The 72,089-nt window shown below is 35.3% G+C and overlaps 4 protein-coding genes and 1 long non-coding RNA gene across 18 annotated transcripts; 4 read left to right on the top strand and 1 right to left on the bottom strand.

The window, feature by feature from the left end:
• The first annotated feature begins 12,317 nt into the window (after positions 1 to 12,317).
• On the top strand, positions 12,318 to 14,641 carry LOC110924572 (40S ribosomal protein S23). The gene is made up of 4 exons (XM_022168570.2): positions 12,318 to 12,493; positions 13,889 to 14,044; positions 14,132 to 14,258; positions 14,350 to 14,641. The coding sequence occupies exons 1-4, from the start codon at positions 12,489 to 12,491 to the stop codon at positions 14,488 to 14,490; spliced, it is 429 nt and encodes a 142-aa protein (XP_022024262.1). The 5' UTR covers positions 12,318 to 12,488; the 3' UTR covers positions 14,491 to 14,641.
• A 1,367-nt stretch (positions 14,642 to 16,008) lies between these two features.
• Positions 16,009 to 20,618, top strand: LOC110924577. Of its 13 annotated transcripts, none has more exons than XR_004882870.1 (9): positions 16,010 to 16,475; positions 17,384 to 17,457; positions 17,540 to 18,443; positions 18,514 to 18,597; positions 18,687 to 18,754; positions 18,838 to 19,050; positions 19,123 to 19,368; positions 19,500 to 19,573; positions 19,654 to 20,618. It is a non-coding gene; the product is annotated as an uncharacterized LOC110924577 (long non-coding RNA). The 13 variants fall into 13 exon arrangements; XR_002584353.2 differs by having other exon boundaries at positions 16,011 to 16,475; positions 17,540 to 18,597; positions 19,123 to 19,238; positions 19,306 to 19,368; XR_002584357.2 differs by having other exon boundaries at positions 16,012 to 16,475; positions 17,540 to 17,616; positions 17,715 to 18,754; positions 19,123 to 19,238; positions 19,306 to 19,368.
• Positions 20,619 to 21,509: 891 nt separating this feature from the next.
• LOC110898435 (putative anthocyanidin reductase) lies at positions 21,510 to 24,490 on the bottom strand. Its single transcript, XM_035982649.1, has 5 exons — positions 24,370 to 24,490; positions 22,885 to 23,051; positions 22,577 to 22,789; positions 21,728 to 22,101; positions 21,510 to 21,645 (listed from the first exon to the last, which is right to left on the bottom strand). The coding sequence occupies exons 1-5, from the start codon at positions 24,488 to 24,490 to the stop codon at positions 21,510 to 21,512; spliced, it is 1,011 nt and encodes a 336-aa protein (XP_035838542.1).
• A 7,706-nt stretch (positions 24,491 to 32,196) lies between these two features.
• LOC110924603 (protein POLAR LOCALIZATION DURING ASYMMETRIC DIVISION AND REDISTRIBUTION) lies at positions 32,197 to 35,595 on the top strand. Of its 2 annotated transcripts, none has more exons than XM_035984821.1 (4): positions 32,197 to 32,782; positions 34,062 to 34,450; positions 35,056 to 35,251; positions 35,338 to 35,589. In XM_035984821.1, the coding sequence occupies exons 1-4, from the start codon at positions 32,419 to 32,421 to the stop codon at positions 35,436 to 35,438; spliced, it is 1,050 nt and encodes a 349-aa protein (XP_035840714.1). In that variant the 5' UTR covers positions 32,197 to 32,418; the 3' UTR covers positions 35,439 to 35,589. The 2 variants fall into 2 exon arrangements, with proteins under 2 accessions (XP_035840714.1, XP_022024290.1); XM_022168598.2 differs by having other exon boundaries at positions 32,200 to 32,782; positions 35,014 to 35,251; positions 35,338 to 35,595.
• Positions 35,596 to 48,947: 13,352 nt separating this feature from the next.
• LOC110924611 (protein POLAR LOCALIZATION DURING ASYMMETRIC DIVISION AND REDISTRIBUTION) lies at positions 48,948 to 51,890 on the top strand. The gene is made up of 4 exons (XM_022168606.2): positions 48,948 to 49,124; positions 50,404 to 50,792; positions 51,356 to 51,593; positions 51,680 to 51,890. The coding sequence occupies exons 2-4, from the start codon at positions 50,442 to 50,444 to the stop codon at positions 51,778 to 51,780; spliced, it is 690 nt and encodes a 229-aa protein (XP_022024298.1). The 5' UTR covers positions 48,948 to 49,124; positions 50,404 to 50,441; the 3' UTR covers positions 51,781 to 51,890.
• The last annotated feature ends 20,199 nt before the right edge of the window (positions 51,891 to 72,089 follow it).

Genomic DNA, 72,089 nt, shown 5'->3' with positions numbered 1-72,089 from the left:
AATGTAACATTGAATTATTTCTTATATACTAATTATTGATTCATAAATTAGTTATCCAATGGAAAATGCTAATAACGAACCAGTTAACGAGGGTAATCAATCTGAGCAACAGTCAGGGGGTCAATATATGACTAGGCAGGATATAGAAAATATCGTTGCTCAAGGAATAGCTAACACTATTCCAACAATGATAGCTCAAGGGATAGCCAACGCTATTCCAGCAATCGTTACTGCTGTTAAAAATCCAATAAGAACCACAGCAAATCATTCCTAGCAAACGTATTTCTGAAGATAACTTCAGTAATAGCGTAAATGGAGGCAATGATCATGCTAATCATGATAAGGAACTAGGACAAGTTCCGCTCCCTAAGAAAAAGAAAACTGCAACGCCTGGTTGCACTTATAAGGAGTTCCTTGCCTGTAAACCCGTAGAGTTCGCAGGCAATGAAGGGGCAACTACGGCACTGCGTTGGTTAGAGAAAACCGAGGCAGTAATCAGAATAAGTAAATGTGTTGAGGAAGATAAGGTTATGTACGCTTCGCACCTTTTCAAGGAAGAAGCATTAGAATGGTGGAATACAGTATTACAAGCCAAAGGAAGTGACGTAGCCTATGCCATGGGGTGGGAAGAATTTAAGCGATTAATAGAAAGGAAATTCTGTCCCGAATATGAAAAAGAGCAAATGGCAAATAAGTTTTTAAGTCACCGAATGGTGGACGTAGATTGCCGAGGGTATACTTCAAAATTCTTTGAGTATGCCAGAATTGTACCTACTCTGGCTTCGCCAGAACCGGTACTTATCTCTCGCTATATCTGGGGTTTGATTAGTGAGATTCGTGACATTGTCAAAGTTGCGAGACCCCGCACAATTGACGATGCGGTAGAATTAGCTAACACTCTAACTAACGGATTGGTACGCACACGGGAAAAAAATAGGAGGAAGGATTTAGCCCAGAAAATTTCCCAAGAATTTCATATAGGTAATAGTAACAATTTTAAGAAAAGAGAAAACGGGCGATTTTCCACTATTCCATTTTACGATATCTGCAAAGGAAAGCATTTTGGAAAATGTAAAGGATGCTGCAATTTTTGCAAAATTCCAGGACATCGAGAAGAGGATTGCAGGAAAAAGAAGGCAATCACTTGCTACAATTGTGGAGAACCCGGACACTTCAGAACAAGCTGCCCGAAATTAGGCAATCCAGCAAACGAAAAGACGAAACCTGCAGAAGGGACTACCAAGAAAAACGCAAGAGCTTTTCAATTAACTACTCAGGAAGCTGAACTCATTCCTGATATCATAGTTGGTACGAGTATTATTTGACTCTGGTACAAACCAAGGTTTTATAAATACTTCATTCTGTCAAACTCTTAACCTATCATTAATCAAACTTAGGCAAATCTTTTCAGTCGAAATAGGCAAAAAGGAAAATATAGAACTCTCAGGTCATAGAATTTTTCGCCAATCTAATTCCTATAAAATTAGCCGAGTTTGATGTGTGTTAGAAATAGATTGAGTAGTAACCAACCCTGCTCGAATTCTCCGTAATAAGAACTTTATAGAAAATCCAGGCACCCGCCGGAGAAGTATTTATGATTACAGGAAATAAACTACGTAAAGTCACATGATGAATCATGAAGATATTCACTTAGATCCTGCTAAGATAGCAGCAAATCACTAAAATGGAAGATTTCGTAATTCTTAAATGGAAATTAGGAATCTTGTAAATTTAGCCAGATACTATAGGCAGTCTATTAAGGATTCTCTTAGATAGATATATCCTTAACTAAGCTAAAACAGTTAATCCTAAATAAAAACTTAAACAAAAAGAAGCCTTTAGCATAAATTAACAAACATTCCAATCCTAGCCCTACTAGAAAAAAAAAACAGAATATTTTAAAGGTATACGGTGATGCTTCAAAGCTAGAAATTGGGTGTATGGTAATGCAACACAAAAAGGTAATTGTGTATGCATCAAGGCAATTGCAAAAGCATGAAGAAAGCCTTACCCCTTGTAAGCTTAAAAATTTAGAAACTACAATTTACCCTTAAAATTAGGAAACATTATCTAAGTAAGTTTACTATCCATATGAGTCATAAGAATTTAAGATATATATTGGAGCAAAGATTAAACATGAGGATAAGGAAATCCTCAGTAACTACACCTGTGATATTCAGTATCATGAAGAAAAGACTGAAGACGGTTAGAAGAATTATACAAATAATAAACAAGAGCCGTCGAAGTTCAAGTTGGAGACAAAATGCTATTGAAAGTATTTTCTTAGAAAGGAATTTATAAATTCGGTAAGAAAAGAAGCTATACGTAAAGCCATTCCCAGTGATCCAACGGATAGGACCAGTAGCTTATCGTTTACAACTACCAGAAGAATTAGCTGGAGTACATGATATGTTCATGTATCCAACCTCAAGAAATGTTTATCTGACAAATCCCTGGTAGTACCTCTTCAAGATGTAGAGGTAAATAAAAAGCTGAATCTGTAGAGAAACCACTACAAATTGAAGATAGATAGATCAAGTTTCTCAAAACCCAAACGACTAGTGCTAATAGGAATCCAGGAAAGGACCAGAGTACACTTAGGAACTGGAATCAAAGATGAAGCGAAAATACCCTCATCTATTTTAGTAAATCTCGAGGACGAGATTTTTCTTAAGGTGGGGAGGATGTAACAACTGCCACTAAAATCCATAATTAGGATGGTAATTAATTATTAAGGAAACCCTAATTGAGACCCCCAAGTGATTCCGCATAAACCCTAAAATTTTCGTAACGATCGGAATCAGGATCAGGGCCCCTAAAACTCAGGGGGGGTTAAACCCTAGTGATGTTTATCTTCTAAATTGCTGTAGAAACGAAATTGATTCGTTTAACTTGCTCACCAAGGCTAATAGGGACACGAAACAACCTAGGCTAAGAAATAGACCCGTCGCGCCACGCGACGGGTATGAATGTCTTCTTCGCGTGGCGCGAGGGAGGACAATTTTCAGGTATAAATAAGGGACGTTGGCACTTGAACTTTGGTACAAAATCGACGTCCAAATTCTCTGTAACCATCGAGTTATAGCGAATATCGTTCACACAAAACACACACCGATCACGAAGTGCTGCCGCAATCAGGGTAATAACTCGATCGCTATTACGATTCAACGTCCGATCGATTATAACTATCCAACGATTGTCCGAGTACTGCTCAAATTGAGCTTGTACTTTGATTATTCGTCGTGATTTCGACTTGAATATTAGAGTGTTGTTCGAATTCGGACTATGCTTTGTTATTCGTTGTGAATCCGATTGAATTATTAAGTATTGCACTTGTTAATCATTGTGAGGGTTTGATCTCGTGAATTGACGTAACTGCTGAATTAGTTACTAACCTATTGTGTGTGCATTATTATTAAATTAGGTTAAATCAAGGCAAATCAGTAGGCTTATACCTTACCCGCTAAATCTGCAATGTGAGTCATTCTTCTTTTTAAATTGTTTTCTCACAGTTTGTGAGTAAGTATTACAATACCTCAAATTATTTTCAAAGTATTATAATTACAGGGATTAAGTCGTGGTTATCTTAACCGCTGGTTAGTGGGGTATTGTGCACATTACTAATTTCTCACGGTTAGGCAATAAGCCCTAACATGGGTTAGGCTAATAAGACCTAACAGTGACAAAAACGTCACTAATTGGGTGACTGGACCCAATAGTGGTATGACCATCGTCACACGGGTGGCAAGACCAGATATTAATTAAGATACTGCCATAGTAATCGCTCTTATGCTGTAATTTATAACTATGTGTCATTTTTATCAAAATGAATGATTCACTCAGTATTTCCCCGCTGACAAAACCTTTTTACAACATGTTTCAGGTGACCTCCTGAATTAAGAACACGTGCTACGGAGCACTATCAAGCTTGAAGTGGTGGCTCAAATAAAATAAATAAACATGTTTGTAAAATAATGAAATTTTGATATTTACGGGGTTTATCCTAAATGTAAATAAATAATACTCGGGCAAATTTTCTAAATTTAAAACGATCCTGTTAAGACTTCCGCTATAAAAATAAATACCACGGGATTTTCTGTCCCGCGGCTCCCGAAACGGGTCAAACCGGGTCGGGGGCCGTGACAGTAATAACTCGATCGCTATTACGATTCAACGTCCGATCGATTGAAACTATCCAACGATTGTTTGAGTGCTGCTCAAATTGGGTTTATACTTTGTTATTCATCGTGATTTCGACAGGATGTTTGAGTGCTGCCCGAACTCGGGCTATACTCTGTCATTCGTTGTGAATCCGCTGAATATTTAAGTATTGCATTTTGTCAATCGTTGTGAGGGTTTAATCTCGTGAATTGACGTAAATGTTGTATTAGTTACTAACCCAGTTGTGTGCATTATTATTTAAACTAGGTTAAGCAAGGCTAATCAGTAGGCTTATACACTGCTCGTTAAATCTGCAATGTGAGTCATTCTCTTTTTATCAACTGTTTTACAATACTCCAAATTATTTTCCAAAGTTATAATTACAGGGATTAAGTCTTTGTAATCACCAAATTACAGTCGGTATGTGGGGTATTGTGCACATTACTACTATTTGTATCTTTTTAGGTGAGCGAGCCTAAATCATGATATACACTATTAGGTAGTCGGACCGAAATAGTGATTAACGTCACTTGTGGGTGAACGGACCCAACAGTGATATGACCACAGTCACAGATCCGGTCGAGTGACAAATACTGTGGGTAGTTGGTTGATATGGAAACATTGTAATCGCTCTTAATATTGTAAATTATAACAAATGTGCCGTTTTCAGTAAACTGAATGATTCACTCAGTATTTCCCCGCTGACGAAACCTTTTTTCAAATATGTTTAAGGTGATCTGTTGTGATCCAAGAAAAGTGCCGTGAAGCACTACAAGCTTAGAGAAGTGGCTCAATGTAAATAAATAAAGAAACATGTTTTGTAAAATAAAGATTTCCCAGTGAAATCACCTTATTGTAAATTACAAGGTTTTATCCCTAAATTATGTAAACGGGCAGTTTTAATATTTAAGGATCCTATTTTAAAAGACTTCCGCTGTCACTCAAATTTAATACCACGGGATTTCCGGCCTCGCGGCTCTGGACCGGGTCAAACCGGGGCAAAGGGCTGTGACATCGTGACATCATCTCTGACCATGATGTGCGGTTTACCTCCCGATTGTGGGAAACGTTTCAAGCTGCTCTTGGCACTACGCTTAACCTGAGTACCGCATTCCATCCTTAAACCGACGGCCAGACTGAGAGAAAGATTCGTACTCTTGAAAACATGCTCCGTTCGTGTGTCATAGACTTCAGTGGTAATTGGGACAAATACCTGCCGTTAGTCGAATTCTCGTGTAACAATAGTTATCATGCCAGTATCCAAATGGCACCATTCGAGGCTTTATACGGAAGAAGATGTCGATTACCTATTGTGTGGCACGAGATCGGTCACTCGCAATTAACCGGTCCTGAGCTATTACAAGAAACGACTGACAAAGTCCTCCAAATTCGAGACAACTTGTTGAAAGCTCGAAGTAGACAGAAAAGTTATGCCGATAGACGACGCAAGCCCCTTGAATTTGACGTTGGCGACTACGTACTCCTAAAGGTATCACCTTGGAAGGGTGTGGTCAGATTCGGCAAGAAAGGGAAACTAGAGCCTCGATATGTTGGACCTTTTAAGATTCTGGGAAGGATCGGAAAAGTCGCCTACAAACTCGAACTACCGGAGGAACTTAGTAACGTCCACCCGACTTTCCATGTGTCAAACCTCTGAAAGTGCCTGGCTAAGCATGACTTAATCGTACCTCTCGACGACCTCCAAATAAACGAAACACTGCACTTCGTGGAAAAGCCTATTGAAATCATGGATCGCCAAACCAAGCAGCTCAGACTCTCGCGCATTCCTATTGTGAAAGTCCGATGGGAAGGCAAACGAGGCGCAGAGTTCACTTGGGAACTCGAAAGCGACATAAAGGCGAAGTACCCACAGTTGTTTGAAGGAACTTGTTCTAGAGAGTGAAAGTCTAGAAAGAGAAACTTCTCCAAGGTGATCCACGGTGTTGTGCAACTTCCAGCTTAATTTCGGGACGAAATTCCCTAAACAAGGGGAGGTTGTAACACCCCGTGTTTCGAAAGTCAAATTCAAAGTCAAGATTGACATCAAAGGAAGAAAAGATCGCTAATCACGATCTGTCACTCCTTGTTCAATCCCTGTTTTGACTTCTTTGACTATAGTTAGCCTATTTTGAGTTTTTACGTTAGTTGTATTATGTGGAGTAATTAGTTAAAATCGAAGTAATCGAATTATTTATCGCCGCGAACCGCTTTACGACTGTGAATAATAGGAAGTAACAATGCGATAAAGTTAATTCAACGCAAATCGAACTAATCTAATCAACATCGCGCTCGCAAACTCGAATTACGCATTTTGGTGTTTATATTACGTGTGTGTGTGCCTTATGTGTTATTTGCGCGTTTTTACTTATGTTATATGTGGTAATCAATCGAATCGCAATCGAACTCAATCAAAATCGAATCATGATAATTAGTGGAGAAAGGATAGTGCTCGATATGAGTGATTGGGGTTAAAAGTAATTTGAATAGGAAACCCTATCGCATTCGCATCAATCGCAATCGAAATCGAAAGATCAAAAATCGTCGCACCGAACACTCGAACCAGGCAACTGATCGATCAGGCTACCAGCCGATCGACCAGCCGGCCGATCGGACGGACAGGCTGTCCGATCAAGCTGCCTGGCCGATCGGCCAGCACTTTCCTCATTTGGAAACCTATAAATACCCCTGTCATTGTCATCATTTCCACTTTTGGAAATCCTCTTACCAACCAGCTCGTGTTCTCCACCTTTTCTCAGATTTCTCACGATTCCGGTAAGATCTCGTCCTAAATCTTGTACTTTCTTGATCTACATGCACTCCTACACCTTTCTATCTTTAACCGTGAAATCATCAAGATTCGAGTGTTCTAGGATGATGTCATCATGGTGTTCTTGGAGAACTTCATGTTTTGGCCTCAATCCACTAAGAACAACTTAGATCTAACCGATTTCCACATAAACAAACAAAGATCTCTAGTAGATCTCAACATTTTCACCAAAGAAAGGATTGAAAGATGGTTTTCCAACTTTCTTTCAACTCTTTTACACTCAATGCACTCAAAACCGGTGGGATCGGACCTTGTGTTAACACACTATTCATTCTTGTGAATGTGTGGCTCAAGATCCGGATTCTATCCACGAGGTTCACCGATTTCGGGTTAAACATGAAACACCGTCCCGAACCATTCACTAATCAGATTTGGGTGATTCCTGTCCGATTAGGGGAATCAAGTAATGACGAGGTTCTTGTTGCTTAACTCGTATCAAAACACCTCGATAAAACGACAAACAATCAAAACAACCAAGTGTTAGACGAACAGGCCGACCAGGACAAGGCACTGTCCGATCGGATTGTTGTTTGAACGGACAGGCAGCCGAACGACTGGCCAGCCGATCGGCTAGCACATGGGTCCTACACTTAATCAACCTATTTTGAAGTTGGAGTATTGAACGGATTGCTGCCCGATCAGACTGCCATCCGATCGAATTACTCTTCGGATCATGAGATACTTGACTTTAAATACTTAATCGATTTCTCAACATGTTCAATGCACGGGAAATGCCACCCGATCGAACTACTGTCCGATTGAGTGACCTCTTGCTGAGGACATGTTCTTCACTGAAGTACCAGCCGATCGGGTTGCCGGCCGATCGAATGACCGTCCGATCGACCAACCTGAAAGGTAAAGATACTTCAATATCTTCAAATACTACAACGAAAACTTCAAAAGTCAGCCATCATACACAAACACATCCTACTCAAAGGAAGAAACAATCCACTCGAACAGTCATCCGATCGGACTCTCGTCCGATCGGACAACTGTCCGAACGGACTACCGTCCGATCGACCAGCTGTCCGATCCATCAACACTTGTTTCTGCTTTACGCGTTGCTTATTGTTTATACTATCGAACTGTTCAGGCTAACCTTACTTTCAAGCGCTCCCTTCAATCCATCAACCGCTGTGAGTATACTCGATCCCTTTTTGCTTATGCACTTTTGGGTGTTACATACGTTACTTATACGAAATGACATTGAACACATTACGCAATATTTTAAAACGCTAACCGTTACCGCATGTATTACGTGACTTAATGAATGCTTGTTTGTTATGTTTACACATGGAATGTTGTCTACCCGCCTTAACGACGATAATACTATAGTTTGGACTCAGCACCCGCTCATGCGGGGGTTGTTAAGGACAATTATTTGCATGGATTACAGTGGTGATCATGTATTACGAACTGCCTCGGGCAGTCAACCCGCAGTCATTGGTATCGATAGATCCGTGTCGATAATTAACATGCTTCGTTTTCCGCTGTGTACGTGCTGGTTATGCGTAAACTATTTCGAACTCTATATGCTATTATCAAACTTGTATACTCGCCTTTACACTATGTGTATTGACTTTTATTTTAACGTATGTGACAGGTAATTAGGATGCTTATCTGCTAGGGAAGCGAGGCTAGAATAAAGCTCTAGAGTCCAACAAATAGTTGTCTGTAGTAATTGAATCAAGGGTCTCTAGAAGCAGATAAACAATTGCTCTATTTAAATCTGAGTTGTCGGAATAGAACTATTTGCCTAGATTTTGTCTGCAATAATTTGATTACTGTTTGAGACATGGTATGAGACATGTTATTTTAGATTGAATAGTAATGATAATTTTTATGGAAACTTCTGGATAATCTGTTTCGCTCAGTGTCGCGCCCCGATGATTCCGCCATCGGTTGGGGTGTGACACCGTTTGGCTCAAGGATCGAACCCATGTTTCCCTGGGTCTTCTATCATTGCCCACCAATGCCTCACTCTGCACCAAGTGGTTGAACTTACATCTATCAAGAGAAATGCAAGTCTTCCACCACTTGATCTAGAGATCATTGGCACAAATTATTAACCATGATCCTAGAAAGAAATATAAAATAATATGTTTACAAAAATATATGATTGTCCATTTTTTTCTTAGTTGATGGCCCTAGAAATACAACCACATTACCAAAAGACCTATTGACGTTTTGAGTGTATCTTTCGTGACCTATTCATAGAGTGTGTTTTTGTTAAGTCATATTTTTACCATTCTGGAATATAGTCTAAAAAACATAATATGAAGTATACAAATCAAGCATACGCAATAGTTAGTTTCGGACTTTTTTTTAACGCACATGAGTGAAGGAGGAGTGACCGTTTTGTTGAAGAACGCTATTGACTTTGGGGATAGAGAGAGGAGATAGACTGATAGAGCATGAAAAGGGAGGAGTTTCTTGGATCCATTTTTTGATTAGTGCCATTCAAACCGCTCACCACTCCTCGCTCGCTTTACGTTGGCTCGGAAATGGCTCGAAAATGCTCGTTCAGTTTAAGGCTCAATTGTAAACGAACCGCTCTGTTCGGTTTGGTTTGTAAACGAGCCAAGCATGAGCAAAAGTCTGCTCGGCTCAATTCGGCTCGAATTATTATTTTTTAGTTACTATATATATATATATATATATATATATATATATATTAGCACGATGCCGCACTATGCGGCGAGAGCGATACATCGCATTGCGATAATCGTTTCTGGTAGTTTTCTTACTCATATAATATTTATTGTAGCATCATTGTGATAGATATACATCAAAAACAAAGTAATCGGGTAATCCATTTCATTGTGTTGTGCATGGTTCGGCTGGTTCAATTATTATCCTCAACCAAGGCAGAAACCAAAGTCATCGGTTTTTCTATTTTATTAACCAATCGGTTTTCGGTTAAGCACTTCGGATTATTTGGTTAGATTGACTGTTTTTTGTTTGGTTCATTTAATTTTAGTTTAATAGCAAAAACCAAACTTGGGCTAAAACTTTTGCTTAGAAATATATGAAATTGAGATAAAAATACATGAAATGAAAATATAAATATAAAATGGAGATATAAAATATGAAACGTATAAACTGGGGGTATAAAAACTAGAAAAATATGAAAATATGAATGATTCGGTTCATTTTAGCTAATTTTGGTTAAACGAGACTACAAAAAATTGATAACCCGTTATTGGTTAATTCGATTTTCAGTTTTCAGATAATTCAGTTTTTTGTTGATTCGGTTCGGTTTTGTCTGTTTTCGGTTTGGTTTAGGTTAATGATTTAGTTATTGCTCATCAATAACTGATTTTGGTTAATAACCGATAGGTGCGCGTGCGATGCGGCAGTAAACACAAACATTGCCATGGTGTGCATTGTTCGGTTGGTTAGATTGTTATCCTCAATTGATATCGAGGTCATCATTAGTCTATTTTATTAACCAATACGTTTTCAGTTAACAAGTTTGGGTTATTCAGTTAGATTGACGGTTTTTTGTTTGATTCGTTTATTTCGGTTAATAGCAAAAACCAAACTTGGCTTAAAACTTTTGATTAGAAATAAATGAAATTTAGTTATAAATACATGAAATGGATATATAGGAACATGAAATGGAGGTATAAATACATAAAATGAGGTATAAATATGAAATACAAGAACTGAAGGTATAAAAGGTAGAAATGTATGAAATATGAATGATTTGGTTCAGTTAATTTTAGTTAAATGAGGATACAAAAAATCGATAATTGTTTTTGGTTAATTCAAGTTTCAGTTAATTAGTTTTATAGATAATTCAGTTTTAGATTGATTTCGGTTAATGATTCAGTTATAACTCACCTTTAGACACTGTGAATCACGTAACATATCAAATATTTATTAAAAAAAAAAACTATAGCAGTACTATACTCAAATTAAAGAGAATAAAATACTCGTTTATATTATGTAATTAAAAAAAAACATTAACGTACCAAAAAGTTATGATTGTTTAAAAGTCGGGGGAGGGGGGGAGTTAGTTTTTTACAAGGGGATAAAATGTAATTACTAACTAATTACCTATAATTTTGTTAAAGATGAGGGATTAAAGTGTAATCTTTATGAGATGATTAAATTAATTGCATTTAATCACTTGACATTCTATAGCTATTCAAATTTTAGGATAATGACTAAATACGTTAGGCTTTAATCATTTGTATACTAAGGCATCATTTACTTGTACCTTTTAATCCACACATCAATACTAACCATGACAACTATCGAAACGTCAAGAAAAATGAGTAGGCCGTTACAGTACCTATGGACTTTTTTAAAACATTATAGTTTATAAGATATGACAAAAATACGTAAAAGAATTATAAGTTTGTTGTGGAGGGGAAAAATGTAACTAATTACCCATATTTATGTTAAGGGATTTAAATTTAAGTGTAATAAAAAGGGATGCTAAAATATAATTATTGTTTAAAACACCAATTTACCCTCATTTTAATGGTGTATTTATAACTTAGGAAGGAAAAAATTCTTATTTTTTGTTTATTTTTAAAATGTCACTCACTCATGCATTATAGTATAATATAGATAAACACGTATACTATATACACAAATATAGATTACACACACATGCATATACACATAAATATAAATTAAATTTATAGTTTTATATACACCACTCTATTAGACTTTGTTTCACTATATATAAATTTACAACAATATCTATACGTACTAGCCTAATCACGTCAATAAAAAAAATTAACACCAAAATCTAAAAGTTAAACCCTAAACAGCAAAATGACAGCCCGCTCATCGCCTCAATGTCTCATGTTATTACTTTAAGTCGATCGTCACCTGCTCTCAACGTCATTGTTTGTGCAATATAATAATCGCCTCATCGGCCACAACATTGTTATTCGTAAGAAAGATATTATGTCATGAAATGTGTCTGTTTTTAAAGACATAAAAACTTAAGACACAACATTGTCACTATCTCACACCGCAAATTTAAATGGGCGACACAATTGCCAAAATCGCTCGGAATATTCATTGCTCAGAAAATGATTGTTTGATTTGAGGCTCGGTTTTATATGAGCTGCTCCGTTCAGATCGGTTTGTAAACGAGCCAAACACAAGCAAAAGTCCGCTCTATTCCGCTCCTGAACAACCCTAGTTTTGATTGTAAAAAGAGCAAAGCCTGAACTAGGCAAGGGTGACGTGAAATGCTGAAATCTTTCCGTTGCACAAAAAAAAAAAAAAAAAAAAAATGGTTCGACAGTGTGACGTGAGTACGTAGGTTCATTTTAGATCCTTTGTTATGAGGCCCATTTGACCTGAAGCCCAATGAAAGAAATCGAGTGAGTTGGGCCCATTTTACGACAAAAGAAAACCCATATAAAACAATAATCACTCTCCATCCCTAACAAGAAGTAGGGTTTTCATCACAAAGGCAGCCGCTTCTTCTTCTTCAACATCTCACCGGAAACCTACACTCAATCTCGCAAACATGGGGTATGCATCATATCCATTGATCTACTTCATCATGTCCTTTAACTGAAAATGTTACCTTATTTTTTTGGCTTCACAATTCATTAATTACTGGCTTATTGCTAGGTTTAGTTGTTGAAAATTAAGCATGTTTTGATGCTTTAATGGCTGCTGTTTAAATGTCGTTGCAAAGATTAGGCAGTGTTGGTTATTTGATTAGTGTTTGATTTCATGTTGGTGTTGGTTATTTAATTGTTTGGTATAACATTTGAAGATTAGATGTGCTCAAAAAAGATAATCAAAATACAATTAGCTCATAAAAATATTATAGTATTACATTTCGAATTTGATCTGTTACATACTCAAAAACAGTTTTTTGCAAATGTTTGGATAAAATAGTGAGCTTGTTTTGAGATTTCACTATGCTTAAGATATCAATTAATGGCTTTCTGATTGATAAAAACAAGGTGATTTATTTACATAAAAATAATCAAAATAAAGTTCTCAAGAATAGTATACATGGGGAATGAAGTAAACGGGTGTTAAATAGGAACCTTGGTTTTAAACTGCGTGATGCGCTCTGATGCGTTTGGTCCAAAAATCTGATGTGCGATGCGAGCTCATAACGTATGTGATGCGTGCTCTTTATAAAAAATTATTAAAAAATATTCATATATAAAAACCTATAAAACATACTTAAAGTAAAACAATCAAGCATACTAAGATATTAATTATTGACAAAACTGAACCCGGTTCATAAAATCTGAAAAAAACATTAGTAACAATGTTACGTGCATCAGAGCGCATTATGCGAAATGTGCGCAATATTCTCGCATCACGTAAATGCAACGCATCAGATGTGACACTGCGCTTTAATTAGTGCCTCGGGCGCATCATGCGTTATGCACGCATAATGCGCACGTTTTAAAACCAAGGTAGGAACTTTACCGATAGGAGCTTAAGCATCTTTAAGGTAGGCTAAAAGAAAGGGAATGTAACCGTTTTTGGTCAATGTATGGTGATAGTTGTCAATAGTGAACGAAGCGATCGCTAAAGAGCGCTACGTAGCGTATCAGTCTAGGCTCGCAATTAGGGTTGTACCGATAGATAACGATAATAGTGACCATTTTTTTTTGTTTTTTAAATATATATAGCAGTTAAATATAGCTATAAAATAGCTGGATTTTAGGTTTTTGTTAAATATTCATGTAAAATAGCATATATACAAGGGTGTTTTGATATAATATACATATAAAATTTTTAATTTTCTTTTTCTAGTGTATCGCTCTTTAACCTTAATTATGTAACCTTAGGTACCTTGTTGCTATTCGCCATTAACAACTATGAACTGAAACCTGATTATAAAGATTTTGAATGTGATTATGGTTTATTAATTAAGGTTAAATGTTTGTATTTTAGAAAGACACATGGAATGGGAGCCGGTCGAAAGTTGAAGTCCCACCGCAGGAGGCAAAGGTGGGCCGACAAGTCATACAAGAAATCCCATCTTGGTAACGAGTGGAAGAAACCTTTTGCTGGTTCTTCTCATGCTAAGGGCATTGTTCTTGAAAAAATGTAAATTCATTTTATTCTTTAGTTTTCAGATTTCTTTATCACTTTTATTAATTGTAATCTTGACGATTTGTTGTACTATCTTCACAGTGGTATTGAAGCCAAGCAGCCTAACTCTGCTATTAGAAAGTGTGCCAGAGTTCAACTCATCAAGAACGGCAAGAAGATTGCCGCTTTTGTTCCTAACGATGGTTGCTTGAACTACATCGAAGAAAATGTTAGTTTTAATCCGTTTGTATTAGAAAGAAAGTATTTATATCATGTTGGGGTATTTTTATATTTACAATCTTTAAATGTTGTTGTGTCAGGACGAAGTTTTGATCGCTGGATTTGGGCGAAAGGGTCATGCCGTTGGTGATATTCCCGGAGTAAGGTTCAAGGTGGTTAAGGTTTCTGGTGTTTCTCTTTTGGCTCTCTTCAAGGAGAAGAAGGAAAAGCCAAGATCTTAAATTATAAAAGGGTTATTTTTTTTGATGATTTTGAAATGTTTGTTAAGGAGTTTTGATTTGTTATCTTAAACATGTAGTTTGTTAAAAGTTATTTTGTTCCCCAACTTTATTTACTATATTCACTGTTCTTGATCCAAGAAGTTTTAGTGTCCATCATTTTTTGCCATTTTAAAAAATACTAGGAGCTTTTATAACAAAAAAAATATTTGTAGCATGGTTATAACAAAAAAGTCTATCCCGAGTTTGACAAATGTTATTTGTATTTTACGAGTTTGATTAGTTGTTTTAAAAATACTTAAGATCCAAGATAGAGAATTTTACACCATGTCACGCGGACAAATAGTCTAGTTAACTATTTTAGAGATAAATGCCATTCTAGTACTTGTGGTTTGGTTCATTTTGAAATGGTGTCATTTCAGTTCAAATAGTTTCAAACGTTGCTATTTTAGTTTATTCGGTTAACTTCATCCATTTTTTCTGTTAACTAGAAGGACAATTCAGTCTTTTTTATGTAATTCTGCTAACTAAAAGGGCAATTTGGTTATTTAAAATGACCGAATTGCCCTTCTCGTTAACAGAAAAATGGGATGAAGTTAACCTAGTGGACTAAAATGGCAACGTGTCAAACTATTTTCACTATAATGATAACGTTTCAAACCTTTAGAACAAATTAGCAAAATACCCCAAACTACATAGACTAAAATGCCATTTAACTCACTATTTTATTATGGGCCACCATACTACCGCAGTATCTTTGGGTCAATCCGAAATCGTCTAAGAAAGGAACCTCTCTCTTATTAAAACCAAACAGAAGTACTTTCAATTTAAGGATGTCTACTCATGATTTTGATCTAATGTACAAACAACAAACTTCGATATAAATTTACAGCGGTTCAAAAAATATATATATAGTCTTCAGTTTCTATAAAAAGATCATCTTTCATGAAAAGTGTGAAAAAAATATAAGAATTGATATGTACGCATCATGTTTTGGACTTAATTTGTTAAAAACTAGTAAATTTCCTGTGCGTTGCCGTGGTGCCGAAACGTAAAGTAACTCGAATTTATATCGTTTAATGAAAACATACCAATTAAACACGTACATAACAGTAAGTAAAAAAACGTATAATATCTGAGCCTGCTCATTTAAAAAAAGTGATGTCGAAACATAAATAAACTTAAATTTATACCGACACTCACATCAAAATAAGTACGTAAAACTCTATTATAAAGTCTTTAGAAAGTTGAGGGGCTGTAAGTGCAATCCTGAAAGTTGAAAAATAAGATAAAAGCAAAAGAAAAAAAAACAATGAGTAGAAGTACGGTAGAGGAATCTTGATATCTATATCTATATATATATATAAATGAGATGTGATTTGGTCTAGGTGGCATTGGATTTGAGACAATTTTGCTGATGTGGCAACTTATTTTATTGAGTTTAGGAGGGAATTCTCAAATGCCTTCATCATTCACGATTTTAAGAAAATGGACGCGGGATCCGAATGCATTTGGGTGACCCAATGATCCATACGGATCCTTTATATCCCTTTTTACTCTCCTTCTTTCTCAAGCTTCGCCATTCTACACAAACCCTAAAACCAAAGTTGTTCATCAGGTTCTTTCGTTCAATAATCCTTCGTCGCCGCTTTCATTCTTCGTTGTGGCGATCAGAGGTTTGATAAACGTTCAATTCCCCACAAACCCTAAAACCAAAGACGCCATTCATCTTCAATCGTTTTTCGTCGATTCAAGTTTGATAAACAAAGCTATGTTCTAAATTTCATTCATCTATGTTTTTATTGTTACTTTCATTCCTTTTCAATCAAGTATTTGTAGATATTCAATCAAATCTTTGTTGATTCCGATGGTGACGTCGTCAAGAAGATAAGTGCACCGGTGAGGAACTGTTTTGGAACGGACGGGAATGTGTGATTAAGGCATATCACTTTCTTGTGGATCTAGGTCAAAAGGATGAAAAATCTCAGGTATATTTTGGTAATTTTACAGATATTAAAAATCTCAATAGTTAATTTTTTTTCACTCTGATTCATAATGTACAATTACATCGTTTTATTTTTTCTTAATCCTCTTTTTTCCGTAATGTAACGTGGATATAGTTCCGTGGTGGTTTGTTGTTTATGGCTGTAATCATGGATTTTACAATATTTGTCATGTCTAGATGAAGGATCCTGAACGGGCTTATAAAGGGTGCATTTTGATAGTGATTATAAAAAATTTGTAGAACAAATCCTTCATCTATTTGTGGATGTAAGATTCAGTTAACCAGACTTTGAATGTTAGTATGTTACATAATCTGATTATTTTAAAATAAATAGGTAAGACGACCAATAAGGTCATCTATCTGAACAAAGTAGATGGTTTGTAAAAATGAAGTAAAGTCTCACATTAGCTTAAAGAAAAGGTGAATAATTAACATTATTTTTCCTTTAGATTACCAGTTTCGTTTTAGATGATATGAAACTTATGATTTGGTTACCAAAAGCAGTTTCTTTTATACCCAAACTTTAAACAGACTATTGAGACTTAAGGTGCAATCAGATCACTAATTCCAAAACGCAAATCCAAACACTCTAAAAGTTACGGGGCTTAGTGGCTGTCATTTTAAGAAACTACTTATATTATTACAATGAACTTTTTTTGTCGATGTGAGTTACACAATGCTAATTTGGTCAATTTTTCATCAATTTGGTCAATCAGATCCTCGATTCTGCATTCATTCATTTTTTGTTACCTTTTTTGCTTTATTCCGGCTAGGGTTTCTAGGAGTTTCCTACTTTGCTTTTTGCATTCAGTCATTTTTTGCTTTTTTTTTTTTTTGTCGATGTGAGTTACATTGCATACTCGATCGCAACTATATTTTCTTATGCTGCAGGGAATGATGTAATATTTTGGCTCATAGATAAATATGGCATCAACGATGTTAATGATGCTACTAAGTATTACGAGGTTTGTGTTCGTGCTTTTCACATATTTTAGTTTTGTAGATTTATAGATTTATATCTGCATATTGATTCGTTTGTAATTGTAGATAGTTGTTGAGCGTGGGTTCACAAGAGGACGGAGAACGGCACAAGTTGCAGTTGCTTGCCTTTATGTCGTGTGTCAGTAAGTGATTACTAATATTCCAGTTTTGGTTTTTTTTTTTTTTTTTGGTTTTAACAAGTGATGATAGCTTCTTGGTACAAATCAATCTAATTATATAGAAGATTACAAATTGGATCAACTGCCATGATTGGAAGTACGTTGGTATGTATGTAATAAAACCATTCTTTTTCCCGTTTCTTCATATATCAGAGTATAAGATATATTGTATTCTACTTATTGAAGTTGTAATATTTTAAAGTTATATTCTGAGTTTAACTTGAAAAACGAACAGGTAATCAATCAGACCAGTTGCTTTGGTTTATAACTTTGGTGTAAGGGGAATTTATGAATGTAACTATCAGTGTAAGCATACAATGGAATTACGACACCTTTGGTAGAAAGATAAGGCTGTTGGAGCCTTTTTTAGCTCCTAGCCTTCTACGAACTTGCATCCTTTTGCCATGAAATGGGATATTAGTGGGGTGTTCGGTTTTAGGGTATATATGTTACTGGAAGTTTTATTACAAACCTGTTAAATTTTGCCTGGAAATTGGAACTTAGTGGAGTGCTTGATTTTAAGTTTTTTATACTGTTAAAAGTTTTATCTGGTTGCATTGGGTTATTAGTATGGTAGCATTAAATATTAATAATCGAAGAGGCTGCACATCACATAATCTTTGGGCATATCCTGCCATAAGTTGGAAAACAACATAGTTTGGCTTCTTTAATTTTATTCAGTGTAGTTTGTAAAATATCTTTCTTCACATTGTAGTTGTTTTTCTGCTAATTGCTAAACTATCAAATTGTGTGTTTTTATAGCTGTCATGGCTGCTTTAATCACTTACCATGTAAGTTTTGATAACAGTGTTTTGTTAGCACATCTTATTCCTAAATCAGCTATTTGATTTGGTGTATCAGAGGTCTCTACTACACATTGAAGTTTGAGCATCTTAATATTAAAGGTTGCAACTACGGGCCTCCTTATGAGTGGCAAGTATACATGTATGTGTCAAACGCTAATTGTTTCAAAAGATGTTTTTAGGTTTTTATTATTTTATAAGGTAATTTGTGCACATTTATAATGCAAAAAGTTCAATGAATGGATGCTATGTTATTCCATTGGTCCGCCACAAGGGCCGACAAGGTGATTTCTACTCTGGTGAGTTTTGGCTTGTTCCTTTTCACTTCTATGACCAGCTTAGTTTTTCTATAGTGTAGCATGAAAAAAATCATCTTTTTCAGACCATGTCTTTGGGATGTTTGGAGTTCATATCAATTCTTGAAAAGCTTCACTCAAAGGGGTAATATATATTACATACCTTACATTTCAAAGCATAATTTATATGCTTATACACCCATAAGGAGCAGAAGGTTCAAACACATCAGTATACTACTAAATTCGGGATAGTTTAGTGGATCTGTTCGTTTGAAAGGGCTTTGATTACTGTTGTTGAGGTAATTTTTCAATGGAATACCTTATAAACATATGGTAAATGATATCTCTGATTGTTGTGTTTTCTTTATTAGGGTTCAAATTGCATATAGATGCTACTTGGTATTACTTCCGGTGATTTTTTCAATTGCAACCTCCGGCCAAGCTTTTTGGTTTGTTTTGTTTCTTTACTTTGTTCGTAAGGCTAATGGTGAGCTTTTCTTCTCATGTTCATTTTTTATTCATGTTTGTTTTATCTATGTTTTGGTTTTGATCAGGTTTGGATCCCGAAGCAAGTGATTAGCAAATACAAATTGCACTTCATTCTTCTCGATATTCAGGTGCGTGTCTTTTATGTTTTAAAATTGTTATCAAGAACCGACAGTGAGATTTATGTGAAGTCTTTAATTATCACAAAATTTGCCACATGTTTGAAGGCTAAAGTGATTGTGGTTGCTATTTTTGTGACAAGTTTGAAGACTGATTTTCATTTACTAAAGGGGATGAAGGGAGCACAAGACTAGATGTGGAAGAACAAACCAACAGGTTTAGTTAATTTTTGTGGTCGATATTTTTAATAATTAATTAATATTGTATATTCCATTTATCTGAACCATTTGTTTCAGTTTCACTTTTTGTTTTGTAGCTATAGAAGACAATCAATTGTACATTTCATTTTTTTGAACCTATGAAGGTTGTGGCATTACTTGACAGTACATTTCTTTATCAAGCCGGCTGTCAAATGGCTGCTAGAAGAGTGGATCTATGTTTTGGTTTTGATCAGGTTTGAATCCCGAAGCAAGTTGATTAACAAATACAAATTGCACTTCACTCTTCTCGATATTCAGGTGTATGTCTTTCAAGTTTTAAATTTGTTATCAAGAATCAGCTTTGAGAACATCATATTTTACCATTTCTTTTAACTTCTCTTCACTTTTTATCCAATTTTAAATTCTTTTTAGAAATATTTAAAATCCTTTTTAGAAATAGTATGATTAAATTTTATCCGTAATCAGTTTGTTTATTTAGTTAGATATAGATACATATGTGATTTTACATTTAATCCAATTAGTGGTTGTCTTAAGATCCATTAAAGTTTTAAGTGATTTGTGGGTTTTTAGTGGTGTACCGGAAATAGTATAATAGTGATCTAAAGTTTACAACAAGAAAACGTTTACCAAACCGAATTAAAAATTTATGGTGGAGAAAGGGGAAAGATGATACTTTAGAGGTTAAAAATGTTATTTTTATACTTTTATTTGTTCTAAATTAAATTTTCCTACCCGTATCTGGCTGTCCGAGTTTGGCCCCTGGTCTTCAGCACTCCGAGGTTGGATTACAAGTGTGGCATGCTCACTGTGGCCCTCCGTGTTTGTTGGCTTTGGCTCCGGGTTTGTTGTAGAATAAAGTTGGTTTCTTACATCGTTTGGTTTTTGTATTTGCTTCTTATATGACTAATATACCCTTCATTCAAGGTTGCATAATATACATGGAAGAAAGTAGAATAAAGTTGATTTCTTACATTGTTTGGTTTTTGTATTTGCTTCTTATATGATCTTGATTTTTTACAACTAATTATGTGTTTCTTTTGTGATAAGAGCACTTACCAGGAAACTAAACATACAAGTGGCAAACATGATTGGAATATGTAGTCACGTCCCATGTCTTTGTTGAGTGCTAAGAACATGCAATTAATTGGTATGCTTCAACGCTGTATTCCTATATTATGTGTATCCAATTACTTAGCTGCAATATGATTGCTTATTTCATTTCTTCATAAGTGCTTTGGCTTAACCGGTACCGTATCGCATAGCATAGGGGTGCACATGTAAAGAAAAGGAAGGAGACGTCCCATGGAAAAAAAAAGTGTTATTTTATGGCAAATAACGTTTGAAAACATGTCTTTTAATTTCAACATTGGTGCCGCATAGTATTGACACCAAATTTTAACTTATTTATTTAAACACTTAATAACGTTTGAAACCATGTCTTTTAATTTATTTAATGACGAAATTAGATTATAATTTTTTTTTAACAGTAATTTACTCTATTTTAAATTAAACAAAGTAATATCATTCCACACGAAAAAGGGCAATTACAAAGCAATGGTAGGTAGTCGGGCAACAAGTTGATTATAAATTGATTTTTTCTGCCTGGGAAGTTCCCGGGTTATAAAGATTCACAACTACATGGTATATTTTTATTAATTAATATATATAGATGTATGTTATTTTTTAGATATAAAGATTCACAACCCGGGAGTATTCCCGGTTGATAAACTAGTTGTAGGTATATATAATAACAATTTTGACAAGGCAAATACATACTCTAGTTATTGGAAATACGAATGCTTATAGTTGCCACATAAATGCTTTCACGTTATCACTCTTTCTGAAATTTCATATAACTATATCATTGTAGAAATTTCAAGTGAACACACCATGCATGAATGCAAGCTTATACAATTAAACATTAGTTATATCTAGATATCGCCTGATCTCTTGGCAAATTCAAGACAATCATTAAGGATCTTCTCGGTACTATATTTGTAAGCAAAACCTTTATCCTCTAGCTTCTTCGATCCCCATTTAATTTCTCTCCCATGTTCTTCTAGACACCTGAAACAAGAAATTCATAATAACTTGGCACATATATATATTTTTATTTATGAATTAGATGCACTTTTACGTCAAAACTTACTCTTTGTTTAATCGCGGGTACATTTTCTGATAATACTTTGCAATATCTGCACTTGTTACATACGAGCTAGCACATAAGAACCTTCCATTAACCGAAGGCGTCTCTGCACAAAATATATGTGCTCGACAAATGTCCTCGATGTGCACAATTGGAATTTTCCCTAGCAATTCTTCTAAGTACCTTAGTGATTGGTAATTTGTGCAATTGTTGGCAATTTGCGATATGAACATCAACACAGTGACTGTTGGGTATGGTAGACGTCCTCTACCACCCACGAGCCCACAACTTAATGTCACTACCTCCAACTCATTCACCGTCTCTTCCTCAATTTTCAGTATTTCTCGCTCTGATTTTGTTTTGGAGTTTGTGTAATCCTAGGGTAAACATAGGCAAAAGAATTTTAAAAATATTAAGAAAATTAAAAGGATAGCACATATAAATCCAATGATAAAATGCCAAAATCGTTACCAAGTTTAGGTCACTTTTGTCACTTCGGTCCAAAAATGAAACCTTTTGTATCCGGGTCCCTGAGGTTTCATTTTTGTTGTCATTTCCATCCAATTGGCAAACCAGGTTACAAATGTCTGTCCTTTTTGTCGTTTTCATCATTTAAATGGAGGGTATAATCGTCATTATATGTCTGAACTCATCAGGAACTCCATCATTTAAATATTTAAATGAGGAAAACAACAGAAATGACAGAAATTTCTAATCCAGTTTTCCAATTGGATGGAAATGGCAACAAAATGAAACCTCGGGTACCCAGATATAAAATATTTTATTTTTGGACTGAAAGTGACATAAACTCAGGGACCATTTTGGCATTTTACTCTTAGATAAAAGTAAAACCTCTAAGAAATCATTTGTGTAAGGGACATTGAGATGAGGAGATGTCCAACAACTTTCATCCATGGTAGTCTTATAACCGCTCGCATCATCTTTTAAAGGCGAAGCCGCAACAACAGAAGCAGTGTAGATGAGGCGCTTCACTGTCCTCGACTTTTTGCAAGCATCAATGATCTCTTTCACCGCATTAACAGCCGCCTCAACAAAATTATTGTACTGTAAATATGTAACATAATCAGAAAAATGAGATTTAAACCTTTTTTGGGCATTGGAAATCTTGATTAATGGTTACAATTTCAAGAATGTTACACCTTGTAGCCAGTTGTGTGTTGCATGGGGGTTGCAACATGGAAAACATAGACACAACCTTGTATTGCCTTTTCGAACTCTTTTGGCTTGTAAATATCAGCTTCAAACAAATGAAGCCTTTCTTGTGCCCATGGAAAACTTTTCAAAAGTCCCACCTTTGATTCATCACCTACCATGAAAATAATATCAACTGAATAGGTGCGTGCATCTTTCAACTAGGGCTGTCCAAAAAGCTCGCGGCTCGAAGCTCGCTTGGAAATAGCTGGCTCGATATGGCTCGGTTTGAAACTGAGTCGAGCCAGCTTGGTTAGAAAGTGAGCCAAGCTCGACTCGGCTCGTAACGAAACGGAATGGCTCGGTTTGGCTCACTTGGTAGCTCGGCTCAGCTTAGCTCAGATTATTTTACGTTTAATATTTTTTGTTTTATATACATTATAATGTGAAATTGTAAACTACAATATTCCTTAACATGCGAAGAGTACGCGAGAAAATTATAACATGCGTAATTATTTTTATAACATGCGTGATTAGAGTTTACCTGGCCCATTCGTGATTTCTGATTTTGTTCATGCGTGATTTCTAGTTTTGTTCATGTGTGATTATGTGTTTTTGTTCATGCATGATTAGGGTTTGATTTTTATAACATGCGTGATTTAATATCGTACGCATCACATGTTAAGGAATATTGTATGTTAACCTTTCCCACATTATAATATATTACAAAAAAAAAAAAAACTGATGTATTTAGAGTGTAATTTGACATCTATGATATATTTAAAGGTTGATTACTATGCTCATAAACTTATATTGTATTTCGTTGAATCGTGTTGTTGAACTTGATTTTGGCCTTTATTGTATTAGGTTTAGCTTATTTTGAATCTATTCTTTTGACTTATTGAATAATATTTAGAATACTGAGAGCTATCTTTTAATTTTTCTTTTTAAAACTGAGCCAAACCAAGCTAGCTCGGTTTAAAACCAAGCCGAGCCCATTTTCAGCTCGGTTTCAAATCCGATCCGAAATAAATACAAGAGTAAACTGCCATTTTGGTCCCTGAGGTTTGGTCACTTTTGCCACTTTAGTCCAAAATTCAAACCTTTTGCATCTGGGTCCCTGTGGTTTTAGTTTTATTGTCATTTTGGTCCAAAAGTGAAATCAGGTGATATTTGTCTTATAAAATCCTGCTATTTTGTCATTTTCCTCGGGGACAAAATGGTCATTTTGATAAGATAGCAGGATGGTTAGGAAAAATGGTCATTTTCGTCAGGGGCAAAATGGTCAGGAAAATGACAAAATAGCAGGATTTTATAAGACAAATATGACATGATTTTATTTTTGGACCAAAATGGCAATAAAACTGAAACGACAAGGACCCAGATGCAAAAGATTTGAATTTTGAACTAAAGTGGCAAAAGTGACCAAACCTCAGGGACCAAAATGACAGTTTACTCTAAATACAAATATAAAGAAAACAAAGGTTATGTACCCAGGTTTCTTAGAGTAGCATGGACAGTGTAACCATTTTGAAGAAGTGAGTGAACTAGAGCTGAACCAATGTAACCTGCACCTCCAGTCACACAAACCTTGCAATTTCCTTCACTCCTCATTTTCTGATTAAAACAAACAAACCCTTAAAATGATTATGATAAGCGGGAAATGCGAAGCATATTTAAAGTTGAAAAAACATACCATGGAATCATATTAATTAAATATGAAAATTCAAAGTCCTATTTTTTATTTTTATTTTTTTTAACTTCAACTGAGCGGTTGTTAAGAAATGCTGCCGCTTTGCTCACTTGGGTGGGTTGTTATAAAATGCCGCCGTTTTGCTTACCAATTTTTATTTTTAATTTTTTTTATCTTTTTATTTTTTATCATTTTAATATTATAACTAGTTTTGAGCATATTTTGTTTTTAGAGTTAAATGTCATTTTAGTTCTTGTGGTTTGGGCCATTTTGTCAGCTTAGTCCAAAGGTTTCATTTTTCGCATGTGGGTCCAAAAAGGTTTCACCGTTGTCATTTTAGTCCACTGAGTTAACTTCATTCATTATATTATTTCTGTTAACGAGAAAAGCAATTCGGTCATTTTATATGGCTGAATCGTCTTTCTAGTTCACATAATTACATATAAAATGACCGAATTGTCCTCCTTGTTAACAGAAAAAATGGATAAAGTTAACCCAGTGGACTAAAATGGCAACGGTGAAACCTTTTTGGACCCATAACCGAAAAATGAAACCTTTGAACTAAACTGACAAATTAACCCAAACCACATAGACTAAAATAGCATTTAACTCTTGTTTTTATCTAGCTCGGAATCATTGGTTCCTGAGCCATGTATTCTCCCGTCTTGGTTGGAAATGTTCCGTGTTCGATGGAAGGGTAGTTAGTGGCTAAGATGTTGATCGATTCCATCATTTAACTGGTTGCGCTTCTCTTTAATCTTGTTCCCTTAAGATATGATCTTTATAAAATCAATTGATGTTGTTTACACTTTTAGATATTCTAATAATATAACGAATGGCTTATAGATCTGAATATGCCGTTGCGACGTTCTTGTTATCATCAATGTTTCAATAAGTTTGTAAAAAATTGAACGGATTACATATAACTATTTTTTACCAATGGGGTGGTGGTCTATTAGGAAAGACAAAACCTTTAAACACTAGAGTTTGGGAGGGGAGGTCTTGGGTTCAAGTCCCACAAACGACATGGATTAAAAGAAATTTGTCATTAAAAAAATATGTTACTGTTTTTTTGTTCTATAGCGTGACGAACCGAACCGAACCGTACAGTCCTCACAACTTTGATAGCGGTACCAATATTCGTTTTTATGGTATCTTGTAAATTATGTTCTGATTCTAGTTAAATAATGTTGAAAGTGGAGTTGTATTCAATATATACTGTTTATTTATTATATGCTATAACAAGTGAGGTTAACGTACTGTTGTCGTGACGAACAACTGATTCTGGCCGAACAACATCAATACTCGTGACGAATAATTGATTCCGGCCGAACAACAGCAATACCGGTATCGATACTATTAGAAGCGTTACCGATATCAATTATTATTATTATGATTTTCGATCAATGTATACACTTGCAACTCCCAAACAAACTTCTATTTTTTGTTATCTTTTCTACACTACAAACAATTTCGGTCAAAACGCGATATGATGAAATTAGATGTACACTATTTAATATAAGAGCTGGATTAACTTGTTCAACTTGGGCTTAAGTATACAAGGCTCGACGAGCCTAAATGATCTTCACATACAAGGCTCGGGCTCGATTTGTTTCCAGGTTTTTATTGATCCGATCTCAAGTAGCTCATAAGCGACTCGACTTGTTTGCACCCTTAATATACAACTCTAATTAATGAATAAAATGGACCTCACATGAGGGTATTTTTGTGGTTAAATCTGACCAAATAGACCTCACATGAGAGTAAAATGACCAAAATACCCTCATGTGGGGTCCATTTGGTCAGATTCAACCACAAAAAATAACTGAGTTAGGGCTAAAGAACATAACTTGCAAGGGTTTGCAAACATCGAGTACGTTTTCTGTAATTATTGAAAATAAAGGACACAGTTTGCAATAAGTGACATATATAAAGGACGATTTTTATAATTTACTCTAAAAAAAATCAACTAATTCACCATAAACGATCCTATTTGACAATAATTGAAGATCATTGGCTATAATTTTTTTAGTTATAGGGTTATCCCGATGAATTCTATAAATCACAAAAATAATTACACGAGTGTACCAGGATGACACACTAGGACTAGACTTGACATACCAAGTCTAGACACAACCAAAAACCAACATCCCAAACAACCAAACAAATCATTGGCTATAATTGACAATAACTCGAACCACGTTACCACTAGTTACCTTAATTTACTAATTAACCAATAATCACCCTAAATAATCGTAAATGACTAATAAATACCCTAACAATTTAGTCTATAATGGTCTTTTTTTTGTAAGGCTCCAAATCTCCAAACCCTAGAGACCTCACAATTGGATCCAAAAATCAAATCATAGCAAGAATCCATACATTCGCAGTGGAATAAATATTTAAGGTTATCCAGTACATTAAGTTTAAACAAAACAATTAAAGTGATAATAGGTCAACTAAGGGCATTATGATCCCATACTTCAAGGTAGGGTAGCATTCATGCGAAGTGACATCCTATCAAACATCAATATATGTTTAGGTGACACCCCAAAGTTTTATAAATAAGGGAAAAATAAGGTTTGTGGGGTTTTTATGTTTAAAAGGGTAATTAGGGGAAAAAAAAAAGAAACCCATGGAGGAGTTTGGGCCACTAAACCCTTCCTCGTCTCACAATTGTCATCTTCACCAAATTGCTAGAGAGAAAGTGGAGTTAAGGAAGAGAATCGAAAACAAGGAATTCAGATTCTCTTTCTCAACTTCACTTTCTCTCTAGCAATTTGGTGAAGAAAACAAGGAATTCAGCTTTGGAAGCTTGGAATCAATTGCTGAATGTTTGGGGATAATCATGACATCATCATGCTTCAAATCCAGATAACAATCGGCCTTAAATATATATGTGATTACAGAGGTTTTGGGTTTTTTTTTTTTTGGGGGGAAAACTTGGGTTATTTTAGCATAAATATTGATTATGGAAGTTAAACAAATGATTTGGAGATAAAAATGTGATTTCGGGTTTTACCATGTTCTTCCCAGTGACTTTGTTCGTACATGGCGACTTTGTCGGGTTGGGGTTGAAAATGAAGTGCATAGACACTAAAAAGTGCCACTAAGTGGCATAACAAAAGCGCCACTAACAACCCTCGCAGGAGTGAGCGGCACACAAAAAAGTGTCACTAGAAGCGGTGCCCACTAAAGCCTTTACTTTGTCAATTTTCAAAACCATTCAATAGTCAAACCGACCAGTTGACCGACCTACTTAAACCAAGCGGTTTACTTTGTCGTTTTTCAAAACCATAGTTAGCGATCAGACAAACAATTCTTATGTGATTTATCATTTATGGTTTAAGATTTAATAAGTATATAGTTTATATGTAATCTTTGTACAAGTATTTAATTTCTTAGATAAAAAAAAACTAAGAGTGAGTATACTATAATTTTTCATCTATTTGGTCTGTCTAAAATAATACTAAAATAGCACTAACAGGGGCGGACCTAGGTAGAGCCGTGGAGGGGGCACTCCTTAAAAAAGTTTTTAGTGTATTTTCTAGTTAAAAATCTCGTTCGCACCCTTTGAAAGTTTTGTTAAACCCCTTGTTGCACCCCTTGAAAATAATTTATAGGTCCGCGAATGATTATACCACCGCCGCCTTCCTACAACGATATTAGTTGTTTGGACTAAAAATGAAACAAACCCTAAAACTATTAAACAGTAGTATGGTGTGGGGGGGGGGGGGGGCTTAAAAAGGTTTTTAGTGTATTTTTTAGGTTTTTAGTGTATTTTCTAGGTAAAAAATCTTGATCACACCCTTTAAAAGCTTAGTTGAACCCCTCATTCGTATCCCTTGAAAATATTTTTTTTTGAGTCCACCACTGACTATACCATTGTCCCCTTCCTACAATGATACTAATTGTTTGGAATGAATTTGAAACAAACTCTGAAATTATTGGACTCTATTAATAAATAAACTATTAAACTAAGGGTGTACGGGGTGGGTGCGGGAAACTAGGGCGGGCATATCGTGTATACTCGTACACGATAAGACACGATACACGAAATCCCATACACGAACACGACACGATAACTTATCGTGTCCTTTTTTTCAAACACGAACACGAACACGACACGATATACACGAAAATTACCTGTTAATACCTGTTAACACGACTGTTATACACGAAAATTATCTGTTAATACCTGTTAACACGAATAAAAACACGAACATGACATGCTATCTGAGAGTTACAGAGGGAGTTCAGGGTTTTATTTTTTTTAATTGAATGAGGAATGTAAATAGAAAGGAATTAAGGAACCCACACGCACATGGCTGATGAGTTTTATTTAATTTAATTTCTTATCGTATACTAATAGGTATTAACAGGTAAACATGTATTTAACCTGTTTATACACGAAAATTAACAGGTAATCTCGTGTCTAGCTGTTTGGTACACGATACCTGTTAAGGCCATACACGATACCTGTTAACTTCGTGTAGGTTCGTGTCATGTATTCGTGTATTCGTGTAAAATTGCCAGCCCTACGGGAAACGCATCGGTAAACTAGTTTACCGTCAGGGAACATCGGCGCCGAGATAGTTTACCGCGAGAGTGGAGTTTGTATCGGTGAGTCTTTACCGCGTGAGGGGAGGCATTTTTGACCGTTGGGGATATTTTATAAACGGCTTTATAGCCGTTAACTCATTAAAAAAATAATTTGTTCATCACTTTAAATTCCACTTATCCATCTCATTTTTCACCCGATTTACATACTCACAATCTCAAATTTTTCATATACTATGGATAGACAAAACAAGGGTGATGGCAAAAAAAAATTTCGGGTTCCGATTCGAAGGCGATGGGGCACGACTCGCAAAGTAGACGAGACAGATCGAGTGGTTCAAGTGTGCCATTTCAATCACAACTCAGTTATTCCTCACGCTCTCAACCTCCATATTTTTACCCCCAGACTACACAACCGGGTTTCTACAACACCCAACCCCAACCAATTTTCCATCACAATTATTTTCACTCCCACACAGGTCCCACGATGGTTGCACCTGGTTTGTATGAATATCCTATGGATGCCCAAAACTCTTTTGACTCGTTTTCTTATCGGAATCCACCAACTCAATCACCAAGAGATATTGTTGAACACATGCCTTCTGATATACGATGATAACGATAAAGAAGAAGAATTTTTGCTCGAGACTCAAAACTTAGATGAAGACGAAAATGAAGATTATGTCGAAGAAGAAGAACTTGAAGCCGAAGATGAACCGAAAGGAAATGGGGTAAGGCGGATCGTTAAAATTGGACGAAGACACAAGAAGAGGCATTAGCCAAGACATATGTTCATTGTAGTTTAAACAAGACAAAAGGCAATCAACAAAAATCTGATATTTATGGAAAAAAAGTTCCCGAACATTACAATGCAACGGTTGGAGGAAGTACCCGAACCTTTCATCAAACCTATGCAAGGAAAGTTGAACTTATTCAACGATTTTTGGTATCGAGAGGTGGCGAGATCACTTTTGTTTGATAAGGATTTGAAGACGTTTAACAGGCCACACGACAATGTTTCACCGGGGATGTTGGAAATCATACTAGCCCGAAAACACAAGATCACAAAAAAAAAAATATCTGGCCATGCAATTTCTATTTTTTTATGGTTTTAATTTATTTTACTTGTTTTAATTTTATGTATTGTCTTTTTTCAATTTAGTTTAATGTAATGTCTTTATTTAATTAATGCCATTTATATTTATTTATCTTGTTTAAATACATAATTTAAATTAGAGTAAACTGTCAAAATGGTCCCTAAGGTTTGGTCACTTTTACCACTGTAGTCCAAAACTCAAACCTTTTGAATCTGTGTTCCTGTGGTTTTAATTTTGTTACCATTTTCATCAAAAATCAAAATCTGGTCAGATTTTTCTATTAACATCCAGTTTTTTTGTCTTTTTCCTCCCTTTTAATGAAGGGCAAAATGGTCTTTTAACGTTTTATTTTAACAAATTAAAAAAATATGACAATTTTGCTCTTCAATAAAAGGGAGGAAAAAGACAAAAAAAAAATCTCACCAGATTTTGCTTTTAGATGAAAATGGCAACAAAATTGAAATAAGAGGGACCCAGATTCAAAAGGTTTGAAAGTTTTGGACTAAAGTGGGAAAAGTGATGAAATCTCAGGGACCATTTTGGTAGTTTACTCTTTAAATTAAAAAAATAGTTTACCTCTGCCCAAGAGAGGTGACCATCGCTTATGTTTTTTTTGGCAAAAAGAGAGTTAAAGAAAGGAGTTGACATGGCAAGAGATGATTCGATGGGTAGAAAGTTTACCTATTCTCATCTTATTTTATAGAAAGAGTAAATTACAAAAACAAAAGTCATTTATGTTGACACCTGATTGCAAACTATGTCATTCATTTTCAATAAGTACAAAAAACGTACTCGATGTTTGCAAACCCTTGCACGTTATGTCCTTTAGCCATAACTCAGTTAGTTTTCATGGTTAAATCTGACCAATTGGACCTCACATGAGGGTATTTTGGTCATTTTACCTTAAATACTAAAATATATAATCATCCATCGCCCATCACCACCTACCCCCACCGGCCACCACCACTTGCTGCCACCAACACCACCCGCCTGCCACCACCACCAGACTCAAATCAAAATCCACCAAACTCAAATCAAACTCAACACCTGCTATCATTGTATACACTCCCCACCAAACTCAAATCAAAATCCAAAACCCAATTCCATTTACAATCTTTATAACATACCTAAATAATCAAAACCTAAGTTATACCCGATTCAATCAAACCCACAATAAAACCCCCCTCGATTGTTCAAGAAAACATAAAGACCAGTCACCACCGATCAAGCACCTCGCCACCGATCTACTATCTAAAGGCCACAACCACTAGGTCTGACTCAGCCACCCACAACCGCCACGACCACCACCGATCTGTTTTCTAAAGGCCACAACTATGAGATCTATCTCAACTACCACTGATCTGTGGGTATGCGATGGTGGACTTGAGAGAGAGAGAGAGAGAGAGAGAGAGAGAGAGAGAGAGAGAGAGAGAGGGGGGGGGGGAGAAAGAGATGAGAGAAAGAACAAGTACGCGTGTGCAGCGAGAGAGAGGGACTGAGTGGCCGGATATGCGGGTGCCTGGAGTTATTGATGGTTGAGGGTGGACGACGTTATTGATGGTTGAGGTGGGAGTGGTGGTGGCTAAGGGTGGCGGTGATTGAGCCATGAAAGTTGTGGTTGCAGGTGATTTAAAGGAAAGATAGGTAGAGAGAGTGAGGAGAGAGAGAGAGAAGGGTATATATATGTGTTATATTAATATTTTAAGTTTATATTTTGTTTTGTTTATTAAAATGTTTAGATAAAAGAGTAAAAAGACTAAAATACCCTTGTGTTACCTAATTTAAAAATAAAAATTAATTGGGTTAGGGCTAAATGACATAACGTGCAAGACTTTGCAAATATCAAGTACGTTTTTTGTAATTATTGAAGATAAATGACATAATTTACAATCTGGTGTTAACATGAAAGACGATTTTTTTGTAATTCTATAGAAATCACATACTTTAGTGAAAAACTAATGAAACTTCAAACTCCCCCCAAAGTGTACCATTTTTCATTTTCAAACACAGGAAGCACGTGAGTTTCAGCCCCTTCTTCAACACTATCATGTGCACCTGCAACTTCCATGAGTCAATAAATTACTCTTTCCTCTGAAATCTTCTCAATCTTCACTCACTCACTCACACCTTTTAAACTTCTTCATCATCAATCTCCAAACCCCTATTATTTTTCTTCAACCTCAAATCATACAATGTGGCAACTTCTGCTAGCAGCAGCAGTTGCAGCATCTGGGTATGTTGCAAGAAACATTCTTTACAAAGATCACAACAAACCCACAAATCTTTTCTCACATAATCATGATTTACTCACAGATTCACCAAAGAATGCTTCTGAAGAAATGTCACCGGTTTTTAGGTTTTGTAGTGCTTCAAATGGGTCAAAGAATGTAAGGAAGAAGGTGGGGAGGAGTGGTGGAATAAAGGGTTATCGGTTGAATAATGAAAGAAGAGTTGTTAATGTTGATGATGATGGTAAGAAGAAGTTTGGTGTTTGTTTGAAGAAGAGGCGTGTAGGGAGAAATGGGTTTGCAAAGTGTCAGTCTTTTGATGTTAAAGGTAGTTTCTTTCTTTCACCTCTTGGTTTTATGTTTCTTTAAGTTTGATTTCATTATGTAATAGGCTAGACTAATTATAGGGAACTTTGGTTCTGACCTTATTAAAGTGAAATGAAGAAGATGATAGCTATATTATACAGTAGATTTGTGCATCAAGATGTTGTACAATAGGTCTTTTAGGTAGTACATATAGGTTATTTTTAGGGCTGTAAACGAACCAAATGAACACGAACAAGGTCTTGTCGTTAAGGATATAATGTGTTCATGAACGGTTCATGAACACTTACTGAACGAGATTTGTTTGTTCGTGTTCGTTCATTAAGGAAAGAACATGTTCACGAATGGTTGACGAACACAGATAAAATCGGTGAAGACGACAGTAGCTAGAGGTGGATGGTGAGAGGGAGCGGCACTAGACCTTGAAGCCCTAATCGTTGAACGAAGGTCGATAGCATTTTTCGATGTGAATAATGAGAAGGAAAGTGGAGTAGTGCATAAATAAGGTGGAGATAGAGTTTCCTATTTTATTAGTTTGGGTAATGAGATAAACAAAGATTTAAAGAATATAAAAAGTTTGGATAAAATAAATAAATGCTAAAAAAAATTTAATGAACAGCATAAACAAACGAACATGAACGAATGTTCACAAACACGTTACCGAACGCTCACGAGCGTAATTGAACGAACGAGACATCTGTTCGTGTTCGTTCATTTAACTAACCGAACAAAATTTCTTGTTCATGTTCGTTCATTTAACTAACCGAACAAAATTTCTTGTTCATGTTCGTTCATTAATCAAACGAACGAACGTAAACGAACTTCCCGCCGAATGGTTCATGAACTGTTCGCTGAACGTTTGGTTTGTTTGCATCCCTAGTTATTTTGATATTAAACCATATATAGAGCTTATTTATGTCTAAATTTTTGGCAAATGATGCTAGAAACCTTTGAAAAGTGTAAAAAGAATTATATGAATAAATTGCGCCTTGCGTACTAAAAGTGGTGCGTTTTTGCGCCTAGCGCCTCGGCTTGGGACCGTATCGTATCGCCACGTTGAGTCTCACACTTTTTAAATCCAAATGGGTGACTTTCTGAAAGTCTCCACCTAGGCAACCAAAAATGAATCTGTAAGCTCTTTATGGGAATATTGGACAATATTGGTTGTTATGAGCTATTTTAAAGATGAATATATTGTTATCTGTTGTCTCTTTGCCTTTTAGTGCATAACCATCTGTAATTCAGAAAATTTACTGTTTCTGGTTTGTTATAATTGTTATCAGACAAATCATCTTTCGGTTATGGAGTAGGAGTTGGCATAATGTACATGATGTCAGCCGGGAAAGCCGAAATCGAGAGGCTAAATGCAGCAGTAGACGAGACCGCTAAAGTTGTTCAAGAACTAAAAGCTGAAATTTCCAAAAGAAAATCATCCTACGATTCAAAGGTTGAAAATACCGCCAATATCAAACAATCTGTTTCCGAGAAATCCAGTGAGGCGAACAATAATATTGAAGTTTACGGTCTTTCCATAAATGATGAAGGTGAAAATGCAAGCAGCGTTATAACAGAAGAACCGCATAGAGATGTGGTGGAAATGGAGCAATTAGAAGCCGAACTTGAATCCGAGCTTCTAAAGCTTCAAGTGTCCACCACATCGTCTTCTTTTCAGGTATTTTTTTTATAATAAATAGGAATTCGTATATATCGACATATGGTTTATTCAAGGTGGCAAGATGGGATCGGTTCTATAAACAATTTTATTACAAAGTCGATATGAAATTTTAAATAAAACGATTTAGGAGGTTGTATGCAGTTGATGCGATCTCATCACCGCATCATGCACATGGCACGTTATGCGTTCCCGATGCGTGCATTTTTAAACCAGGAGTTTGATCGCTTGTAATTATAAGTCATAAGCAATCTTACTTCATATGTTTGACCATTCTTTTAGGGCTGACAAATCTTGTCTTATCGGGTTTAGCAGGTCTCTAACGACGCGTGTAACACAAGTATTAAACTTGAATACAACTCGTTTAACTACTTTATATCTCATGTTTCACAGTTTTACGTTTTATGTACCAAGAAGAAGAAATGATGGATCCTAACCTCATAATTATATTTATTTTTAAAAAGTAAAAAAATCACGCTGTGTACTTTTTCAGCAAACAGGTCTAACCGTGTCTTATACGGATATCTATTGCCAGCCCTAATTTTTTTTGTTGATGTTTTCAGAACAAAACTACCGCTGAAGATCTTGATTTGGAATATAATCAGGGTAATGGTGTAATGCCATATGAACTTGATCAGAAACTATGCCATTTGTTAATCGAACAGCAGGAAAGTCAAATCGTTGACTTGGAGTCCGAATTGCAACACACTAATTCCAAACTCGTGGAGAAAGAATCTGAGCTCCAAGCATTAAAGGACTGCGTTAAACGCCTCAGTGACTTATCTGTAACATGCCCCTCAGGTACACTTTTGACCTTTCGAGTCAAACTTCTGTATCGCGGTTGTAACCAGATGGTTTTTCTGAAACTGAAACCTTATCTTGTTCAGATGAAGAAACAGAAGGCGCGTTAGATGAAGCTCGTAACAAGATGATATATGGTAACGGAAGATCAATGGCTGGGATCAAAAGGGCAATTGACTTTGATTGAAATGTTGTTGTGCATATGCTAACCTAGCTACATTTTGTTCAATGATAATACTGTACATTTTTAGAAATTTAAATCTTTATCATAGGTATTTGATGATGAGATTTTATGCATGTAAGAGACTTTTTTTTTCTTTTTTACTTATGGTTTTTAAGGAATATTTCATCATTTAAAATTGTGTTTTTGTCGTTGGGGGTGTCATTGTTAAGTAGGCCAATCAACCGTCTATACGGTCTAATGGCGTCTTGATAAGATTTAAAATGGATGATCCAATCATCTATAGTTGTAGATATGCACAAAATGATATTGGAGGGTCATTCAATACTTATTTTAAGTAGAGAAGTGAATAAACACTTGTACATATTGTTTTAAATGTGATACATAAGGTGGTAACTGTTCAAGTGTTCTCATGTTTGCGTTTGCTTCACAATCGAACATAAAAGAAAACACAACTAATGTACATCTCCTAAACATCGTATCATTGTTCACAAAAGTTTTGCAATAGGATCATATGATTTGATTTGTGGTTGAATAAACACTTATACATATTGTTTTAAGTGTGATACATAAGGTAGTAATTGTTCAAGTATTCTCATGTTTGCGTTTGCTTCACAATCAAACATAAAAGAAAACACAACTAATGTACATCTCCTAAACACTGTATCATTGTTCACAAAAGTTTTGCAACAAGATCATATGATTTGATTTGATTCGAGGTTGTAGCAAATGATCTTTAAAAATCTGGTTCCATTGTTCTTCTATGTAAAACTTAAAGAGTTTCTTTGGCCTCTCATACCACCAATATTGTCCGTTTTGCTCACGAAATTGTAGAGTTCTCCTTTCATCCACTAGCAATAAGCCCAAAATGTGTTCGTGATTTAAGAGGTGGGGTTTGCCTTATAAACCAAGAATCTCTACTGGTTACGACCCATGTGGGATTTGCCTAGGGTGTTACAATGATCTATGTTAATCTTTTCTGTATCGTACATGAACAATTCAAAGTACCCACACAAATCACACACTAGGTGAATACATGATAAGTGACATACCCAAAATTATAAGTTATAAAAGTAAATAGAAAGTTTTAGCTATTTAAGATCAAGTCACTTTTAGCCATAGTCAATGAATTTTATTTCACAATGAGTTGTTGATATTCTATAGATAGACAAAGCTTCAAGATCTTGATTAGACAATCGAACTTGATAAAAAAAATGTTATCGAACTTACATGAAAGTCGAATCACTGATTTCGAAATTGCAACACAAAAACTTCAAGCTATTAGAGAAAGAACATGATCTTGTTAAAGTATTGAAGGCCACACGTATTCAAAATTACAAAAACAAAATCAAGTTTTACTTATTTAACCTGTGTATACACAAGACTTTTAACCTAAGATAAAATAAAATAAAATAAAAAATTCAGTTCGACTGACTAAACCAGGTTACTAGTTCAACCGCCAACCTTCCCAACCCGATCGTGTATACTTGATGGACCGTGTTCTCGAGTTCAGTTTAAGCTTTAAAGTTACTTTAAATGGCCGGTCCGATAACATACAAAGAGAATCTCATGTCTGAAATGTACATGTATTCACGAAATTGATATCTTTTTCGTGAAGGGGTCTCACAATTGGTTTTAACTAAATTCACCGGGTGTGGTCCATTGACAAAGACAATACATTTAAAACATATTTGAAGAGGAGGTATTGGGTTCAAATCCCGCACACAACATAAATAAAGAAATTTGCAGTTGAAAAAAAACTAAATTCACCACATTAATTGTATTTCAAGCCATTGATTAGTTTGTCATAAATTTCATAATTAATTTTTTTTTCGCGGCCAACAAATCAATCCCGAGTACTCTCAGGGGCACCCACTGGACAAACGCCTGTACGAGTTTGGGTTTGGCTTGTTTACACCCAGGACCGTCTCTGAAAATCTCAAAAAAGGCCCTTTACTGCGAGATAAAAAAACTACATACATTCAAATCCAGGCAATTGGGCCACAAAATCATAAATCCAAAATTCTGAAAAGGCCAAAAAACGTTTTTTGTTCATAAACTCAAGCCCTTTTAGATTTTTTTAACAACATACAAATTTTTTTTTAGATATATATATATATATATATATATATATATATAGGACAAAGATCCGTTAGGAACCACCCCTTATTGCGAGAACCGCGAGAACCAGTGTGAACACAAACAGTAATTCCTAAAAAAATCTAAAAAACACCCAAAATTTTTTTTTTTTATTTTTTTACTATTTTTTTGAAAAAATCGCTATATTTTGTTAATAAAAAAAAAATTCAAAAAAAAAAAAAAAAAATTCGAGTAACAGTTATCCATGCACATGTGCATATGTGTCGTTTCTTTGTCAAATTCCGTAATTCATTACAAATAATAGTCAATTGCACTTTCATTTACACTACTACGTATAATACACTATCTTTTACATTACCAATGTTAGAAATGCACATGTGCATCTATATGTATCAACAGGAAATAAGGTGTTTTGGTACACTACTTTCTCTTTCATCTATCATTCCATCCATAATACACAAGCATGCACATGTGCATTTCTGTCATTTCTTTGACAAATTCCGTAATTCATTACATATATTAGACAATTGCACTTTCATTTACACTACCATATGTAATACACTACTTTTTACATTACCAATATTAGAAATGCACATGTGCATTATATGTATCAACATGAAATAAGGTGTTTTGGTACACCACTTTGAATACACTTTCCCTTTCATCTATCATACCATCCATAATACACTACCATTACCTCCTACCATCCATAATACAATACCATTACCTCCTACCATCCATAATACAATACCATTAACAATATTTTCACTTTATTACATGTATGTAAACACCATTTATACCATCCAATCAACATATTACATAAAAAATTGACAACTATAACCAAACCATCAACCACTAGATATAACTAACCAAAAAACATGTATATGGGTCTACTTCTCCATTCAAAATCACAAACTTTTTGTATCAAAACACGTTAAATCATGGTTATACCTAATTATGCACATGTGCATTTTGAATATTGGTAATGTAAAAAGTAGTGTATTACTAATGGTATTGTAAATTAAAGTGCGATTGTCTATTCCTGATAATGTATTACCGAATTTGTTGAAGTAATGTTACATATGCACATGTGCATGGATAACTGTTACTCGAAAAAAAAAAGTTTTTTTTTTTTTTTTTTTTTTTTTTTTTTTTTTTTATGGAACGAAATATAGCGATTTTTTGTTAAAAAATATTAAAAAAAATAAAAAAAATTTTTTGAGTGTTTTTTTGATTTTTTTTAGATTTTATTTTGTGTTCACATTGGTTCTCGCGGTTCTCGCAATAAGGGTGGTTCTCGCATGAACCTTACCCTATATATATATATATATATATATATATATATATATATATAAATTAACAACATACAAAATTTTAGATATATAATTAATAAAAAAATTTGAGCCCTATTTCGATTTGGGCCCAGAGCGGTCGCCTACCCGGCATTTGTTCTAGGCCGGCCCTGTTTACACCCCTCAATGCGGCATCGGGTCGATTATTTTTTCAAGCACCCAGCCTAATTAAGGTTGTAACGAGCCGAGTCAGGTTGAGCTCGGACTTGGCTCGTTTGAAAACCGAATCGAACTGCACCAAATCGTTTTTCTTGTTGAGCTGAAATGTTGGGCTCAGTACAAACCTAATATAATCTTATTAGTAGGGTTTCGTGAGCTTCAATTATACACGGGTCTTCTAATTTCACAAACCTAATATAAACCTCTTTGTGTGGTTAATCTTTCTATCGGTACAACTTAGTTCTAGGACGTTTCTGTTAAGCCTATCTTTACACAAAATAGTTGTAAGTGGTATAGTGGATAGGGATTAGTACCGACAATTTTGCTTATACTTATTAACCATACTCAGTATTTATTTAGGTGAATTCATAATCCCTAATCCATATGTAAAGCCCCTTATTAGTTAGGGTTATGTAACTTTCTCTCTGTTTAGACCATATGTAATGGGGCTTTATAAGGGCATGAAAGATTTTGATAATGCCCTTACACCATTACTCATGGGCATTATAGGGGCATGAAGAGTGAGGGGCATTTCTATAATAATGCCCAAAGAGAAGAAAAATAATGAAAGTAATAAATGAAATGGGCATTAACCATTACACCTTTTTTAAAAGGGCATTATGATGATGATGTGGTGAAAAATGCCCCTTAGTGGGCATTAACCATTACCTATGGTCTTATAAGGTTCATAATTAATAGAACAAACATGGAATAGTTATATACTTTTAATAGGTTTAGGATTAAATGCAAAACTCCTAAAAATAAAAAGTGTACAACAACTTCTAAAAATAAACCCACTACAAAAAAAAAAAAAACCTAAACACCCACCATCACCCAAAAACCTAAACCCCCCACCCCCATCACCCACCCACCCACCCATTTTTTTTTTTTTTGCCAAAAGGGGTGGAGGGTTTAGGTTTTTGGGTGATGGTGGGTGTTTAGTTTTTTTTTTTTTTTTTTTTTTTTTTTTTGGGGGGGGGGGGGGGGAGGGGGTGGTTGGGTTTTTGGGTGGTGGTGGTGGGGCGGGGGTGCGTGTTTAGGTTTTGGGTGGTTGTGTAGTGAGTTTAAGTTTTAGGTTTTTAGACACTTGTTACTCTATAATACCTTCTTACACTTCTTATTTTACGAGTCTTTGTAGAATAACTTAACCCCTTTTAATATTGTCTAGTTTTCTTCGTAACTTTTTTTTTTTTTGAACGGTAGTTTTCTTCGTAACTATTAGAACATGTTATTGAAAACTCACGAAACCCTACTAATAAGATCAGCTAAACTGTAGCTAGTGATATACATTTGACTTTCAAGTTTCAAGATAGTTAAAAGGCAAAAAAAACTACAAAAGCTGAATTCGAACCGCTAGAGGCTCTATATTATGTGAAGTTGGTTACAACCTAACACTACTTGACCCGAACTAACCCGATTTAACCAGAATTTGTTTTGATAAATCCTAATATCTTTTAGCTATTCCACTAACAGAGTTCGATTGTCAAATAATTGATGGTGTCTCTAGTGTTGTTGGTTTTGATAAGGGGCCTGTTTTATTGTGGGGTCAAAAGACAAGTTCTTGATTGAGTGCAAGAAAGGAAATAAATTCTGAAACCCATGGTGACATTTTGTTTTCTTATTGATTGGAGTGTTGGGTAAACTCCTATATGATATGTCATTTCATAGTTAGTGGAATTTCCTAAACTATACCAGTTTTTGGGATGCTAAAGGTTATGTGCACAAAGGGTAGGGGGGTAGTTTTGTAAAAATACCAAAACTTAACTCAACCATGTAAATACTTTATTGGATTGTATAGGAAAATAGATACTATAAAGGAGAAGGTGGGAGCCATTTCTTGGTTTTAAGAAATTTGCTCCTTTCATATCAGATTTATGGTGCTTTATGTTATTTATACCCCTGTTCACAAGAGTACAATAATATTTTTTTAATACTTGGAAAGTCTTGCATGAAAAATAATATACCAAATGAGTTATAACTTTCATAGATATTATATATAATTGATCAAGTTGTTAGCTACACTAAGTTAATTTTTTTTGAGTAAACTGCCATTTTGGTCCCTGTGATTTGGGCACTTTTGTCATTTTAGTCCAAATCTCAAACTTTTTACATCTGGGTCCCTGTGGTTTGCATTTTGTTGCCATTTTATTCCAAAATCCAAAAACCCTCTATTTTGACTGTTGAAAGCTGATTATTTTGTCCTTTAGTGCAGGGGCATTTTGGTCATTTTCATGAGTTATTATAAATCAATTTTGACCCTATAAAAGCACACTATCTTCATCTTTCCCAAATTCATAATGACCAAATACCCAAACCTTAATATCTTCAACAATCCGATCAGTAATAACAAGCTTGTTGAAATGTGCAGAGATAATGATGAACATTGATCATCCATGAGAAGGTCAACCAACAATGAAATGTTATTACATTCAATTCACCACCCAATTCCTCCAATTTCTCTTCGTTTCATCCAATAACCCTCACCAAACCCATTTGTTCTCGAACCAATCTGGAGTTGAATAGTACCGAGCTCACAAAACCCATTTGTTCTCGAACCATTTGTTCACAAAACCCATTTGTTCTCGAACCAATCTGGACGGAAAAATCGTCGGCAACAAGGTTATCTTCATCCTCAATCTACAAGAACTAAAAGGAAAATGGTGGGTGGTGATACCAGAAGCTTACCGGAGAAGAATCAGGGTCGCCGCCGCTGCCGTTTTTCGATGTCAGTTCTCATCGCCGGCGAAACATAGAGAGAGCGAGGGGTTGTTGGGTGAGTGGCCGGTGAATCCGGTGCCGGCTCCTCCTCGAAGAGATGAAGAACAGATATGTCGTGTGTTGTAGGTAAGAGATGAAGATTAGGGTTTTAATTCTTGAAGGTGAAGAAGACAGTAATGTCTGTGGTGTGTGCGGATTTCCTCAAAAAAGGAATTAGGGTTTTCAGATGTAGAAGATGAAGAGGTTTAGTGGGTGTGCGTGATGTTTTGATCAATGATTTCAAAATAAAAAGGAGAGGTTATGGGTATTACTAAGTTTTATACCAAACGTTTTAGGGTGGTAATGATACGGTGGTGGGGATGATGGTGTGGTGGTGGTAGTTCAGAGAAGAGGGAGAGAGAAGAGAGAGGCAGAGGGGGAGTTAGAGAGAGAGAAAGAGAGTGCAGAGGGGTTTTAGAGAGAGAGGCATATTTTTTGGTTTAATTATTTTGAATAAACTGCCATTTTGTATTTAAAAATGACCAAAATGCCCCTGCACTAAAGGACAAAATAATCAGCTTTCAACATTCAAAATAGAGGGTTTTTGGATTTTGGACTAAAATGACAACAAAATGCAAACTACAGGGACCCAAATGTAAAAAGTTTGAGATTTGGACTAAAATGGCAAAAGTGCCCAAACCACAGGGACCAAAATGGCAGTTTACTCTAATTTTTTTTGTCTTTTTATGAATTTCACAATATTGATACTTAAATCCTTTAAAATTTCTAAAAACTTTGTAACATGTCATTTTAAACCCCTCGAGTTTTATGTGATTATCTTTATGTACACGTTGGGTATAAATTAAGGTTGTTTTACTTTTCAACATAATTTTTTATCGAAAATGATTCATGTCAAATATAATACGTTTTGGTGCTTATTTTTATAGACGTTCTTAGTTGGTCTATATTTTCACGTAAATTTTGTTCAGAAACGAATCGGGTCAATATACTACATTTTCGTTATACTTTATAAATTCGAGTAACATTACGTTTCATAAGTCATGTCAAATATAATACATTTTCGTGCTTATTTTCATGAACGTTTTCCTTTGATCGTTAAGCAATTACAGAAAAAATCAGTATGCTCAAATCACGTTAAAAAAACAATCCTGCAACCTGGGGAATCAATTCTAGTTAATAGTTAAAACTTTCAAAGATATTCATAAATAATAATTATATTATGAGTAAATTACAAGTTTTGTCCTTTATGTTTACACCAAATTACAGGCGCTGTCCTTTACCTTTAAATTTGACGAATTTTGTCTTTAATGTTTCAAAATCTTGCACGTTATGTCCTTTAGGCCAAACCCAGTTAGATTTTTTTGGTTAAGTATGGTCATGTGCCTTGCACATGAGGGTAACCTTGTCTTTTCATCTTTTCAGGGGTTATTATGTAAATAAATTATATAGAAGGACTATTTTGTAAAAATAAAATGATATTAAATTTAATTAAACAAAAATCACTCTCTCTCTCTCTCTCTCAGTCTTCACTTGCTTCTCTCTCTCTCTCTAAAAAACCTCTGCATCGTCTCTCTCTCTCTAAAAACCCTAGTGGGTGAACGGTGGTTCTAATGGTAGTGAGCGCGATGGTGATGATTGGTTTACCGATGGCGGAGGTGTCCGGTGGGGGGCGGTGGTTTAGGGGCGGCGGTGGTTTAGGGGCGGCGGTGGGTTAGGGCTATATTGGCTAGAGCTCAAGTTAAAAGATCTCATTTAAAGGTGTTCAACGAAACCCCTCATGAACTCCAAGTAAAAAGATCTTAAATTTAATGAACCCAGGTCAGTTTTAGTTTCACTTCTTCTAAGTAGGTCAGTTCAACCCAGGTAAGTAGGTGCGGTGTGGTGGGGTTGCGGTGGTGGTGTGGTGGAATTGGTGATGGTGGGTGCAGTAGGGTTACGGTGGAGGAATTGGTGGTGGTGTGGTGGAATTGGTGGTTGTAAGTAGGTGGGGGTGATGGCGGTTTCAAAGTTCCTTAATTGCTGGAGACTCGTTAATGGTCGGAGACTCGTTGTGGTTGGAGGCTCGTTAATGGCTGGAGACTCGTTGAGGGGTTTTTGGCAGGTTTCAAAGTTCCTTAATTTTATTATGTGGGGGTAGTTGCTTGTTATTGAATTGTAGATCTTGTTATTGTTGCTTGTGTGATTGGAGACTTGAATGAGAAGTTTTGAGAAAAAAAATGAAAGGGTTTTGGGTAGTGGAGTGGAGTGGTGGTGGTTTCGCAGGTAGGCTTAGACTAAAGGGTATGGAGAGGATGGGCTTGGAGGGGATGAGCCGCCACGTAGGCGCCACGTAGGAGTGGCTTGGAGGGGATGGACCTAGGGGGGTGGCGGATGAACCCCTTTATGTATATATATGTATGTATGTATAGGTATATGTGAGAGAAGAGAGGAGAAGAAGGTCCGGCTACCCCGGCTGTGGGTGGCCGGTTGTGCCGAGCCGAGCCCCAGGGGGGCGGTGTGGGGGACCGGCGCCGGTCCTAGCCGGGCCTCAGCCGGCCCCCATACCTTCTAGTCTTAGTGGGTGGTGGTTGGGAGTGGATGGTGGTGGAAGAGGATGGTGGAAGAGGATGGTGGCTGGAGAGAGAGAGATGTGGGTTTTCTTTATACACACATAATTTAATTTTTAAATATTCTTTAAATACAGGGGTAAAAGGACTAAACTACCCTTTTGTGATATGATTTAACAAAAAAATCTAACTGGGTTTGGCCTAAAGGACATAACGTGCAAGATTTTGAAACATTAAGGACAAAACTCGTCAAATTTAAAGGTAAAGGACAGCGCCTGTAATTTGGTGTAAACATAAAGGACAAAACTTGTAATTTACTCTTATATTATTGTTGTTGTTATTGTTATTTTTTTGTAATGATTTTAAAATTTGCAAATGATTTTTTCGTTGGTGTTGTCAAATCCATAAGACCATACATAGTCCCATAAAAGCAACCAAGTATATCTTGTTAAAGTGAGTCCAAACATAACCTTACAAGAAGTTTTCAATTTTACATTGCTTGTATGATAGATAACATTCCATTTCTGTTTTTTTGTTTATTACCAAATAAATAACTTTTTATCTCAAATTGAGCATAATATATTTATATAGTCAAACAAAATGTCATTTAAACTCGTTTGTATGAAAATGATCTAATCCATGTTATATTAAAATAACGTAGGACACTAAGAGTAAAAAAAAGACTAATAATAGAAAAAGAAATCTAATAAATCAAGTGGCTTGATAACTAGTAAAGCCTATTCCACTCCTTTCGTAATTGGACGGGAACTAGCTACATAATCGGTCCACTTGAGTCCTCAAACTGATCAGTCTAGTTGAACCAGTGTCCGGCGAACCGGACTGGATAGTTTGACCGGAATTTTTATTTGTTTTTTTTTTTTTTTTGCGTTTCTTCTTCAAAAATCGTATTTACTTATTCATTTACTTATCTATCTTCATTTTTTATTTAACCCACACCTCGCATTTTACTAACAATTTGAATTCACACCAAGGATAAATTAGTTTTATTCTTTTATAGATAACGTATATTAAGTTATTTATGACCGTCACAATGTTAATTTTTGTGAACGGTAAAACAACTTATTCGATGACATGTACGGTTAATCGGTTATAAAACATTGGTCTATCTAGATGTACAATTATAAACCTATACATTAGTTATACAAATAATATTAATTTAAAAAAAATAAAAAATAAACATTGTAAAAATCTAAACAATTAATGTGAAAATAGAAAAAAACAAAAAAAAATTATAAATCAGATAGGTACAAACTTCAATGGAAAAAGTAATAAAATAATAAATATTCTTGACACACAAATCTGCTGCCTTTTCAAGTAAAAAGTTGTCTGATTACACATCCAATCGTGCAAATTCAACCTAAATTATAGAAAATAATATTGTAAATATCAATACTTTTTTTCATTTTTTTTTCATAAGAAATAACAATACTATCTGATTACAAGTTTTGATTCATGAATTGTCATTATGAAATGAAGAAAATATGGCAAATTTATACATCTTTGAACAGTTGTACCTGACTTTATGAGTGAAAAAAAAGCCTTACATGTATAAAAACTGAACAACATCCTTTAAGTTTTTCGTTTATTAAGGGTGATCGGGGTGGGCAAGTGATGAGTGATGGGTAATAGTACACTGCCGTGAGTGGTCTATCACGCGTCCAAACCCGTGATATTCGTCGCGTAGTAATAGGAGAATGTGTGTGTAAGACTTTGGTGTTGAGGTGTGATTGGAAAATGTGTGTGTATGTTTGACATTGGTGTTGAGGTGTTAAGTTGTGATCAGTGTGAGTGATGACATAGAGTAAAATTGGATGGGTGATAACAAAAGAAATATAAATTTGAATAGAGGACGTACAAAACTTTTTTCGGGAAAATCTCACTTGGGTCGCTTTTGACAACTAGGTAAACTTTGAACTTCACATACTAATCCGTAAAACTATGTAGTCCAAGCGATTTCATACCTATATTTTTAGGCTTAAGACTTACGAAAGTGTAAAACGTATCGTTTTATGTTAACTGGGTTGAATTTACCCCAAATGCTAACCATGTTGAGAGTTGAATTCAAGATTTCTTTTTGGACAATCCCAAACCTTGCGGTTCATCTACTTTGGTATAGTATATTGGTGTTCCAAGCAGACTTGCAAATGGGTGATTTTAGTTAAATTACAATTCTAAATATTTAAAAATTTAAAGAAAAACAATGTTTTATAGTCCTAAAAATTATGTATACTAAATTCAAAGTTACATACGTTTCATTTAATTACCATTGTATTGATGAAAAATCAAAAACTAACAATTGTTAACTTTTTTAATGAACGTCATAGATCTATTAAAAATAGAACGAAAACCAATTAAAAGCTGTTGAGCAAAGTATAATTACAACGTATTGCAAATATTAAAAACAAAAGTAAATTACAAAAATCGTCCTTTATGTATGTCACTTATTGCAAACTATCTCCTTTGTTTTCGATAATTACAGAAAACGTACTCGATGTTTGCAAACCCTTACAAGTTATGTCCTTTAGCCCTAACTCAGTTAATTTTTTGTGGTTAAATCTGAACAAATGGACCCCACATGATGGTATTTTGGTCATTTTACTCTCATGTGGGGCCTATTTGTCCAGATTTAACCACAAAAATACCCTCATGTGGGGTTCATTTAGTCATATTTAACCACAGAAATTAACCGAGTTAGGGCTAAAGGACATGACTTGCAAGGGTTTGCAAACATCGAGTACGTTTTCTGTAATTATTGAAGACAAAGGACACAATTTGCAATAAGTAACATACATCCAGGACGATTTTTGTAATTTACTCTAAAATCAATCCACAACTCTCATCTTAATGAATCAGAATTGGATCTATTCTTTATCCCAAAAAGAACTCATACTTGATAACTATATCATTTTATCGACATAACATTATTTCCATTGAATTCTTTCTCGTTTCTACTTTTTTTGCTATCTCCAAAGAGTAGCCAACACAATAACACTGATCACCTTCTTCCAAACTTTCGACTAGACCGGCGTTTTAACATGATCCAACACATCTGCCACATCAATATTTTCATTCAGACCAAAATTTGCCACCCGACAACCATAAGGATGTGGTCACCATTCTCTGAAATAAAAACACACCTACAACATACAGTAGAAGTTATCAGGATTCCTTTAGCCATTATCGCTTCCTTTGATGGGAACATTCCCATGTAAGCTCTCCACGCAAAGTAGTTAATTTTGAGTGAGGTTTAGTTATTCCAAACAACCCCCCGCCCCCCATATCGATTGAAAGTCTTCTCCATTGTCTCACAAAGGATTTTAATCGAAAAAATCACATTCTTGCCACTAATTCACATCCACCTATCTTTGGCTTTTAACAAAGAGATATTATGACGCATATTCATTAACTCCCTGACTTTCCTAAGCAAAACTCGAACCCTTGTTGGGTTTCGTACATGTGTTTTCAAAATTTTAATTAGAATAGCGGAAACGTGTATACAAACAAATCCAAACTGAACTTTGGATTGCTCACCAAGGAGTTTAGATGCAAACCAAATAGAAACAATAAAACCCAACCATATAATGTTATACGAGAACATACATTTTCGTAAAACATAGCTAACCAAGTTGCAATACCTTGATTCAACAGCTGGTTGCTAAATCCAACAACATGAATCACCCTTGAAATCGAACACCTTCGACATTACCTCGAGAGAACACCCGAAAATCGGTGTCCACCGATTTTGGACCATGGCAGAGAGGTGGCGACGAAAAAAAGTGACCGACGGTATGAGAGGCATTTCTCCGCAATAAAGTTTTACATCGTTATAAAAATGCATGTCAGCTATACGACAACTAGCCAATGGTAATTCTCTTGACTCGTTTGATGATTGTTTGCATATGTCCGAGAGAACATCACATGAAAGCTTGCAAGATTTTGTGATGGCGTTATTAGTTTGTATGGCATAGAATTTCTTTGTAGGCCGAATTACCACGAGATTCAACGTTTGTTTCGGCACATGAGAGATATCATGGCTTTCCGAGAATGTTGGGGAGTGCAAATTGTATGCACTAGCCTTAGAGGAATTGTCCACAAGAATGGTGAGGTCAATTCATGAGGGGTGATTATAATGGTTTGATGATTATGTTTGAAGCGGTGGCATCACAAAATTTTTGGGTTTAGCATGCCTTTTTTGGACCCCCTGGGTCAAACAACGACATCAACGTCCTCGACCAATCGTATTTGTTTAGTAAATATTTGGATGGATCGGTCCCACATTATCCATTCGTGTTAAATTAAGTCCAGTATAGATTTGGTTATTATCTTGTGGATGAGATATACCCTACCTGGGCAACTTTAGTGACGACATTATCGCATCCTCCTGAAAATGATGCAAAACGTTGCCTGTATAACAAAGCAAACGAAACGACACGAAAGGACGTTGAAAGAACCTTCGGGGTCTTAAAAGGCGGGTGGTACATTCTCGCACAACTTGCAAGGCCATTGCATCCCTGAAAGATCAGAAAAATCATATACACATGTATTATTTTACATAGCATGATTTTGAAACATATGTGTGGTGATATCTCCCGAACACATAGAGGATCTGCCAAATGGGTCAAAGAATGTAAGGAAGAAGGTGGGGAGGAGTGGTGGAATAAAGGGTTATCGGTTGAATAATGAAAGAAGAGTTGTTAATGTTGATGATGATGGTAAGAAGAAGTTTGGTGTTTGTTTGAAGAAGAGGCGTGTAGGGAGAAATGGGTTTGCAAAGTGTCAGTCTTTTGATGTTAAAGGTAGTTTCTTTCTTTCACCTCTTGGTTTTATGTTTCTTTAAGTTTGATTTCATTATGTAATAGGCTAGACTAATTATAGGGAACTTTGGTTCTGACCTTATTAAAGTGAAATGAAGAAGATGATAGCTATATTATACAGTAGATTTGTGCATCAAGATGTTGTACAATAGGTCTTTTAGGTAGTACATATAGGTTATTTTTAGGGCTGTAAACGAACCAAATGAACACGAACAAGGTCTTGTCGTTAAGGATATAATGTGTTCATGAACGGTTCATGAACACTTACTGAACGAGATTTGTTTGTTCGTGTTCGTTCATTAAGGAAAGAACATGTTCACGAATGGTTGACGAACACAGATAAAATCGGTGAAGACGACAGTAGCTAGAGGTGGATGGTGAGAGGGAGCGGCACTAGACCTTGAAGCCCTAATCGTTGAACGAAGGTCGATAGCATTTTTCGATGTGAATAATGAGAAGGAAAGTGGAGTAGTGCATAAATAAGGTGGAGATAGAGTTTCCTATTTTATTAGTTTGGGTAATGAGATAAACAAAGATTTAAAGAATATAAAAAGTTTGGATAAAATAAATAAATGCTAAAAAAAATTTAATGAACAGCATAAACAAACGAACATGAACGAATGTTCACAAACACGTTACCGAACGCTCACGAGCGTAATTGAACGAACGAGACATCTGTTCGTGTTCGTTCATTTAACTAACCGAACAAAATTTCTTGTTCATGTTCGTTCATTTAACTAACCGAACAAAATTTCTTGTTCATGTTCGTTCATTAATCAAACGAACGAACGTAAACGAACTTCCCGCCGAATGGTTCATGAACTGTTCGCTGAACGTTTGGTTTGTTTGCATCCCTAGTTATTTTGATATTAAACCATATATAGAGCTTATTTATGTCTAAATTTTTGGCAAATGATGCTAGAAACCTTTGAAAAGTGTAAAAAGAATTATATGAATAAATTGCGCCTTGCGTACTAAAAGTGGTGCGTTTTTGCGCCTAGCGCCTCGGCTTGGGACCGTATCGTATCGCCACGTTGAGTCTCACACTTTTTAAATCCAAATGGGTGACTTTCTGAAAGTCTCCACCTAGGCAACCAAAAATGAATCTGTAAGCTCTTTATGGGAATATTGGACAATATTGGTTGTTATGAGCTATTTTAAAGATGAATATATTGTTATCTGTTGTCTCTTTGCCTTTTAGTGCATAACCATCTGTAATTCAGAAAATTTACTGTTTCTGGTTTGTTATAATTGTTATCAGACAAATCATCTTTCGGTTATGGAGTAGGAGTTGGCATAATGTACATGATGTCAGCCGGGAAAGCCGAAATCGAGAGGCTAAATGCAGCAGTAGACGAGACCGCTAAAGTTGTTCAAGAACTAAAAGCTGAAATTTCCAAAAGAAAATCATCCTACGATTCAAAGGTTGAAAATACCGCCAATATCAAACAATCTGTTTCCGAGAAATCCAGTGAGGCGAACAATAATATTGAAGTTTACGGTCTTTCCATAAATGATGAAGGTGAAAATGCAAGCAGCGTTATAACAGAAGAACCGCATAGAGATGTGGTGGAAATGGAGCAATTAGAAGCCGAACTTGAATCCGAGCTTCTAAAGCTTCAAGTGTCCACCACATCGTCTTCTTTTCAGGTATTTTTTTTATAATAAATAGGAATTCGTATATATCGACATATGGTTTATTCAAGGTGGCAAGATGGGATCGGTTCTATAAACAATTTTATTACAAAGTCGATATGAAATTTTAAATAAAACGATTTAGGAGGTTGTATGCAGTTGATGCGATCTCATCACCGCATCATGCACATGGCACGTTATGCGTTCCCGATGCGTGCATTTTTAAACCAGGAGTTTGATCGCTTGTAATTATAAGTCATAAGCAATCTTACTTCATATGTTTGACCATTCTTTTAGGGCTGACAAATCTTGTCTTATCGGGTTTAGCAGGTCTCTAACGACGCGTGTAACACAAGTATTAAACTTGAATACAACTCGTTTAACTACTTTATATCTCATGTTTCACAGTTTTACGTTTTATGTACCAAGAAGAAGAAATGATGGATCCTAACCTCATAATTATATTTATTTTTAAAAAGTAAAAAAATCACGCTGTGTACTTTTTCAGCAAACAGGTCTAACCGTGTCTTATACGGATATCTATTGCCAGCCCTAATTTTTTTTGTTGATGTTTTCAGAACAAAACTACCGCTGAAGATCTTGATTTGGAATATAATCAGGGTAATGGTGTAATGCCATATGAACTTGATCAGAAACTATGCCATTTGTTAATCGAACAGCAGGAAAGTCAAATCGTTGACTTGGAGTCCGAATTGCAACACACTAATTCCAAACTCGTGGAGAAAGAATCTGAGCTCCAAGCATTAAAGGACTGCGTTAAACGCCTCAGTGACTTATCTGTAACATGCCCCTCAGGTACACTTTTGACCTTTCGAGTCAAACTTCTGTATCGCGGTTGTAACCAGATGGTTTTTCTGAAACTGAAACCTTATCTTGTTCAGATGAAGAAACAGAAGGCGCGTTAGATGAAGCTCGTAACAAGATGATATATGGTAACGGAAGATCAATGGCTGGGATCAAAAGGGCAATTGACTTTGATTGAAATGTTGTTGTGCATATGCTAACCTAGCTACATTTTGTTCAATGATAATACTGTACATTTTTAGAAATTTAAATCTTTATCATAGGTATTTGATGATGAGATTTTATGCATGTAAGAGACTTTTTTTTCTTTTTTACTTATGGTTTTTAAGGAATATTTCATCATTTAAAATTGTGTTTTTGTCGTTGGGGGTGTCATTGTTAAGTAGGCCAATCAACCGTCTATACGGTCTAATGGCGTCTTGATAAGATTTAAAATGGATGATCCAATCATCTATAGTTGTAGATATGCACAAAATGATATTGGAGGGTCATTCAATACTTATTTTAAGTAGAGAAGTGAATAAACACTTGTACATATTGTTTTAAATGTGATACATAAGGTGGTAACTGTTCAAGTGTTCTCATGTTTGCGTTTGCTTCACAATCGAACATAAAAGAAAACACAACTAATGTACATCTCCTAAACATCGTATCATTGTTCACAAAAGTTTTGCAATAGGATCATATGATTTGATTTGTGGTTGAATAAACACTTATACATATTGTTTTAAGTGTGATACATAAGGTAGTAATTGTTCAAGTATTCTCATGTTTGCGTTTGCTTCACAATCAAACATAAAAGAAAACACAACTAATGTACATCTCCTAAACACTGTATCATTGTTCACAAAAGTTTTGCAACAAGATCATATGATTTGATTTGATTCGAGGTTGTAGCAAATGATCTTTAAAAATCTGGTTCCATTGTTCTTCTATGTAAAACTTAAAGAGTTTCTTTGGCCTCTCATACCACCAATATTGTCCGTTTTGCTCACGAAATTGTAGAGTTCTCCTTTCATCCACTAGCAATAAGCCCAAAATGTGTTCGTGATTTAAGAGGTGGGGTTTGCCTTATAAACCAAGAATCTCTACTGGTTACGACCCATGTGGGATTTGCCTAGGGTGTTACAATGATCTATGTTAATCTTTTCTGTATCGTACATGAACAATTCAAAGTACCCACACAAATCACACACTAGGTGAATACATGATAAGTGACATACCCAAAATTATAAGTTATAAAAGTAAATAGAAAGTTTTAGCTATTTAAGATCAAGTCACTTTTAGCCATAGTCAATGAATTTTATTTCACAATGAGTTGTTGATATTCTATAGATAGACAAAGCTTCAAGATCTTGATTAGACAATCGAACTTGATAAAAAAAATGTTATCGAACTTACATGAAAGTCGAATCACTGATTTCGAAATTGCAACACAAAAACTTCAAGCTATTAGAGAAAGAACATGATCTTGTTAAAGTATTGAAGGCCACACGTATTCAAAATTACAAAAACAAAATCAAGTTTTACTTATTTAACCTGTGTATACACAAGACTTTTAACCTAAGATAAAATAAAATAAAATAAAAAATTCAGTTCGACTGACTAAACCAGGTTACTAGTTCAACCGCCAACCTTCCCAACCCGATCGTGTATACTTGATGGACCGTGTTCTCGAGTTCAGTTTAAGCTTTAAAGTTACTTTAAATGGCCGGTCCGATAACATACAAAGAGAATCTCATGTCTGAAATGTACATGTATTCACGAAATTGATATCTTTTTCGTGAAGGGGTCTCACAATTGGTTTTAACTAAATTCACCGGGTGTGGTCCATTGACAAAGACAATACATTTAAAACATATTTGAAGAGGAGGTATTGGGTTCAAATCCCGCACACAACATAAATAAAGAAATTTGCAGTTGAAAAAAAACTAAATTCACCACATTAATTGTATTTCAAGCCATTGATTAGTTTGTCATAAATTTCATAATTAATTTTTTTTTCGCGGCCAACAAATCAATCCCGAGTACTCTCAGGGGCACCCACTGGACAAACGCCTGTACGAGTTTGGGTTTGGCTTGTTTACACCCAGGACCGTCTCTGAAAATCTCAAAAAAGGCCCTTTACTGCGAGATAAAAAAACTACATACATTCAAATCCAGGCAATTGGGCCACAAAATCATAAATCCAAAATTCTGAAAAGGCCAAAAAACGTTTTTTGTTCATAAACTCAAGCCCTTTTAGATTTTTTTAACAACATACAAATTTTTTTTAGATATATATATATATATATATATATATATATATAGGACAAAGATCCGTTAGGAACCACCCCTTATTGCGAGAACCGCGAGAACCAGTGTGAACACAAACAGTAATTCCTAAAAAAATCTAAAAAACACCCAAAATTTTTTTTTTTATTTTTTTACTATTTTTTTGAAAAAATCGCTATATTTTGTTAATAAAAAAAAAAATTCAAAAAAAAAAAAAAAAATTCGAGTAACAGTTATCCATGCACATGTGCATATGTGTCGTTTCTTTGTCAAATTCCGTAATTCATTACAAATAATAGTCAATTGCACTTTCATTTACACTACTACGTATAATACACTATCTTTTACATTACCAATGTTAGAAATGCACATGTGCATCTATATGTATCAACAGGAAATAAGGTGTTTTGGTACACTACTTTCTCTTTCATCTATCATTCCATCCATAATACACAAGCATGCACATGTGCATTTCTGTCATTTCTTTGACAAATTCCGTAATTCATTACATATATTAGACAATTGCACTTTCATTTACACTACCATATGTAATACACTACTTTTTACATTACCAATATTAGAAATGCACATGTGCATTATATGTATCAACATGAAATAAGGTGTTTTGGTACACCACTTTGAATACACTTTCCCTTTCATCTATCATACCATCCATAATACACTACCATTACCTCCTACCATCCATAATACAATACCATTACCTCCTACCATCCATAATACAATACCATTAACAATATTTTCACTTTATTACATGTATGTAAACACCATTTATACCATCCAATCAACATATTACATAAAAAATTGACAACTATAACCAAACCATCAACCACTAGATATAACTAACCAAAAAACATGTATATGGGTCTACTTCTCCATTCAAAATCACAAACTTTTTGTATCAAAACACGTTAAATCATGGTTATACCTAATTATGCACATGTGCATTTTGAATATTGGTAATGTAAAAAGTAGTGTATTACTAATGGTATTGTAAATTAAAGTGCGATTGTCTATTCCTGATAATGTATTACCGAATTTGTTGAAGTAATGTTACATATGCACATGTGCATGGATAACTGTTACTCGAAAAAAAAAAAGTTTTTTTTTTTTTTTTTTTTTTTTTTTTTTTTTTTTTTATGGAACGAAATATAGCGATTTTTTGTTAAAAAATATTAAAAAAAATAAAAAAAATTTTTTGAGTGTTTTTTTGATTTTTTTTAGATTTTATTTTGTGTTCACATTGGTTCTCGCGGTTCTCGCAATAAGGGTGGTTCTCGCATGAACCTTACCCTATATATATATATATATATATATATATATATATATATATAAATTAACAACATACAAAATTTTAGATATATAATTAATAAAAAAATTTGAGCCCTATTTCGATTTGGGCCCAGAGCGGTCGCCTACCCGGCATTTGTTCTAGGCCGGCCCTGTTTACACCCCTCAATGCGGCATCGGGTCGATTATTTTTTCAAGCACCCAGCCTAATTAAGGTTGTAACGAGCCGAGTCAGGTTGAGCTCGGACTTGGCTCGTTTGAAAACCGAATCGAACTGCACCAAATCGTTTTTCTTGTTGAGCTGAAATGTTGGGCTCAGTACAAACCTAATATAATCTTATTAGTAGGGTTTCGTGAGCTTCAATTATACACGGGTCTTCTAATTTCACAAACCTAATATAAACCTCTTTGTGTGGTTAATCTTTCTATCGGTACAACTTAGTTCTAGGACGTTTCTGTTAAGCCTATCTTTACACAAAATAGTTGTAAGTGGTATAGTGGATAGGGATTAGTACCGACAATTTTGCTTATACTTATTAACCATACTCAGTATTTATTTAGGTGAATTCATAATCCCTAATCCATATGTAAAGCCCCTTATTAGTTAGGGTTATGTAACTTTCTCTCTGTTTAGACCATATGTAATGGGGCTTTATAAGGGCATGAAAGATTTTGATAATGCCCTTACACCATTACTCATGGGCATTATAGGGGCATGAAGAGTGAGGGGCATTTCTATAATAATGCCCAAAGAGAAGAAAAATAATGAAAGTAATAAATGAAATGGGCATTAACCATTACACCTTTTTTAAAAGGGCATTATGATGATGATGTGGTGAAAAATGCCCCTTAGTGGGCATTAACCATTACCTATGGTCTTATAAGGTTCATAATTAATAGAACAAACATGGAATAGTTATATACTTTTAATAGGTTTAGGATTAAATGCAAAACTCCTAAAAATAAAAAGTGTACAACAACTTCTAAAAATAAACCCACTACAAAAAAAAAAAAACCTAAACACCCACCATCACCCAAAAACCTAAACCCCCCACCCCCATCACCCACCCACCCACCCATTTTTTTTTTTTTTGCCAAAAGGGGTGGAGGGTTTAGGTTTTTGGGTGATGGTGGGTGTTTAGTTTTTTTTTTTTTTTTTTTTTTTTTTTTTTGGGGGGGGGGGGGGAGGGGGTGGTTGGGTTTTTGGGTGGTGGTGGTGGGGCGGGGGTGCGTGTTTAGGTTTTGGGTGGTTGTGTAGTGAGTTTAAGTTTTAGGTTTTTAGACACTTGTTACTCTATAATACCTTCTTACACTTCTTATTTTACGAGTCTTTGTAGAATAACTTAACCCCTTTTAATATTGTCTAGTTTTCTTCGTAACTTTTTTTTTTTTTGAACGGTAGTTTTCTTCGTAACTATTAGAACATGTTATTGAAAACTCACGAAACCCTACTAATAAGATCAGCTAAACTGTAGCTAGTGATATACATTTGACTTTCAAGTTTCAAGATAGTTAAAAGGCAAAAAAAACTACAAAAGCTGAATTCGAACCGCTAGAGGCTCTATATTATGTGAAGTTGGTTACAACCTAACACTACTTGACCCGAACTAACCCGATTTAACCAGAATTTGTTTTGATAAATCCTAATATCTTTTAGCTATTCCACTAACAGAGTTCGATTGTCAAATAATTGATGGTGTCTCTAGTGTTGTTGGTTTTGATAAGGGGCCTGTTTTATTGTGGGGTCAAAAGACAAGTTCTTGATTGAGTGCAAGAAAGGAAATAAATTCTGAAACCCATGGTGACATTTTGTTTTCTTATTGATTGGAGTGTTGGGTAAACTCCTATATGATATGTCATTTCATAGTTAGTGGAATTTCCTAAACTATACCAGTTTTTGGGATGCTAAAGGTTATGTGCACAAAGGGTAGGGGGGTAGTTTTGTAAAAATACCAAAACTTAACTCAACCATGTAAATACTTTATTGGATTGTATAGGAAAATAGATACTATAAAGGAGAAGGTGGGAGCCATTTCTTGGTTTTAAGAAATTTGCTCCTTTCATATCAGATTTATGGTGCTTTATGTTATTTATACCCCTGTTCACAAGAGTACAATAATATTTTTTTAATACTTGGAAAGTCTTGCATGAAAAATAATATACCAAATGAGTTATAACTTTCATAGATATTATATATAATTGATCAAGTTGTTAGCTACACTAAGTTAATTTTTTTTGAGTAAACTGCCATTTTGGTCCCTGTGATTTGGGCACTTTTGTCATTTTAGTCCAAATCTCAAACTTTTTACATCTGGGTCCCTGTGGTTTGCATTTTGTTGCCATTTTATTCCAAAATCCAAAAACCCTCTATTTTGACTGTTGAAAGCTGATTATTTTGTCCTTTAGTGCAGGGGCATTTTGGTCATTTTCATGAGTTATTATAAATCAATTTTGACCCTATAAAAGCACACTATCTTCATCTTTCCCAAATTCATAATGACCAAATACCCAAACCTTAATATCTTCAACAATCCGATCAGTAATAACAAGCTTGTTGAAATGTGCAGAGATAATGATGAACATTGATCATCCATGAGAAGGTCAACCAACAATGAAATGTTATTACATTCAATTCACCACCCAATTCCTCCAATTTCTCTTCGTTTCATCCAATAACCCTCACCAAACCCATTTGTTCTCGAACCAATCTGGAGTTGAATAGTACCGAGCTCACAAAACCCATTTGTTCTCGAACCATTTGTTCACAAAACCCATTTGTTCTCGAACCAATCTGGACGGAAAAATCGTCGGCAACAAGGTTATCTTCATCCTCAATCTACAAGAACTAAAAGGAAAATGGTGGGTGGTGATACCAGAAGCTTACCGGAGAAGAATCAGGGTCGCCGCCGCTGCCGTTTTTCGATGTCAGTTCTCATCGCCGGCGAAACATAGAGAGAGCGAGGGGTTGTTGGGTGAGTGGCCGGTGAATCCGGTGCCGGCTCCTCCTCGAAGAGATGAAGAACAGATATGTCGTGTGTTGTAGGTAAGAGATGAAGATTAGGGTTTTAATTCTTGAAGGTGAAGAAGACAGTAATGTCTGTGGTGTGTGCGGATTTCCTCAAAAAAGGAATTAGGGTTTTCAGATGTAGAAGATGAAGAGGTTTAGTGGGTGTGCGTGATGTTTTGATCAATGATTTCAAAATAAAAAGGAGAGGTTATGGGTATTACTAAGTTTTATACCAAACGTTTTAGGGTGGTAATGATACGGTGGTGGGGATGATGGTGTGGTGGTGGTAGTTCAGAGAAGAGGGAGAGAGAAGAGAGAGGCAGAGGGGGAGTTAGAGAGAGAGAAAGAGAGTGCAGAGGGGTTTTAGAGAGAGAGGCATATTTTTTGGTTTAATTATTTTGAATAAACTGCCATTTTGTATTTAAAAATGACCAAAATGCCCCTGCACTAAAGGACAAAATAATCAGCTTTCAACATTCAAAATAGAGGGTTTTTGGATTTTGGACTAAAATGACAACAAAATGCAAACTACAGGGACCCAAATGTAAAAAGTTTGAGATTTGGACTAAAATGGCAAAAGTGCCCAAACCACAGGGACCAAAATGGCAGTTTACTCTAATTTTTTTTGTCTTTTTATGAATTTCACAATATTGATACTTAAATCCTTTAAAATTTCTAAAAACTTTGTAACATGTCATTTTAAACCCCTCGAGTTTTATGTGATTATCTTTATGTACACGTTGGGTATAAATTAAGGTTGTTTTACTTTTCAACATAATTTTTTATCGAAAATGATTCATGTCAAATATAATACGTTTTGGTGCTTATTTTTATAGACGTTCTTAGTTGGTCTATATTTTCACGTAAATTTTGTTCAGAAACGAATCGGGTCAATATACTACATTTTCGTTATACTTTATAAATTCGAGTAACATTACGTTTCATAAGTCATGTCAAATATAATACATTTTCGTGCTTATTTTCATGAACGTTTTCCTTTGATCGTTAAGCAATTACAGAAAAAATCAGTATGCTCAAATCACGTTAAAAAAACAATCCTGCAACCTGGGGAATCAATTCTAGTTAATAGTTAAAACTTTCAAAGATATTCATAAATAATAATTATATTATGAGTAAATTACAAGTTTTGTCCTTTATGTTTACACCAAATTACAGGCGCTGTCCTTTACCTTTAAATTTGACGAATTTTGTCTTTAATGTTTCAAAATCTTGCACGTTATGTCCTTTAGGCCAAACCCAGTTAGATTTTTTTGGTTAAGTATGGTCATGTGCCTTGCACATGAGGGTAACCTTGTCTTTTCATCTTTTCAGGGGTTATTATGTAAATAAATTATATAGAAGGACTATTTTGTAAAAATAAAATGATATTAAATTTAATTAAACAAAAATCACTCTCTCTCTCTCTCTCTCAGTCTTCACTTGCTTCTCTCTCTCTCTCTAAAAAACCTCTGCATCGTCTCTCTCTCTCTAAAAACCCTAGTGGGTGAACGGTGGTTCTAATGGTAGTGAGCGCGATGGTGATGATTGGTTTACCGATGGCGGAGGTGTCCGGTGGGGGGCGGTGGTTTAGGGGCGGCGGTGGTTTAGGGGCGGCGGTGGGTTAGGGCTATATTGGCTAGAGCTCAAGTTAAAAGATCTCATTTAAAGGTGTTCAACGAAACCCCTCATGAACTCCAAGTAAAAAGATCTTAAATTTAATGAACCCAGGTCAGTTTTAGTTTCACTTCTTCTAAGTAGGTCAGTTCAACCCAGGTAAGTAGGTGCGGTGTGGTGGGGTTGCGGTGGTGGTGTGGTGGAATTGGTGATGGTGGGTGCAGTAGGGTTACGGTGGAGGAATTGGTGGTGGTGTGGTGGAATTGGTGGTTGTAAGTAGGTGGGGGTGATGGCGGTTTCAAAGTTCCTTAATTGCTGGAGACTCGTTAATGGTCGGAGACTCGTTGTGGTTGGAGGCTCGTTAATGGCTGGAGACTCGTTGAGGGGTTTTTGGCAGGTTTCAAAGTTCCTTAATTTTATTATGTGGGGGTAGTTGCTTGTTATTGAATTGTAGATCTTGTTATTGTTGCTTGTGTGATTGGAGACTTGAATGAGAAGTTTTGAGAAAAAAAATGAAAGGGTTTTGGGTAGTGGAGTGGAGTGGTGGTGGTTTCGCAGGTAGGCTTAGACTAAAGGGTATGGAGAGGATGGGCTTGGAGGGGATGAGCCGCCACGTAGGCGCCACGTAGGAGTGGCTTGGAGGGGATGGACCTAGGGGGGTGGCGGATGAACCCCTTTATGTATATATATGTATGTATGTATAGGTATATGTGAGAGAAGAGAGGAGAAGAAGGTCCGGCTACCCCGGCTGTGGGTGGCCGGTTGTGCCGAGCCGAGCCCCAGGGGGGCGGTGTGGGGGACCGGCGCCGGTCCTAGCCGGGCCTCAGCCGGCCCCCATACCTTCTAGTCTTAGTGGGTGGTGGTTGGGAGTGGATGGTGGTGGAAGAGGATGGTGGAAGAGGATGGTGGCTGGAGAGAGAGAGATGTGGGTTTTCTTTATACACACATAATTTAATTTTTAAATATTCTTTAAATACAGGGGTAAAAGGACTAAACTACCCTTTTGTGATATGATTTAACAAAAAAATCTAACTGGGTTTGGCCTAAAGGACATAACGTGCAAGATTTTGAAACATTAAGGACAAAACTCGTCAAATTTAAAGGTAAAGGACAGCGCCTGTAATTTGGTGTAAACATAAAGGACAAAACTTGTAATTTACTCTTATATTATTGTTGTTGTTATTGTTATTTTTTTGTAATGATTTTAAAATTTGCAAATGATTTTTTCGTTGGTGTTGTCAAATCCATAAGACCATACATAGTCCCATAAAAGCAACCAAGTATATCTTGTTAAAGTGAGTCCAAACATAACCTTACAAGAAGTTTTCAATTTTACATTGCTTGTATGATAGATAACATTCCATTTCTGTTTTTTTGTTTATTACCAAATAAATAACTTTTTATCTCAAATTGAGCATAATATATTTATATAGTCAAACAAAATGTCATTTAAACTCGTTTGTATGAAAATGATCTAATCCATGTTATATTAAAATAACGTAGGACACTAAGAGTAAAAAAAAGACTAATAATAGAAAAAGAAATCTAATAAATCAAGTGGCTTGATAACTAGTAAAGCCTATTCCACTCCTTTCGTAATTGGACGGGAACTAGCTACATAATCGGTCCACTTGAGTCCTCAAACTGATCAGTCTAGTTGAACCAGTGTCCGGCGAACCGGACTGGATAGTTTGACCGGAATTTTTATTTGTTTTTTTTTTTTTTTTTGCGTTTCTTCTTCAAAAATCGTATTTACTTATTCATTTACTTATCTATCTTCATTTTTTATTTAACCCACACCTCGCATTTTACTAACAATTTGAATTCACACCAAGGATAAATTAGTTTTATTCTTTTATAGATAACGTATATTAAGTTATTTATGACCGTCACAATGTTAATTTTTGTGAACGGTAAAACAACTTATTCGATGACATGTACGGTTAATCGGTTATAAAACATTGGTCTATCTAGATGTACAATTATAAACCTATACATTAGTTATACAAATAATATTAATTTAAAAAAAATAAAAAATAAACATTGTAAAAATCTAAACAATTAATGTGAAAATAGAAAAAAACAAAAAAAAATTATAAATCAGATAGGTACAAACTTCAATGGAAAAAGTAATAAAATAATAAATATTCTTGACACACAAATCTGCTGCCTTTTCAAGTAAAAAGTTGTCTGATTACACATCCAATCGTGCAAATTCAACCTAAATTATAGAAAATAATATTGTAAATATCAATACTTTTTTCATTTTTTTTTCATAAGAAATAACAATACTATCTGATTACAAGTTTTGATTCATGAATTGTCATTATGAAATGAAGAAAATATGGCAAATTTATACATCTTTGAACAGTTGTACCTGACTTTATGAGTGAAAAAAAAGCCTTACATGTATAAAAACTGAACAACATCCTTTAAGTTTTTCGTTTATTAAGGGTGATCGGGGTGGGCAAGTGATGAGTGATGGGTAATAGTACACTGCCGTGAGTGGTCTATCACGCGTCCAAACCCGTGATATTCGTCGCGTAGTAATAGGAGAATGTGTGTGTAAGACTTTGGTGTTGAGGTGTGATTGGAAAATGTGTGTGTATGTTTGACATTGGTGTTGAGGTGTTAAGTTGTGATCAGTGTGAGTGATGACATAGAGTAAAATTGGATGGGTGATAACAAAAGAAATATAAATTTGAATAGAGGACGTACAAAACTTTTTTCGGGAAAATCTCACTTGGGTCGCTTTTGACAACTAGGTAAACTTTGAACTTCACATACTAATCCGTAAAACTATGTAGTCCAAGCGATTTCATACCTATATTTTTAGGCTTAAGACTTACGAAAGTGTAAAACGTATCGTTTTATGTTAACTGGGTTGAATTTACCCCAAATGCTAACCATGTTGAGAGTTGAATTCAAGATTTCTTTTTGGACAATCCCAAACCTTGCGGTTCATCTACTTTGGTATAGTATATTGGTGTTCCAAGCAGACTTGCAAATGGGTGATTTTAGTTAAATTACAATTCTAAATATTTAAAAATTTAAAGAAAAACAATGTTTTATAGTCCTAAAAATTATGTATACTAAATTCAAAGTTACATACGTTTCATTTAATTACCATTGTATTGATGAAAAATCAAAAACTAACAATTGTTAACTTTTTTAATGAACGTCATAGATCTATTAAAAATAGAACGAAAACCAATTAAAAGCTGTTGAGCAAAGTATAATTACAACGTATTGCAAATATTAAAAACAAAAGTAAATTACAAAAATCGTCCTTTATGTATGTCACTTATTGCAAACTATCTCCTTTGTTTTCGATAATTACAGAAAACGTACTCGATGTTTGCAAACCCTTACAAGTTATGTCCTTTAGCCCTAACTCAGTTAATTTTTTGTGGTTAAATCTGAACAAATGGACCCCACATGATGGTATTTTGGTCATTTTACTCTCATGTGGGGCCTATTTGTCCAGATTTAACCACAAAAATACCCTCATGTGGGGTTCATTTAGTCATATTTAACCACAGAAATTAACCGAGTTAGGGCTAAAGGACATGACTTGCAAGGGTTTGCAAACATCGAGTACGTTTTCTGTAATTATTGAAGACAAAGGACACAATTTGCAATAAGTAACATACATCCAGGACGATTTTTGTAATTTACTCTAAAATCAATCCACAACTCTCATCTTAATGAATCAGAATTGGATCTATTCTTTATCCCAAAAAGAACTCATACTTGATAACTATATCATTTTATCGACATAACATTATTTCCATTGAATTCTTTCTCGTTTCTACTTTTTTTGCTATCTCCAAAGAGTAGCCAACACAATAACACTGATCACCTTCTTCCAAACTTTCGACTAGACCGGCGTTTTAACATGATCCAACACATCTGCCACATCAATATTTTCATTCAGACCAAAATTTGCCACCCGACAACCATAAGGATGTGGTCACCATTCTCTGAAATAAAAACACACCTACAACATACAGTAGAAGTTATCAGGATTCCTTTAGCCATTATCGCTTCCTTTGATGGGAACATTCCCATGTAAGCTCTCCACGCAAAGTAGTTAATTTTGAGTGAGGTTTAGTTATTCCAAACAACCCCCCGCCCCCCATATCGATTGAAAGTCTTCTCCATTGTCTCACAAAGGATTTTAATCGAAAAAATCACATTCTTGCCACTAATTCACATCCACCTATCTTTGGCTTTTAACAAAGAGATATTATGACGCATATTCATTAACTCCCTGACTTTCCTAAGCAAAACTCGAACCCTTGTTGGGTTTCGTACATGTGTTTTCAAAATTTTAATTAGAATAGCGGAAACGTGTATACAAACAAATCCAAACTGAACTTTGGATTGCTCACCAAGGAGTTTAGATGCAAACCAAATAGAAACAATAAAACCCAACCATATAATGTTATACGAGAACATACATTTTCGTAAAACATAGCTAACCAAGTTGCAATACCTTGATTCAACAGCTGGTTGCTAAATCCAACAACATGAATCACCCTTGAAATCGAACACCTTCGACATTACCTCGAGAGAACACCCGAAAATCGGTGTCCACCGATTTTGGACCATGGCAGAGAGGTGGCGACGAAAAAAAGTGACCGACGGTATGAGAGGCATTTCTCCGCAATAAAGTTTTACATCGTTATAAAAATGCATGTCAGCTATACGACAACTAGCCAATGGTAATTCTCTTGACTCGTTTGATGATTGTTTGCATATGTCCGAGAGAACATCACATGAAAGCTTGCAAGATTTTGTGATGGCGTTATTAGTTTGTATGGCATAGAATTTCTTTGTAGGCCGAATTACCACGAGATTCAACGTTTGTTTCGGCACATGAGAGATATCATGGCTTTCCGAGAATGTTGGGGAGTGCAAATTGTATGCACTAGCCTTAGAGGAATTGTCCACAAGAATGGTGAGGTCAATTCATGAGGGGTGATTATAATGGTTTGATGATTATGTTTGAAGCGGTGGCATCACAAAATTTTTGGGTTTAGCATGCCTTTTTTGGACCCCCTGGGTCAAACAACGACATCAACGTCCTCGACCAATCGTATTTGTTTAGTAAATATTTGGATGGATCGGTCCCACATTATCCATTCGTGTTAAATTAAGTCCAGTATAGATTTGGTTATTATCTTGTGGATGAGATATACCCTACCTGGGCAACTTTAGTGACGACATTATCGCATCCTCCTGAAAATGATGCAAAACGTTGCCTGTATAACAAAGCAAACGAAACGACACGAAAGGACGTTGAAAGAACCTTCGGGGTCTTAAAAGGCGGGTGGTACATTCTCGCACAACTTGCAAGGCCATTGCATCCCTGAAAGATCAGAAAAATCATATACACATGTATTATTTTACATAGCATGATTTTGAAACATATGTGTGGTGATATCTCCCGAACACATAGAGGATCTGCCAAATGAAGGAATAACTGAAGACAATATTCTTTCATTGTTAAGATCACGAGCTATGCATCGATAAGCAGATCTTATCGAGCATTTTGAACATCGGCACCAACTCTACCTCCAAAGTTTAAAATCAATGACTAGGTTTATTATATTGTTTATTTCATTAAAAAATTTGTAGGTTAATTCTTTATTTTATAAGTTTTCTTATTTATTTATTTATTATTTTAACTATGTATTTTTATTTTATATATATTTAAATATTTAAACATCTAAAACGTTTTAAAGTTTAGGTGGCTGTTTGGCAACTTCTGAATAGTTAAGTGTTGAACCATTAAAAGCCAGTATAATTATAATGCTTAACCATTTAGAGACAAATGTTTGATCAATTCAAATTAGAGGTCTTAACCATTCAGACTTAGTATAATGTTTACCATATAAAGGCAATTGTCTGCACCATTCAGGCATCTGCTGGCGAAACAAACAGTCTGAACCATTACGTGCTAAATCAGTAAGATGTCTGAATCATTAAGAGCTAAACAAACAACCCTTAAATTAAATTAAAGTAGTTTAGTTTTGGAGAAATCTAGGACAACACCACGTAATATGGGGAAATCTGAGAAAAAACGAAAAAAGTGAGTGAAAAGTTGATGTAACGTTAACGTGTCACACAAAAAACTGAGGAAGTCTGAACAACTCCTTCCTTCCTTATTCCTTCCATAAAAAGACAGGTGGTATGAAAAATTAAGAATAGAGAGTTAATATTCACACATCCATCATCTCTATCTCTCTCTATATACATATATATAGGGTTAGGTTAACGTACAATTGCTCTTATCGTACAATATGTACGTGATCATCTCAGTCGTCCGATCTGGTGCGAGTTCACTTTTGAGCATACGATTTGTGCTGAAAAACCAACATGCGAAATTGCTTTTATACCAACATGCGATTTCATCATATTTACCAACATGCAAAATTGCTACAAAAAAACCAACATGCGATTTCATCAAAAATACTAATATGCGATTTCCAACATGCTTTCTTATAACATGCGATTTCACAATATCATACGTATTGTACATTAAGAGATATTGTATTTTACACTTTCACTATATATATCACACCCTGACTTTTGCGGAAGCGTGATTATGGTGTGACTTTCTTAATATCATTGCATTCAATCATAACATCAACTATATGAGAAAACCATAGGTTTGTCATCCATTAAATAAGTGTAAAACATAACAACATCGTTTTAAAACGTAGACTTCAAATTCAAGTTTTACAAATCATACAATTGTTTATGAGCTTATTAAAGACTCGTCAAAAGTTAATGAATAACACCAAGGTTTGGAAGACGTGTCTCGTCCAGGAATAAGACACACTAACCAAACTCAAAGACCATGGATGACATCTTTATTCTTAATGCAGCATAAAAACTTCCAACGCCCGCCAGATCCACTTTACAAATTCCCTAAAATACATGTAGTTTGAAAAACATCAACAAAAGTTGAGCGAGTTCATGTGTTCGTTTGTGTGTGTGTATAAACCTTTGAAACGTTGAAAGTATGCATGTAAGTCCCTGGTATGTAGCAATAAGGAAAAAGAGATCACCACTAGGTTGCAAAGCCAATGGTATGTGTGAAGTGATGCAGGAAGACTCAAACCTAGCAGATTTCGCACCGGGCTCCCGGCTGTAAGACATAGTCACCACATGGTCCACTTAGCGGACGCAGAGGTGGGGCTTGCTACACCCAAATAGATCTATCACTCATGCCCTTCAGTCCTACATCGAGGATTGATGGTCCTAATCGCCCTACTCATTCACATGATCTAGTAGTAACCCTCCTTAGCTAACCATACCACGTATAATAAGTTTGTAATAATCATAACATGTATTTCACCCCTGAAGTATAAAACTGAAAACAGTTAAGAGAAAAGGGGGCCATGAACTCACTGTATTGCGTCTTCAGTATCGTAACTCAAATCTCCTCAGCAAACACGACTACCTACAACGTACTAATGTCTATTAGACGAACGGGTCGTGCCTTGGTTTAGAGTTTAATGTTTTTGAGTTGCGTTTCTTATGTCTCTGAATATTATTCCAAGTTATAATTATTTGTTAAAATAATAATTATTTTAACCTTGAATTATATTTAGTTTTGGAATAATTGCATAATCAATATTTCGCATTAATACTTCTCAAAGTATTTTAATTTCCGTATTTCCTTCCCAAGATGGGGGTATTTATACATGTATATTGTAGCTCCGAAATATTATATTTTTAAGTCTCACTTAAAATATATGTAACTTATTTGTCCAAAAATAACGTATTCCAAAATATATATATTTTTCCCCAAAAATAATATATTTTCACTTCTTTAGTTTCCAAAATAATATTTACCAAAAATATATGTGTAAGAGTATTTTTCTGGAATATTTTGTAAGTTACGTTTTTGCGTTCGGTTTCACAATATCAAGCGTGTAACTTAAATATTTATTCCGTGAGATTTCTGGTATTATTTGGAGTTGTAAATGTCATGGCAAAAGTAGGTTATATTATTTTACCCTAAAATAATATAACTATTTCACAAAATAAACAAATATTCACACAAGTGTTTTAGTATGAAATATATATTCTAAATATATATTGTCCATTTTTATTTATAAAAACCAACCTCCGATACTTTGTATTTTTGTAACAAAACCTATGGCGAAGTTTATTTTGAAAAACAAGGTTAAAACATATTTGTAAACACTTGTTAGAAAATATTTTCTAAGTGTTGGAATTTTTAGAAAATTTCGCCATAGTTTCCTTTGTAAATGGAGGTGTCCATGCTAATAAGCATATCATTTTCTTTTCGAAAAATCATTCAGATCAATCAACAACCATACTCTAAACAATATTACACTTACCAAATGCAAAACTATTCTATTCGTAACACAACATGAACTTGATGTTTTATAAAAACGCGTAGTAACTTAGTGTGGTGTTTAGTGGGTTTAGTTGCCCTCCAAAGTGTGTTTACTTTTGTTAAAATCTCATTCTCGAGATTTTTAGATGTTCACAACTTGTGAACATATTTTACAAAAATATTTATTTACAACATTTTCATGTGTCACTAGCATCCATATACTTATTTCTTTCCAAAAATAGTGTAGGAATCATGATCTTTCAAAAACCGTCTTTTAAACTTGGTTTGTTTAGAAAAGTCATTCACAAGCCTTGGGTTTACAAATTTACTAGTTCACTAGGTTTATTACTTTGTAAGAAAAATCATTTTTACTTTCAAGTTCATGTTAGTCTAGAAGATGATTATTTCATGAAAGCACATAATCATCTCTAACTTGTTAAACCATGTTTTTAATCATACTTTAACAAGTTCCATATGATGATCAACCATCATATTACTAGTAATCAACAAGTAATCATCCACATATTCAAAATAACCACATTCTAGCAATATTTCATTATGTTTCATCTTTTGTAAGCTTATGTTTCATGATTTATGTTTATGCTCTTTTGGTGTTCTTATGATCTCATCATAATATATCTATTAACCATCAAAAATGTGAAGTAACAAGAGTGTAAAGAAGTCTTACAACTAGCTTAAAGCTAGGGAAGATCACTAGTGAAAATGGAGTGGATAAAAGCAAACGAAGGTGGTCCTTCAAGTTCCGTGAGCACCGAGCCTCGTTGATGATCTTGTTACACCTTAATGTACACTTGGATTGGATGAGATTGAAACAAAAAGAATGATGATGGTGGGACTAGTTTCGGCCGTAGCATTTTTTTTGTGGGGGAAAGGAGTTGTGAAAATGGTGGTGATCTTGACTTCTTATAATCACACTTCTCTAATATCCTTTGGTTTTAGTGTTTAAGAAAGTACATACATAATTTCCCAAATCCAAGAGAAAGATCACATGGGGATATGATGAAGATTTAACTAAATCTTGTGGTGGTTGGGGGGGGGGGGCATATGAGCCGTCATTTACATGGGGGTAGAGGGGGGTAATTTGTAAATTGGTGGTAAAAGGTAATTAGTGGGAGGTTGTTAAGTGTAAGTGTTGGGTCTAGTATGTTTCATGCTTTATATAATATGTTAGTGTGCTCGGGAACCATGACTAGCTCAGAAAAATGAAAACAATGCTTCTAGCAATATTTTAGTGTTCCGGGTAATGTCCGGTTGTTTGGGTAGATACCGTTCCGTTAAAGTGCTAAGTTATTCCGTATAGTGTCTTTTATGTAACTTTTTGTGACACTTTTAATTCCCGGCACTTAGGAAAGCATACAGGACCATTTTGCCATATTTTTGCACATTACTAGCATGTTAAAATGCTGAATGTTGTTAATTAATGCAGAATTCTGCACTTAGAGTGGGTTTTAGGCACTTTCCGGCACTTAAACTATCACCTAGTGACGCAGTTTTATGGTCCTTACTTCCCTACACTCCATACTAGTGTAGTACCTTGTCTCTGGTTCACACTGGGCCTCAAATCATTGTCTATCTATGTACTGGCATTGTCAGCATGTTTCTGAGTTATCCGCTCACTGTGCTAACTGTGCTTTATGCATCAAGTTTGTCACTAAAGTTTGTGTGTAATAAATGGAGTGACAGTATGAAATGTGATGCATATGTATGTATGTATGTAACAGAAATCAGGAAGCAGTTTAAGTCATTAATTGTAATTCAGCACAGTCATTTAGCACAAATCATTAGTTAATAATTGTACGGAAGCATGCAAATTTGACAGTTGTCACATTCTCCCCCCGTTAAGAAAATTTCGTCCTCGAAATTTGTACTACCTTAACTCCTTATGGTTACATCACACGTGTATGTATATGAATAATACCGAGGTAGATAATCACCAATCCGAATCAAACCTTACTCACATCAGGTGAGTCCAAGAATATATAACAACCCGAACCCTATGGTTAAAAGGTATGTGCTTTTAGCATTTGATGTCAAAGGTACAAGACGTATTTGACGTATAGTTTAGTGTAATCCAGCTGGCAGGGGTTCCACAAAAGATGAGTTTTGACTAATAAGATTCTCAAACGATCGATCAGAATATGCAAACGAGTTTTCACAAACCATAGCATCCGCTATATGAATTCAAAATCAACAACTCAAATGTAATAGTAAAATGATCTGTCAACTCCGGAGTAAATGGATGGTAAGGTTTAGTGTGTTGACATTCTTAAATTTCGAAAGTACACCGAATGAAATACAAGCGAATCTGATGTATCATTCTCTTGATTCGTGGTTGCATCCGAAATGTTTAAATGACAAGTCAAACAAAAGTATATGCAGTTTTGTGTGAAACGGTTGATCCTGATTAGCACAAGCTACAAATTTGCAATGACACCACAAGGTGTCGTAGTGACAAGATTCAATTTAGTGGTGACTGAACAAGTTTCACCGCGTTTGAAATCAAATAAACGCATGCTGAAATAGTCCGAAGATTTGATTTACACAATGTCATAAAGTTTTCAGTTGAATACGAAACATCAAAGAGCCATTGTTTTTGATCGAGGATGAAAGGTATTAAGTACCGCAAGGAATTCGATTGACAATGAAAGTATCGTTAGGAGGTACACCGTGCTATGAAATGAATCTACGTACTGTTGTCTTAACACATAACTGTGTTGAGACCGTTTTAGTCGTGTTAAACGGAACGGATTTAGAGCAGTCAATAAACAACTAAATCCGTATATCTAGGGTGTGTAACTCAAATTAGCGCAAGCTTCAATTCTGTGAAAGTATCACCGCGAGGTATTGAAATCAATCAAACGATTTAGTGGAGTCGTAGATCAACCAAGTCTACCATGACTCGGAATGGAAGAATCTTTGCAAAAATGTTTGAATATGATGCTCTCAATACATCATATGACGTCTTAAACTAAATATGCGAAATGGATGAGTTCAAGCAATTGAACTTGGTTTCAGCGTAACCCGGCAATAAACATATGTATCAACAAAGGAATCTCGGCATGGTCACAAAGATAAACCATGAATGTAACTTGAAATAAATGAAGTTTCAAGAAAGTGTGCTGACTTGATATCAAAAGAGTCAATAGTCACAATAAGGTAGGTCATTCGAATCACAAACCAGTAATTAGATTTAGCGTCGTAATATTTAAACTTCAATGAAGCGTTTATTCGAAATGGAGTCGCATGCGTAGCAAACGGTGCATGTGTGACAAATAAGTTTCCAAGAAAAGGAATAATGAGTATCTGCTAAAACGAAGAAATGACCAAATATCGAAACAAATGTGTGTTCGCTCTCAGCGAAGAAAATTAACGTGATGCAACTATCATTAAGGGGAGTAGAGATGCAAACATCTACTCGCTAGAAGTAAAAGAAATTCAAGTACTTTCTGTTTGGTCAACAGAACTGGCATATTTGTCGGGTTAATTGTGTCTGCTTGAGTTAACAGATGTGGTTCCTAAGTAACAACCTTTGTGAATTTGGACATGGGTTCCCAATGGTCCTAAGTACATGTTTTCTAGATTCTCAGAGTTTCGTATTTGGTGTAGAATTGTTCTGTGCATCGTGTAGGAAACACCATTCTTGTGTACGTTAAAACAAGTTATTGTCCCACAATTTCCCCGGTATACTTTCTTCCTGAATTTACAGCTAACGACACTCGTTCGTTGACCAGTCGTGAAATAGTAGTTGGATCCCTTTAGTTAGTTAAATAAGTAATTCGTTAGTCCCCGCAAGAGTCACCGACTCTTTTTGGTTAACTCGTTCGGCACCTGTTAGTTGATGTTCGCACGGAAGCTATCGTCCTTTCTCTTGACAAGCAGAACT

This window comes from Helianthus annuus, chromosome 2 (assembly GCF_002127325.2).
Source record: "Helianthus annuus cultivar XRQ/B chromosome 2, HanXRQr2.0-SUNRISE, whole genome shotgun sequence".
Lineage (NCBI taxonomy): Eukaryota > Viridiplantae > Streptophyta > Magnoliopsida > Asterales > Asteraceae > Helianthus > Helianthus annuus.
This window is presented reverse-complemented; position numbering and strand designations above follow the sequence as displayed.

Coding starts and splice junctions, on each gene's coding strand:
- LOC110924572 (XM_022168570.2), top strand. Junction 14,045..14,131: donor GGCATTGTTCTTGAAAAAAT/GTAAATTCATTT, acceptor CTATCTTCACAG/TGGTATTGAAGCCAAGCAGC. Junction 14,259..14,349: donor TGAACTACATCGAAGAAAAT/GTTAGTTTTAAT, acceptor TTGTTGTGTCAG/GACGAAGTTTTGATCGCTGG.
- LOC110898435 (XM_035982649.1), bottom strand. CDS start 24,490: ATGAGGAGTGAAGGAAATTGCAAGGTTTGTGTGACTGGAGGTGCAGGT. Junction 22,790..22,884: donor AACACACAACTGGCTACAAG/GTGTAACATTCT, acceptor ACATATTTACAG/TACAATAATTTTGTTGAGGC. Junction 22,102..22,576: donor ACACAAATGATTTCTTAGAG/GTTTTACTTTTA, acceptor TGTTTACCCTAG/GATTACACAAACTCCAAAAC.
- LOC110924603 (XM_022168598.2), top strand. CDS start 32,419: ATGTGGCAACTTCTGCTAGCAGCAGCAGTTGCAGCATCTGGGTATGTT. Junction 32,783..34,061: donor TCAGTCTTTTGATGTTAAAG/GTAGTTTCTTTC, acceptor AATTGTTATCAG/ACAAATCATCTTTCGGTTAT. Junction 34,451..35,013: donor CCACATCGTCTTCTTTTCAG/GTATTTTTTTTA, acceptor TGATGTTTTCAG/AACAAAACTACCGCTGAAGA.
- LOC110924611 (XM_022168606.2), top strand. CDS start 50,442: ATGTACATGATGTCAGCCGGGAAAGCCGAAATCGAGAGGCTAAATGCA. Junction 50,793..51,355: donor CCACATCGTCTTCTTTTCAG/GTATTTTTTTTA, acceptor TGATGTTTTCAG/AACAAAACTACCGCTGAAGA. Junction 51,594..51,679: donor ATCTGTAACATGCCCCTCAG/GTACACTTTTGA, acceptor TATCTTGTTCAG/ATGAAGAAACAGAAGGCGCG.